Source organism: Pan paniscus, chromosome 9 (genome assembly GCF_029289425.2).
Source record: "Pan paniscus chromosome 9, NHGRI_mPanPan1-v2.0_pri, whole genome shotgun sequence".
Lineage (NCBI taxonomy): Eukaryota > Metazoa > Chordata > Mammalia > Primates > Hominidae > Pan > Pan paniscus.
The window spans coordinates 61,866,220-61,937,555 of NC_073258.2; the positions used below are offsets into that span (position 1 = coordinate 61,866,220).

At 45.3% G+C, this 71,336-nt stretch overlaps 3 protein-coding genes across 4 annotated transcripts in view; all 3 read left to right on the plus strand.

Moving 5' to 3' along the window:
* Positions 1-4,917: 4,917 nt before the first annotated feature.
* Positions 4,918-20,979, plus strand: MS4A8 (membrane spanning 4-domains A8). Of its 2 annotated transcripts, XM_057299159.2 has the most exons (7): positions 4,918-5,186; positions 6,271-6,490; positions 8,794-8,916; positions 12,389-12,448; positions 14,052-14,183; positions 20,088-20,201; positions 20,377-20,979. In XM_057299159.2, the coding sequence occupies exons 2-7, from the start codon at positions 6,272-6,274 to the stop codon at positions 20,479-20,481; spliced, it is 753 nt and encodes a 250-aa protein (XP_057155142.1). In that variant the 5' UTR covers positions 4,918-5,186; position 6,271; the 3' UTR covers positions 20,482-20,979. The 2 variants fall into 2 exon arrangements, with proteins under 2 accessions (XP_057155142.1, XP_003826381.1); XM_003826333.4 differs by lacking the exon at positions 4,918-5,186 and having other exon boundaries at positions 5,194-6,490.
* An 8,817-nt stretch (positions 20,980-29,796) lies between these two features.
* Positions 29,797-50,156, plus strand: MS4A18 (membrane spanning 4-domains A18). Its single transcript, XM_024930961.5, has 7 exons — positions 29,797-29,871; positions 34,357-34,839; positions 38,594-38,707; positions 42,039-42,095; positions 43,962-44,057; positions 46,087-46,200; positions 48,774-50,156. Exons 2-7 carry the CDS (start codon positions 34,369-34,371, stop codon positions 49,116-49,118), a joined length of 1,197 nt encoding a protein of 398 aa, XP_024786729.3. The 5' UTR covers positions 29,797-29,871; positions 34,357-34,368; the 3' UTR covers positions 49,119-50,156.
* A 12,039-nt stretch (positions 50,157-62,195) lies between these two features.
* MS4A15 (membrane spanning 4-domains A15) overlaps positions 62,196-71,336 on the plus strand; it is a 19,962-nt gene continuing 10,821 nt past the window's right edge. The window contains exons 1-2 of the mRNA XM_024930835.5: positions 62,196-62,387; positions 69,052-69,290. Coding sequence (XP_024786603.1) covers positions 69,066-69,290 — 225 coding nt within the window. The 5' untranslated portion in view covers positions 62,196-62,387; positions 69,052-69,065. The remainder of the gene's footprint in view (positions 62,388-69,051; positions 69,291-71,336) is intronic.

Consider the following 71,336-nt stretch of genomic DNA (forward strand, 5'->3'; position numbering starts at 1 on the left):
AGAAAACAAGAATCTGCCTTTAAAATTTTTTTTTTTAAATTAGCCAGGCATGGCGGCTCATGTATGTCATCCCAGCTACTTGAGGGGCTAAGGTGGGAGGATTGCTTGAGCCCAGGAGTTTGAGGTTGGAATGGGCCATGATTGTGCCACTGCACTCCAACCTGGGTGATAGAGTGAAACAAAACAAAACAAAAGCTTAGAAAACATATTTGAGGAAATAATCAATAAAAATGTCCCAAGAATATCAAGAGAGTTAGACGTAAAGATACAGGAAGTCCAGTGATACCCAGGCAAACACATTGCAAAAAGGATCTCACCATGACAATATTATATTCAGAATGTCTAAAGTCAATGAGAAAGAAAGAATTTTGTCAGTAACAATACAAAAGTTTCTAGTCACCTATAAAGAAAACTCCATTAGACTAACAGCAGACTTTTCAGCAGAAATCTTACAGGCCAGAAGAGAAGGGAATGGTATTTTCAAAGTGCTTGAACAAAAGAACTGTCAGCCAAGAATTTTGTGTCCTGCCAAAATAGGTTTCATAAATAAAGTCCTTTCCAGGCAAGCAAACACTGAGGGAATTTGTCACCCCTACAAATGGTCACCCTACAGGAAATGCTCAAAGAGGTCTTAAACATGTGAATGAAAAGTCAATATCCATCATCATTAAAACCCATGGAAATATAAAACTTACAGTTTGTATAAAACAATCACACAAAGGAGGAAAAGAAAGGAATCAAATGGCAACATGACAAAATTTTACTAAACCACAAAGACAAAGAGACAGAAACAAAGAATCTATAACTTGAAATCGATCAACAATATGACAGGAACAAAGCTTCACATATCAATATTAACCCCGAAAGTAAATGGACTAAATGCTCCACTGAAAAGATGCAGATTGGCAGAATGGGTTTAAAAAATAATCCAAGTATATGCTGCCTACAAGAAACTCACCTTACCCACAAAAACACCTATAGGTTGAAGGTAAAGAGGTGGAAAAGATATTCCAAGCAAACAGAAATAAAAGCAAGCAGGAGTAGTTATACTTACGTCAGATAAAATAGACTTTAAATCAAAAACAGTAAGAAAGAACAAAGAAGGGCATTACATAGTGATAAAGTGATCAAGAAGATGAAACAATCCTAAATATATATGCACCCAACATTGGAGCACCCAAATTTACAAAACAAATATTACTGCAGAAAACCAAATACCACATGTTCTCACTTATAAGTTGGAGCTAAATGATGAAAACTCATCAACACAACGGGAACAATAGACACTGAGATCTATTTGAGGGTGAAGGGTAGGACGAGGAAGAGGAGCAGTAACATAACTATTGGGTACTGGGCTTAATACCTGGGTGATGAAATAATCTGTACAATGAACCCCCATGACATAAGTTTACCTATGTAATAAACCTTCATGTGTACCCCCAAACCTAAAAAAACACACACAAATATTACTACACCTAAAGAAAGAGAAAGACGAGAAAGGCAGCAACACAATAATAGTGGGGGACTTAACCACCCCACTTGCAGCACTAGACAGATCATAGGGAGAAAAAATTAACAAAGAAACATTGGCCTTAAATTGGACTTTAGACCAAATGGATTTAACAGGTATTTGTGAAGTGGTGCAATCTTGGCTCACTGCAACCTCCACTTCCTGGGTTCAAGTGATTCTCCTGCCTCAGCCTCCCAAGTAGCTGGGACTACAGGCATGCACCACCATGCCCGGCTACTTTTTTGTGTTTTTAGTAGAGACGGGGTTTCAGCATGTTGGTCAGGCTGGTCTTGAACTACGACCTCAGATGATCCACCCTCCTCGGCCTCCCAAAATGCTGGGTTTACAGGCATGAGTCACTGTGCCTGGCCCAGAATATGCATTATTTGTATCAGCACATGGACCATTCCCCAAGATAGACTACATGTTAGGCCACAAAACTAGCCTTAAGAAATTTTTAAAAATTGAAATCATATCAACTATCTTCTCAGATGACAATGCAATAAAGGTAAAAATCAGTACCAAGAGAAATTTCAGAAAGTATACAAATACGTGGAAACTAAACAGCATGCTCCTGAACAATCACTGGGTCAATGAAGAAATTAAGACAGAAATTTAAAATTTTTATGACATGAAAAGAAAAACACATCATACCAAAACCTGTGGGATACAGTGAAAGTAGTTCTATGAGGGAAATTTATAGCATTAAATGCCTACATCAAAAAAAGCAGAAAGATGACAAATTAACAGCTTAACATTGTATCTCAAGGATGTAGAGAAACAAGGAGAAATCAAACCCGAAATTGGCAGAAGAAAAAAAAAGATCAAGGCAGGACTAAATAAATCAGAAACGAAAAAAAGAATAAAAAGGATCAATGAAATGAAAAGTTTGTTCTTTGAAAAGATAAAATTGATAAACCACTAGCTAGACTAATAAAAGGGAGAGAAGATTCAAATAAACACAATCAGAATTGAAAATGAAGACATTACAATTGATACCACAGCAATACAAAAGGCTCTGACATAAGGATTTGGGTGCTTACTTGGGAAGTGACCCAAGACTCACTGTGAAAAAAAATGGAAAAGTGATACAAAAAAAGGAAGAAAGTCAATAGACTATGTATTAATGAATGAGTTCTGTTATAGGGAGCTGGTGCTTAATCCTGTTGGAGACTCTCTAAGAGACAGTTGAAACACACTTCAAAATTATTTATCTTAGGGGACAGAGAAGCTAGGGTAGTTATCCAGCATATGCACGTTACACTGGATAGGAAAAATTCTTGTGGGATTAACTTCCCAGCACCTATGGCCTGCCCCATACCTATGCATCCTCGGAAAAGAAAGGAGTTGTCCATAGATGTGGAGACTGGCTGAAGATGCAGCATCAATACACCATTTGCTGCAGAGTTTGCTCGGAGTTTGAGGCTGCAGTGAGCTATGATCACGTTACTGTACTCTAGCTTGAGCAAGACCCTGTCTCAAGACCTCCAGAGTGGATCAAGGGGATATAGATGCTGCATCAACAGCATTTGCTGAAGTAGGTTTGGACAATAATAATCTCCCTTGTATGTCTCCGGTCCCTTCTAGAAAGTTTGCACCACTTCTATAAACTCAATTAAAAGGTGACAAATTTCATCTTCTACAATATCTGGTTAAACCTGGTCCTGAATGTCCCATGTGCACTAGGGCTTAGCCACCTATATGTCCTCATTCAGATGCCTCTTATTATTTCTGTCAATACAGTTTGGTTCATGTTATTTGTCTTTACAAAAAGCTATTGAGTTACTTTATAGAGTTAGACAAATGCTAAAGTTCATTTGGAAAAACAAACATGCAAGAATAGCCATAAAATATAATGAAAAAGGAAAAATTACACAGGAGACTAACCCTACAGGACATTGAAGTACACTGTAAAGCCTCTATAATTAAAACATTGTTGAAATAACACATGAATAGACAAATAGACCAATAGAAAGTAAAAGAAAGACCAGAATTAGAACCAAATGCATATAGAAATTTAGGCTGTGACAAAGGTGGCATTTCAAATGCCGCTAAAGACAAGATGAGCTATTTAATAAATTGCCCTGGGGCAGCCAGGTAGACTTTTGGAAAAATATAAAATTAGACCCACATCTCATAGCATTCACAAAAAAATACATTTTACATGTATTAAGAATCAAAATGTAAAAAGTAAAACAATACAAGTATTAGAAGAAAACACAGCTAAATTCCTGTTTAATCTTAGTGTTAGGAAAGGCTTTCAAACAATGACTCAAATGCATAGGTAATAAAAGATAAGACTGATAAATTTTACTACAAAAATTTTTAAAATTTTTCTTGACAGAAAACCACCCTAAACAAAATCAAAAGACACTGTCAAAATTGGAGAATATACCAAAGACAAAGACCTAAAATCCCTAGTATGTAAATAACTCTTTAAAAATTAAGGGACAAAGGTCCAGGAATCTGATAGAAAAAATGGGTAAAGAAGTAAAATTTGGGCTAGGCATGGTGGCTCACTCCTGTAATCCCTGCACTTTGGGAGGCCGAGGCAGGAGAATCATTTGAGGCCAGGAATTGAAGACCAGCCCGGGCAGCATAGTGAAATCCTGTCTCTACAAAAAATTTTAAGATTTAGCTGGGCACAGTAGTGCGTGCCTGCAGTCCCAGCTATTCAGGAGGCTGAGGCAGGTGGATTGCTTGAGCCTGGGAGTTTGAGGCTGCAGTGAACTATCACTGCACTCCAGCCTGAGCAAGACCCTGTCTCTAAAAAATACAAACAACAACAAAAAAGTGAAGTCTGACTCCAGCTACCTTTTCATCTTTTTTACATTCAATATCCTTCACTGTGAGCCATTCCCAACATATCTCTACCTTCTCTTCCCCAAGACTTTTCCCTTTCCATACCCTCAACGGTGTTCTTTTTGTTTTGACCATCTTACAATGTTCTAGCCATCTCATCAACTTCATTTGTTCTTCATTGTTCACCTTCTTCAACGGTAAATCTGTCATGGACTATTCCATGCAGCTGTTTTTGTACTGTGCAATTCACACGATGTATGTCATAGATATGTGGAATGCCCTCCCATGGATGGCTTCTGATTTTCTATTGGCTCTGACTTGGATGAAAATAGATCTAAGTTGATTACAAGTCTCATTTCACTCGCTGTGATTTCTACCCCTTTCTGGACTGCAGTTTATTGATTTCATATGCCACCTTCTGTTTGAAGTCTTCCCTAATCTCTTCAAGTCCAACAAATCATTTTCTCCTCTGTTCTCCTGTGGGGACATTTATCTCTCTTCTGTGGTGGTTATTTCATCCTGTCTCATGTTACAGCTAAATACAGCGCACCCTGGGTGCCCAGTTCATTTCTGTGTCTCCCAGAGCAACCAGCCCAACCCTTTCTTCTCCGTGGAGATTATACCATAGACTCTTGTCAAATCAAACCATATTTAACTGGCTCATTAACCAAAACAGGAAATAAATAAGAATGAAACTGAGCTCTAAGCAGCACGTAACCTGGCCTGCATCCAGGAAATAGAGGACTTCGGATCCTTCTAACCCTACCACCCAACTGGCCCCAGTACGTTCATTCTCTCAGGAAAAAAAAACAAGGTCCCCACAGCAAAGAAAAGGGAATAGGATCAAGAGATACGTGGCTGCTGGCAGAGCAAGGTGAGTCTGCTTAATCTGGTGGTTGGTAACTGGGAGTTGGTGATAAGGTTTTTCTACCAAGTGAGACTTACGGCGAACCAGTGTGGATGAGGGATAGACAGAGTGTATTGTACTAGCTTTATTGAGTCTGCTCCAAGAGAAAGAAAGAGAAAGACAGGAGATGGAGGGGGATGGGAGAAACAAAAAGAAAAAGAATTTTTAAAACCACATTAGAATGTATAAGTAGCCTAGAAAATTGAGCAGTGGAAGCCACCCAATGAACAGACACTGCCTTGGCAATGGGGCTTCCCTTGAGAGGGATAATCTCCATTTAACTAATATTGACATACCTGGGACCTTGGAGGATTCTTGTCCACTCTCTCACCCTGTTTCCTTTTCCAGAAAATGAGAGAATTGAACTCAATGTTGTCCAAGAGATTTTCTAGTTCTGAACTTTCGCTTTCAGCCAGTACTAACATATGCAAAGCAGCACTCTAAACACTATGAGAGGCCGGGTGCGGTGGTTCACATCTGTAATCCCAGCACTTTGGGAGGCCGAGGCAAGCGGATCGCCTGAGGTCAGGAGTTCGAGACCAGCCTGGCCAACAGGGTGAAACCCCATCTCTACTAAAAATACAAAAATTAGCTGGGTGTGGTGGCGGGGGCCTGTAATCCCAGATACTCAGGAGGCTGAGGCAGGAGAATTGCTTGAACCTGGGAGGCGGAGGTTGCAGTGAGCCAAGATCGTACCACTGCACTCCAGCCTGGGTGACAGAGCCAGACTCTGTCTCAAAAAAAAATTAAAAAATAAACACTATGAGAGACACAAAGATGGAAAAGACAGACCCCTTGCCCTCTGGTAGCCTTTAGCCTCTTCGAGTCTTAGTTTTCTCATCTGTAAAACTGGGCAGGTGAGAGGATGAAAGGAAATGTATTTGTAAAGCACCTCTTAAGTGCCCTATAACTGATATCTATTATTTGTAACATGGGATTCATAAACTTGTAGAGGGTTAAGATGCTCCAATGAGCTAGAAGAAGCAAAAGTCCTTTTTAAAGGACAAGTCCATATGTGAGGGAAAATTCTCTCGCATTTATTTCTTGGCAGCATGAATTCGATGACTTCAGCAGTTCCGGTGGCCAATTCTGTGTTGGTGGTGGCACCCCACAATGGTTATCCTGTGACCCCAGGAATTATGTCTCAGGTGCCCCTGTATCCAAACAGCCAGCCGCAAGTCCACCTAGTTCCTGGGAACCCACCTAGTTTGGTGTCGAATGTGAATGGGCAGCCTGTGCAGAAAGCTCTGAAAGAAGGCAAAACCTTGGGGGTAAGTGAGATTTCCCTTTGCAGGCCACAGACTGCACAGCTGGAGTGATGGCAGGGGGAAGGGAAGGCCTGGGAAATACACAAACACTACATCCCGCAAGTGGGGCTGAGTTGATCGCGCCTTGCCAAGCACAGGTCTATTAGAAAGCTCAGCTGCACAACATCACAGGGGGCCTCTGCGCAGACCTTGTATTTTCTGATTTAGGCATTTTCGGAAAGAGAAAGAAAAGCAACAAAAAAGCAGCGCGCCTGAAGGTTGATCCTGTTGCCAGGATCCACGCCCAGCCCTGTGGCCTCTGAAGAAAGGGGTCCCAGCAAGACCAAAATAGACCACAAGGTGGAGTCAGAATCCAATAAGATCGAATCAAATATTTGCCCAACAGGAAACAAAGCAGGTTAGGCAACCAACGACATAAATGGTCACCGCAACCCCTGAGAGGCTGTCCTGCGCAGGACAAAGAAAGGCCCATTTCACTGTGTAGCTGAATGATGACGGGCATGAATTTGGATGCAGACTGCCCGAGCTCCAACCCTAGCTCCACCCTCAGATAGTGCTCATGGGAACAAAAATTGATACAACCCTTAGGGAGGGAAATTTGTATCTGCCAAATTTACAAAATATCCAATAATTCCATTGCTGGAACTTCATCCTCCAGATATGCCTGTGCCCACAAAAACTGTGATATGTATGAGCTTATTCATTGCAGCGTGGTTTGTGATAACAAAAAAATTGTAATATCCATCAATATAATACCGGTTAAGTCAGTATATTGGTTAAGTCAGTGTAATATACTGGTTAAGTCAGTGCATCCAAAGAATAAAATGTAGTGGAGCTATGAAAAGAACAAGAAAGCTCTTTGTGTAATGATAGGGACACACCCCAAGATATGGAGTTAATGGAAGAAAGTAAGGGGCAGACACTGTGTATAATTTGCTTACATTTATGTGAATTGAAGGAAGTAATATATTTGTATTTGCTACCACGTGTGTAATATACAAACATACACAGATGTTCTTTCATTTACAATGGGATTATGTCCCAGTGTACCCATCGTAAATTAAAAATATCATAAGTAAAAAATACATTTAATACATGTAGCCTACCAAACATCATAGCTTAGCCTCGCCTACCTTAAACAAGTTCAGAACACTTAGGTTAGCTTACAGTTGGGCAAAATCATCTAACACAAAGCCTATTTAATAGTGTTCTTGAATATCTAATATAGTTTACTGAATACTGGACTGAAAATGAAAAGCAGAATGATTGTATGGGTACTCCAAATACGGTTTCTACTGAATTCATGTCACTTTCACACCATAATAAAGTTGAAAACTTTGTTTTTTTGAGACAGAGTCTCACTCTGTCACCCAGGCTGGAGCGCAGTGGCGCAGTCTTGGCTCACTGCAACCTCTGCCTCCCGGGTTTAAGCGATTCTCCCGCCTCAGCCTCCCAAGTAGCTGGGATTACAGGCACCCACCATCATGCCTAGCTAGTTTTTGTATTTTTGTAGAGACAGGGTTTCACCATGTTGGCCAGGCTGGTCTTGAACTCCTGACCTCACGTGATCCGCCCGTCTCAGCTTCCCAAAGTGCTGAGATTACAGGTGTGAGCCACTGTGCCTGGCCCACATGGCATTTTTTATAAGGAACCAATCATATTGGATCGGAGACCCACTCTACTCCAGTGTGACCTCATCTTGGCTGATTACATCTGCAACAACTCTGTTTTCAAATAGAGTCACATTCTGAGGCACTCAGCATTAGAATTTCAACACATGAATTTGGAGGAGGGTTGGGGGAGGGGAGCATAATTTAACACATAACAATATCCTAAAGAAATAAGAGATGAAGGCAAAGATTTACATAGAAGGATGTTTATCACAATGTTACATATAATAGAAAAAAGTAGAAATAATCTTACCTGTCCAATAACTCTGTCTCAGCTACTCCACAGACCATCCATAATGGGATCTGAGCAGCCCTGAAAAAACATATGTTCCAAGAATACTTAATGCCATGAGGACACATTCATGATGAAATATTAAGTTAATAAAATTCAGGGGGCCATGTTGTGCTATCAAGGTATATATTTGAAAAGAATAATGGGAGAATACACCAAAATGTAAACAGTTGTTTTCTCCAGGCGGAGGGGAGATTACAGGTAGTTTTTATTTCATTTTTGTATTTCCCATATTACTTTTTAGACCATGAAAATAAAACATTTATTAAAATTAAAAGGAGGCTCATAGGGGAGGCAGGACCCAGCCTCAGAAACAAGACTTCAGCTTGTGGCTCTCCTGACAGGCCATCCAGATCATCATTGGCCTGGCTCACATCGGCCTCGGCTCCATCATGGCGACGGTTCTCGTAGGGGAATACCTGTCTATTTCATTCTACGGAGGCTTTCCCTTCTGGGGAGGCTTGTGGGTGAGTAACTCAAGTCCTCCTGCCGATGAGTTCCCAGAAGGTGCCAAGGCACTCAAGGCCACCTTGCCAAGTTGTGCAGCTGTGCCCTGCGGAAGGTTCCCAGCCACCCAAATGTAGGGGATAGGAACCCAGCCAGCCCTGGCCTCGTTCCGCAAGCATATTAGTTTGGTAGGGCCGCCCCAACAGAGTATAGCACCACAGGTTGGATGGCTTAAACAACAGAAATTTGTTATCTCACAGTTCTGGCGGCTGAAAGTCTGCGATGGAGATGTTAGCAGATGTTTTCCCCTAAGGTCTCTCTCCTTGGCTTGCAGAAGGTCATCTTCTCCCTGAGCCTTTCCATGGCCTTTCCTCCATGCCTGTGTCCTAGTCTCCTCTTCCTATGAGGACACCAGTCATTTTGGATTAGGGTCCCCCCTGATGACCTCATTTAACCTGAATGACGGTTTTAACAACCCTATCTCCAAACACAGTCAGATTCTGGAGCACTACAGATTAGGGCTTCAATCTTCGAAATTTGGTGGGGGATAGAGGGTGTGGACACAATTCAGCCCATAATATCAAGCTACAACCCCGCAAGGTGACATCCCCTCAAAAGGGATGTATTTTCTTTTTACTTTTTTTTTTTTTTTTTTTTGAGATGGAGTCTCACTCTGTCGCCCAAGCTGGAGCGCAGTGGTGCAATCTCGGCTCACCACAACCTCCCCCTCCCAGATTCAAGCAATTCTCCTGCCTCAGCCTCCCTAGTAGCTGGGATTACAGACGCGCACCACCACGCCCAGCTAATTTTTGTATTTTTAGCAGTGACAAGGTTTCACCACGTTGGCCAGGCTGGTCTCAAACTCCTGACCTCAGGTGATCCACTTGCCTCAGCCTCCCAAAGTGCTGGGATTACAGGTGTGAGCCACCACACCCGGCCAAAAGGGATGTGTTTTCTTAATTCACAAAGAAAACATCCACATGTAAAAAATACACTGGGAATAGCCCCTGGCATTGTTGGACATAGGCCCACAAGCCTGAGCTCCAGGAGAAAAACACTCAGCAAAGGTGAAGAGTGGCTTCCCAGCTGTAGAACAGCAAGGGTTTGAGTGCTTGAGCACTGGGGACTCAATCTAGATCTGCAGATGGGCTTTGGGGGCTCCATTTTGGCAAAATACCTAATATGCTAAATGTGTATTATTTTTCTGGAAGGGTCCATAGCTTTCGTCAGATTATCAGAGTGATCCGTGACTCCATAAAGTGTTAAGAACTACAGTCCTTCTTCCACGTCAGTTTATTACCTTTATGGTTCCTTTGCAGTGTCCCCCTGCCCCCCCACACACACACATACACACACACACACATACACACACACATACACACACACACATACACACACACACATACACACACACACACTCTCTCTCTCTCCTTCTCCTCCCCTCTCCACCTTCCTTTCTCCTTTCTCTCCCTTCTGTTACAGTCTTCCTCCTGACTCACACACCTACATGTGACACTAATGCAACTTTCCTCATAAATGGCACAACTCCAGAGTAACCTAGGTGCCAGCCCAAGTCCCTCTACCTTATAAGAGTTAAATAAAATAGCCTAGAGCTATCTCCATCCCCGACAGCCACACAAGTTCTGCAAATGAACAGGGCTCCTCTAGCGAGGCTCTGCACACACCCAAACTCAGAACTCAGCCCCTTTCCCTCCCACAACCACTCACAAGATACCTGTTCCTGTATCTCTGACCTTCGTGGAATGTGGGGCTATGGAGAGGGCTAGCATCACGGCCACCCAGGCCTACCATTGAGCACACAATGCCTACCACGGAGCACTGGATTCCACCAAGTGCCAGTGAGCAGCAGGCAGTTGTCCTGGCATCTCAAATGCCTCACTGACCACGCCTCCTCCCACCAGGCTGCTGAGTCCCTTCAGCCCTCATGACCTTCCTCCTTTTGCTCTGCAGGGCAGTTGTGCTCTTTGCTGCCTTCTTGATCCCAGGACTGTCTTTCTATTTCCCAAAGATCATCAATATCCTCTTCTGAAACAAAGGCTCATCTCCTCTGGCACCTCAGAAGGACTGAGAGGGACACCAAAAGTCCAGCCCTTCCTCCCCATCAAATCTCTATAAACAGAAGGGTGTGAGCCTGAGATTTGTTTTTCCACTCATAGGAGAATATGGCCTTGGCCTTGGAAGGCGGAAACAGCTGGAATAAGTTTTCATTTTAAATAACTATGTCCACTCTATGGCACATGCATCTGCCATGGGTGGGAGGGAGTATGGAGTGAGGGTTAGGAACATGGAGTCTGAAATCAAGCTGTCTGGATTTGATTCTCAAATGCATGTGCCATAGAGTGGAAACACTTATTTACAATGAAAACTCCGCTGGATGATGTTGTGTGAGTTGTTTAAAATCTCTAAGCCTCAGTCTCCTCATTGATAAAATGGCAAGAGTAATAGTGCTTGATGGGCCACCATGTGGTTAAATGAGGCGAGGTTAAACAAGTACTTCATCTGTTGGGGGGAGGGCAGTGATGGGTTGCTAGTCGGTACGCGGCTTCTTTTGGGGCTGATGCAAATGTTCTAACTTACATTGTAGTGATGATTGCACAACTCTATAAATATACTAAAAATAATTGCATCATATACTTTAAATGGGTGAATTATATGATATATGAATTATATGTCAATGAAGCCTTTTTTAAAAAAGCATTTTCTATAGTGCCCCACAAATGGTAGCTCCTATTAAATATAGCTCATGCCCTCTCATACCACTGTTGCTAGCCCACTGGGCAAATGATGGCAGGCAATCCCATCAGCCATGTTGGATGAAATGCACGCAATTGACATCATCATCCTCGTATTTAATGTTCAGCATCATAGCGACACAATGTTTATCTGAGTAACTAAAAGTTATTAGTCCAGATATGCAGACAGGCAAGGATTGATGTCAGGCTTCTATCAAAAAGCAGCAGAGAAGACGCTGGTAACCCCTTCCTTCTCCCCTCCAGAGCCCCCAAACCTAACTGAATCTTGATATAAAGATTGGAAAACAATAGGATGTACTTGTGGGAAAATAAAATACAAGGAAATAATCCAACATTTATTGAGCATCTACTAAGTGTAAAGATATACTAAATGCCAGATGTAGGGCATAAGTTGTCTCATGACAATAACACTTGGGAAGAGCTATAAATTTTTCCATTTTTTAGATGAGGAAATAAAGATTTAGAGAAGTTAATAACTTACCCAAGGTCAAGAGTTTCTAGCCAGAATTTAAAACCAGGTTTGCTGGATCCTAGAATATATATTTATCCCACCCCAGTGCCCTTTCATGCAGTGCAAAACAGTTCATTTTTTCTGTTGCCCATGTTGAGCTGATGGTTCCAGCAAAGGTACCCACTGTGTGTGACCAGAATCACAGAAGCCTGGGGAAGGGCACCCTAGCCCCTGACCTCTTTCTAAACCCACTCTGTTCTGCACCAGTTTATCATTTCAGGATCTCTCTCCGTGGCAGCAGAAAATCAGCCATATTCTTATTGCCTGGTAAGTTACATTCTGAGACCAGCTCTTCCAACTGGAGACCTATAGAATGGTGTCACAAAGGGGAAAATAAGGTCACATACAATTCCTCCCCCAGCCTTGCACCTACTATAACCAGACACAGGGTGCTCACACACATTCCCGCTCATACAGACTGGCCACAGGAGCCTGGCCCTGGAGTCACATGTGGAAAAGTCCCAAGAGGATGCAGAAGTGAGAAGGGGCAATACGGTCACCTTAGTTAAGGCATCAGAGTATGGAGAGCGAGAGAGAGAGAGAGAGAGAGAGAGAGATAACAGCTTTCCTAAGAAGCCCTGCCACGGAGAGGCACAGAGCTCCCAGGGGCCCAGGGCTGCCCTCTAGCAGACCAAGGAGCCAAGAGTACCTCCAGTACAGAGAAGAGGACTCTGGGGAAGCCGAAGGAGGCTCAGTCACTCGCTTTCCTAAGGAATCCAGCCAACAGAACTCTGATAATCAACATGGACAAAGCTTTGTGCTCCCCTAGCAACAGACCAAGAAATACCTTCATTTGTCTCATAATCAGGTTACGAAGGGTAAAGGGTGACCAGTTCCCTACAACCAGATGAGATCTATTTGAAAGTCTTCAAAAGAAAGCTCAAAATGTGGAAGCGTTATCTTTCTGCACATGGCCCAGAATCATGGAGCATCTGAGCTTATCACATCCCAAGACACTTGGGCTAAGATTCTATTTATCCTATGGGACAAATAGGTCAAGTGTTTCCCAGAGATTATTCTTTTTTCTTTTGCTTTTTCTTTTTTGTGTGTGTGTGTGTGTGTGTGTGTGAGACAGAGTCTCACTGTGTCCCCCAGGCTGGAATGCAGTGGTTTGATCTCAACTCACTGCAGCATCTGCCTCCTGGGTTCAAGCAATTCTCCTGCCTCAGCCTCCCTAGTAGCTGGGATTACAGGTGCACACCATCATGCCCAGCTAATGATTGTATTTTTTGTATTTTTTGGTATTTTGGTAGAGACGGAGTTTTGCCATTTTGGCCAGGCTGGTCTTGAACTCCTGACCTCAGGTGATCCACCTGCCTCAGCCTCCCAAAGTGCTGGGATTACAGATGTGAGCATCCGCGTCCAGCCCCAAAGATTATTCTTGAGAACACTTCTCCCATGATATGCTCAATGAAGATAGTTACATGAACTTGGGAAAATCTCTATGTATTGTTTCCTCTCTGAAAGATCTAAAGTCCTCATTAAAGGCTCTGAGAAGTCCCACCACGATGATCTGTTTACCTTTGCCCAACCCAGCTATTTTCAAAGCTAACTTACCCCAAAACCTTTCTTGCACAGAACACCCCTTTACTTGCAGTGGAAATAGGGTTCCTGGGATTCACATTAAGAAACACTTTTTGATGAAAAGAGTTATAGAGATGGATGGTGGCAATGGTTGCACAGCATTGTAGATGTATTTAATGCTACTGAACTGTAACACTTGAAAATGATTAGGATGTTAAATTTTATGTTACATATATGTTAACACAATTTTAGAAATTGGGGGGAAAAAGAAACACTTGTTGGGTCTCCATTCATCTCAGCTATAACAGCTTTTCTCGCCCACCCTGACCCTCTGTGTCTTCTTCAGCTGTCTGGCAGTTTGGGCTTGAACATCGTCAGTGCAATCTGCTCTGCAGTTGGAGTCATACTCTTCATCACAGATCTAAGTATTCCCCACCCATATGCCTACCCCAACTATTATCCTTACGCCTGGGGTGTGGTGAGTATCCCTCTCAACCAAAGATCCTCTAAGTTCTGAATTAGCTACATTTACAAAACTCCCAGAAAGGGCTTGACAACCAAGCTACCTCACTGAACATGGTAGGAAAAGGAGGTGCTTTCAGCATAGGAACAAATTTTAAAGTCCTTGACCCATAGCTTTAAGCACATGACCTTTCTCAGTTTGGGTTTCTGCCTTTGTAGAACAATACCTACCTTGTGGCAATGTTGAGAGAATTAAATGCAATTTTACAAAGAATGCATATGTGCCCACCAACCAGCGCCTCTCCTCACATTCTCTGCCTTCTTGCCCATTACTATAAGCCAGAGGTTAGCAAACTTATTCTCTAAAGAGCCAATAGTAAGCAGTTAAGGTTTTGCAGGCCTACAGTCTCTGTCATGTAGCTATAACTGCCTTACAGCAGCCACAGAAAACACTAAACAAATGAATATGGCTGTGTTCTGATAAAACTTTATTTACAAAACAGGCAGCAGGCAGGATTTGACCCATGGATCATAATTCACCCACCTCTGCTATACACTAGCACTGTCCAATAGAAATATGCAAGCCACATGTTATTTTAAATTTTCTAGTTGCCACATTTAAAAGAGAGAGAGAGTGAAAGCAACAGGTGAAATTGATTTTAATAATCTATTTTATTTAACCCGGTATATCTAAAATATTGTCATTTCAACATGTAATCAGTATAAAAACTTGGTTTGCTATTTTGCATTTGGGGAACTAAATCTTTGAAATCCAGTTTATATTTTGCGCTTATGGCACATCTCAATTTGGGACCAGCTGCATCTCAAGTGTTTAAAAGCCACATGGGAATTGTGGTTGCTGAATAGAACAGGGCAGCTACAGATGAGCTACCTGTGTCCCACATAAATTCAATCCTCTGTCTGCGCAACTGAGTCCCTCCTCTCCTACCTGCTCAAGTTCTCCTCCCCTCTCCCTCATCCCGTCTCTCCTCTACATCATCAGTCTTTCCCCCTTTGCTGGGGCTTTTGCATCAGCATTAAGCATGCTTTTGTTTCTTAAAAAACAAACCAACCAACCTCCTCTTCATTGTACTTCCTTTATCCACTACCACTGTATCTCTCTGGCCCTCTTTGCAGACAAATTCTTAAAAGAATTGTCTACACTTTAGTGAGTCCAATCCTCTTCTCTCATATTCTCTCTGAACCTGCTCCAATTAGACTTTCAGCCTCACTTCCCTAAACACCTGCTCTTCTCCAAATCCCCAATGTGGTGATTGATCCTTCTTCTCAGAGGGACTTTGCTTGACTTCCAGGCTCCACCCTCACTGGTTGCCCTCTTCTCTCTCTCCTCTGCTAGTTCTCTTTTTCCCAATCTCTTAGGCTCAATAATTGGTTCTCTGGTTTTCTTTCTGTACTCATTTGTCTATCTCATTTAGTCTGGCAACTTGAAACACCTTGTCTATGACAATTGTTCTAGAATACATGGCTCCAGCCAAATCTTCTCCCCTATACACCAGTCTAGCATGTCCAATGGTCAACTCAATAGCTCATAGTTCATACATCCAAGTCTGATCTCCAGATTTCACTTCCCAAACCTTCTCTACTCAGTTTTCCTGATTCCAGTTGATGGCAACTCCATCCTTCCAGTTGCTCGGGACAAAACCCTGGAGTTGTCATTGACCCTGTCTTTCTCTCACACCTCACAGCCAATCCCTCGGGCAATCCTGTTGGTTCTACTTTCAAAATGCATTCAGAATCCCACCATTTTCCCCCAGCCCCTCTACTCCCACGCTGGCCTGAGCCACCGCATCTCTCATCTAATCATGGAAACAGCCTCCTGACTGTTCCCTTTCTCCTACTCTGGGCTCACTGCAGCTGTTTATAGCATGGCCACCAGAGGGATCCTTTGGAAACACAAGATCCCGTCACTTCTCTGCTGGCGTCTTACTCAGAAAAAAAGCCAATGTCCTTCCAGCAGCCTGAAGATGCTGGCCCTCTGGTGCCCCCCGCCCCTGGCTCTGCTGCCATCCTCTGGTTCTGCTGCTGAACCACGGGAACCTCCATGATGTTTTCTCCAACACTCCAGGCATCTTTCCACCTTTGGGCCTGGAATGTTCCCTCCGACTGGGGAACTCTTCCCTCAGATGTTCCCACAGCTTCCTCTGTCCCTTCCTCACCTCCTTCAGATCACTAATCTGCAACCACCTTCCCAATGAGGCCCACCTGAACAACCCAACACCCACACTCTCCCAGTAACCCGCTTCCCTTCCCCTTATCTATCTTTCCTGTAGTCTATGCATCTAACACCCTCTGCAACTGACTTATTTGTTACATTTCATGCTTACTGCCTGTCCCTAGAATGAGATTCTTAAGGACAGGGATGTTTTTGGTTTCACTCACTGTCATACCTCAAATACCTAGAACTGTGTCTGGCACACGGTTGACACTTCATAAGCATTTGTCAAGGAATAAATGAATGTGCCAGCTGTGATGCATACTCAGTAAACATCAACAGCCATTAACTGTTGTTTGTATTTGATCAGATCCTTTTATCTGCAAGAGACTTAAAGACTCATCTTTCCAAGATTCTTAGGCAAAGCCTCTCCCTAGAGACCCTATGGACCAAGTCCATGTCATTTATCAAAAGTTCCTTGAGTTTCTCCCCTCCCAGAAACATTTTATGGCTCCCAGGTACTTTAGGATTAAAGTCCAAATTCCTCAGCCAGGTATTTGCCCTCCCTGGGGGATCTGGCTCTATCTCACTGTGCCCTACAGTTCACCTCCCTTCGAATCTCTCACTCACCCTGAACCCTAGCTACTCCCGTCCACTAGGAGAGACAGGCACAAGCGAGTACTTGGGAATTTTCCTGCTGGGAAAGAACCAATCAGGGAGGCATGGACTGCCCAATAGAAGAAATTAAGAAGCAAATGCTGGTGGAGGAACTAAGGGAAAGGAAGATGGGAGAAGAGTTTAGGAAAGACGAAACCCCAAGCAGCACAGCCAGGTGCCCTGGAGTAGAGGGAGCAGCAATTTTTGATTCAGAAAACTTGGCTTTTAATCTTAGTTCTGCCAATGATTGATCTTGGAATGAGAACTCGCCCCATGCCCACCACCCATTCCACCTTCAAGCCTCAGTCATCCCATCTGAACATGGAGGGTCGGACTGCATCTGAGCTTTGCAAATAATGACCCAAGGAATGGAGATACTCCGGGGTTTCCACATCAGGAATTATTTTTCATCAAATAACAAATATCTCAGCTGCTTGAGGGACCCCTTTTCCATGAAATATTTTATGTGTAAAAAAATTGTATTTAAAAAAAATTGAAAAAGACCAGCATACTTTGCCCGGGCCATTCTACTCTAAGTCTCTGTGATCCGTTGACTTAGACATCCTGCACTCCCCTTTTCCTGGGACAACTGCCTCTACCCTCACCCTCTCTAAATCCCTTCATGACAATGAACCTCTCCCTCCTCAGTGCTCTGGGATACCTTTTTGCTGTTCTGTAGCTCTTACCCTATCTGATGTGAATTATAATTATCATCTGCATCTGTTTTCCTACTAGATTGTGCCTCTCAGGATGCATTTCTTAGCCGCTTCTACCAAGTAGATGTTTAATAACCACTTGCTAAATGGAGAGGAAGGAGAAGAAAAGGGGCTAAGGAGAGGCCTCTCCAAAAGAGAGAATTCTCCAAGCATCTGGCTGTCACCAATGCTGTTTTTAAAAATCATAATTGAGATAATTGAGGCCGGGCACGGTGGCTCACACCTGTAATCCCAGCACTTTGGGAGACCGAGGCAGGTGGATCACTTGAGCTCAGGAGTTCAAGACCAGCCTGGGCAACATGGCGAAATCCCATCTATACAAAATATACAAAAATTAGCCAGGCATGGTAGCGCGTGCCTGTAATCCCAGCTACTCAGGAGGCTGAGGCAGGAGAATCGCTTCAACCCAGGAGGCGGAGCTCACAATGCTGAGCTCATGCCACTGCTCTCCAACCTGAGTGGCAGAGCAACACTCTGTCTCAAAAAAAAAAAAAAATTAAAAAGTCATAATTGAGAGGCATTTCTTTGGTACCTACTGCATGCCATCCACCTTCACTATGAAATGTTCTCATGTCACATAATTGGAACCCAAATGGTAATGGGAGTCTCCTGGATGGACCTTTTAGATTGAAACTCGCTTCCCAGATACACTGGAAGACTCCATACTCCTGGGTATTCTTGGGTAACAGCAAATGGAGGGTTTCTATTTCTCCCGGTTACCACCTGCTACGGTTAATTTACTTCATTTTGGGGATCCTTTCACTGCCTGTTCTTCCCAAGCCAGAGAAACAGCCCCAATTCCTGCCCTCCACAAAACACCACTGTCACAAGCCAAGAAAGTCTTTTCAGAGGCTGACATTTTCCCAAAGGTTCAGATGAAGGGGTGGGTTGCCCATTCACACCTGTGGGTGTTTCTCGTTAGGTGGAACAAGAGACTTGGAAAAGAAAGAGACACAGAGATAAAGTACAGAGAAAGAAAAATGGGGCCCAGGGGACTGGCATTCAGCATACAGAGGATCTACGTGGGCACCGGCCTCTGAGTTCCCTTAGTATTTATTGATCATTATCGGGCATGGCAGGATAATAGGATAATAGTGGAGAGAAGGTCAGAAGGTAAACACATGAACAAATGTCTCTGCATCATAAACAAGGTAAAGAAAAAAGTGCTGTGCTTTTGATGTGCATATACATAAACATCTCAACGCCTTAAGGAGCAGTATTGCTGCCAGCATGTCCCACCTCCAGCCCTAAGGCAGTTTTCCCCTATCTCAGTAAGTGGAATATACAATGGACTTTACACCGAGACATTCCATTGCCCAGAGACGAGCAGGAGACAGAAGCTTTCCTCTTACCTCAACTGCAAAGAGGCGTTCCTTCCTCTTTTACTAATCCTCCTCAGCACAGACCCTTTACGGGTGTTGGGCTGGGGGACGGTCAGGTCTTTCCCATCCCATGAGGCCATATTTCAGACTATCACATGGGGAGAAACCTTGGAAAATACCTGGCTTTCCTAGGCAGAGGTCTCTGTGGCCTTCCGCAGTGTTTTGTGTCTCTGGGTACTTGAGATTAGGGAGTGGTTTGAGATTAGGGAGTGGTGATGACTCTTAACAAGCATGCTGCCTTCAAGCATTTGTTTAACAAAGCACACCCTGCACAACCCTTAATCCATCTAACCCTGACTTGACACAGCACACGTTTCAGGGAGCACAGGGTTGGGGGTAGGGTTACAGATTAACAGCAGCTCGAGGCAGAAGAATTTTTCTTAGTACAGAACAAAATGGAGTCTCCTATGTCTACTTCCTTCTACACAGACACAGTAACAATCTGATCTCTCTTTCTTTTCCCCACATTCAGAGGGATGGTGGAGGTTTACATCAGAGCCCAGCAAACCACTGATTACTGAAGATAAGACATCCTTGCTTTGGGAAGTCTTCATTTTTCACAGGAGGCCTTTTCCTGTGGCCTCCCCCTTCCCACCATGGCGCCCAACTCCTTCTTTTTCCTCTAACCATCTCTCTGTTCTCTCTGTGTCTTGCCCATACCCTCCAATTCCTACCGACGGCCTCCCCAGAGCAGTGTCACTGCTCCCCTCTCTGACTCCAGAGCACACCCGAAGCAACCTATCAAGGGGCTTCCCTAAACATGGTCATCTTTTTTCTCAGAGGAACACTACCAAGTAAATGTTGCAATAACAATTCTTTTATCCCCACACTTGATACTTACAAAAACCCGGTGGGAAATGTCCCCCCACGAGGCTGAGAGAGGATAGGGGACTTCCGCAAAGCCACAAAGAGTCCATGGCAGGGCCCCAGTGAGAGGTCAGTTCAGACTCCCAGTCCCGTGCTCCTGTCCTCCCCATCTGCTCTGCCTACAGAACCCTGGAATGGCGATTTCTGGTGTGCTGCTGGTCTTCTGCCTCCTGGAGTTTGGCATTGCATGCGCATCTTCCCACTTTGGCTGCCAGTTGGTCTGCTGTCAATCAAGCAATGTGAGTCCCAGGGCTCCTCAGTGGGTGGAAAGATGCCCCCAAAAAGGTGGAGACAAGGGAGCTCTTTGTGCTTTCCACTGCCTGCTCAGGAGCAGGAGTAGTTCCTCGGTGTCCGAGGCCTTTGGTGCATGGCCCGTCCTTCTTAGCATGCCCCCTGTGTGCCTGTGTTTTCCAGGTGAGTGTCATCTATCCAAACATCTATGCAGCAAACCCAGTGATCACCCCAGAACCGGTGACCTCACCACCAAGTTATTCCAGTGAGATCCAAGCAAATAAGTAAAGCTACAGATTCTGGAAGCATCTTTCACTGGGACCAGGAGAAGTCCTCCCTTTCTGGGCTGCCCTAACCCAGGTCGTTCCTGTTCTGACAGCTGAGGAAACGTCTCTCCCACTGTTTGTACTCTCACCTTCATTCTTCAATTCAGTCTAGGAAATCATGCTGTTTCTCTATCAAGAAGAAGACAGAGATTTTAAACGGATGTAAACCAAGAGGGACTCCCTAGGGCACATGCATCAGCACGTATGCGGGCATCCAGCCTCTGGGGCCTTGGCACACACACATTCGTGTGCTCTGCTGCATGTGAGCTTGTGGGTTAGAGGGACAAATATCTAGACATTCAATCTTCACTCTTTCAATTGTGCATTCATTTAATAAATAGATACTGAGCATTCAATGTGTTCAAGGCTCTCTTCATGGCAGGAGGGGGCTGGACATTGACATGACACAGTCTTGGACCTCAAGAAACTTCTGGCCTTAGGAGAGAGGACACCAGGACATCACGGGAGCAATTTTCACTGACAAAGGGCAACATAGGGGAGAGGCAGAAGGAGCCCAGAGTGAATTTATTCTGGCTGTGATGCAGAAAGGAAGGAATGAGGAGAGCAGAGGACAGGTCTGGTTGGGGGAGCAACATCTGAATGGGGCATTAAAAGACAGTAAGGATTTTCAGTGTAATAAGGGACCACGTGGTTCAGGAGGCCTTCAGAGAGAATGATCAGTCCTTTTAGATTCTGTTACCAATGAGGCAACCAAATTCACAAATGTGCAAGAATGTAGAAGGAATCTTCCAGAGACATAAGGCCAATACATCATTATCTGTAAAAGGACTAATTCCAAAGAGAAATGGCCATGTCATTCCTATTACCATTTCTGCATTTACCTTGGTAACAGCATCTAAAAGGACTAATCCTTTCAGCAGACAACTCACTGTCTCCAAAGGTCTCCCAAACAGCGTCGTCCCTCATACTGAAAATCCCTCACTGTCCTTTAATGGCCCATTTAGATGTCGCTTCCTGAACCAGGCAAAATTTAAACATTGTTATGTATGATAACCAATGGGCATCCAAGAAGTTGCATTCTGTGGGGTTATAGCAATCATCTCTAAAATCCAGCTGTTGTCAAGCTTTCCTTAGCTACAGAAGCACTGCAAGGATTTGTTTGTTTGTTGTTTGTTTTGGTTACTAAATACAAAATGTGATTTTGCTCTTGTAAATAACTTTGTTCTTGGGGTTATCTAAGAAGTTTCTTCTAAATGGCATGCAGTTAGAGGTCTATCGCCTGTGCACCTGCATCTTCTCATTTTCTCTGATCAGGAATCCTTCTGATGCCCATCAGCTAGCCAGGAACAGGAGTGTTTTCATTTCCTAGAACTAAATGGGCCTTAGGAATTACAGACCTCCTGAAAAATTGATTTTTTCAAATGGAATATGAGGCATGTAATATCCTGGTTCTAGATCAGTCCTTCACATACCTGTTTTGTAAGCCAGGAGGTTAGGACATTGAGCTCCCCAAAAGGGACCCACCTGTTTGCACCGTTCTCTGAGGGCTGGGTAAACAGAGCAAGCCTGCCCCTCTCACCACCTCCTTTCTTATTGCTGCCTCTTGCTGCCCCATCTAACTCTACACCTCCTTCTCATCCTACAGAACTCTACCCCTCAAACCTGACCCTCCATTCTGTTCACAGAGCCTCCTTCCTGACATTTCTGACCTATGAGTTAATTCAGATATTGCTAACATAGCTCGCTTCCTGCATTGTGGGTCATCCCAGAGAAAGCACTTTCTAATACATCTGGTGCCTCTCCAGATGGGGGCACCTGACCCTGCCCTCCTGAAATCACCACAGGGCTTGTTGGAACAGATTCTTTCCTATGTTATCACCTACTATATTAGTCCTGTGTTCTAGGCCCTTGTCCTGGGGGGACCAATTGCCAACCTAGGGTGACAGCTCATTGCATAAAATGTTATGCATTCTCTGCACCACCCCACAAGCCCTCCATCCACAGGGTTCCATCCCCTCCCTATCCACTCCATAACAATGGAACATAAAACCTGGAAGAGATCTCAGAGATCTGTAGCCCACCCAACTATTTAACCATAGCACTGTGGCAGTGCAGTGGTTTAAATCTCCCCTCCAAAACTCATGTTGCAATTTAATTGCCATTGTAATGGTATTTAAAAGTGGAGTCTTTAAAAGATGATTAGATCATAAGGCCTCTGCCCTCATGAATGGAGTAATGCCATTATTTTGGGAGTGGGTTAGTTATCACAGGTGTGGGCTTCTGATAGAAGGATAAATTTTGGTCCTTGTCCTCTCTCCGCCTCATGTGCTCATTTGCCCTTTAGCCATGTTATGATGCATCAGGGCCCTCAGCAGATGCTGGCACCATGCTCTTGGACTTCCCAGCCTCCAGAACTGTTAGAAATAAATTTATTTTCTTTATGAATTACCCAGTCTCTGGTATTCTGTTATAGCAATGTAAAACAGACTAAGACAGGTAGAGATGGAAATTTGCCTGAGGTCATCAACCCAGCTAGAGGTATAGCCAGGTCCAGAACCAGAACTTCAGATGGCCGGTTCAGGGCTTCTTGCAGAAGGAGAAGCATGTGGTAAAAAAAAATCAGGGTGACTAAGATTAAAACACTGTCTTCACTTCCTTAGCTTGAAATGACACAGGATCCTTCAGGTGCCACTTCACCAGCCAGAGACTTCCGCAGCCAGCAGCACCTCTGCTAGAGTTTTGCACATGGCTGCTGAGCTGGCTCCTCCCACTTGGCCCAGCAGGCTGTGCTCAGCTCATGCTACCAGCCCGGATCTCACACCCACCATGGGCAAGTTAGGCATGGAGCAGAAAGGGGTGTGTGAGCAAGCGAGCGAGAGTGGGGTCTGGCCATGGTACACCTGTGCTGGCTGCTGTGGTGGGACAGGCAGCTCCAGGGGCCAGCACAGGCACAAGCTCTGTGCAAGGCTATGGCTGGACAAGGCATGCCTTAAGTGGCTTCCACCTTGAGCACTGGCATTTGGACAAGGGGAACACATGGTGCCTGAACACTTAGAGACGCCAGCAACTGCAGAGCCCCAAATGGGTGTTACAGCATGTCACAGCTCTGGCTCAGGGAGTACCAAGATCTGGGCTCCCAGAAGAGTCACAGCTCTTCTCTCATAGTCCGGCAAACGAGAGCATGTCACCACCCATAGCTCGGCAATCTGGCCAGAAACGTGTTTCAGCTTGGTTGTTTTACAGCTTGTTTGGTCCTGCTGCCCTGCTCCAGCCCACAGTTCCTGGGCTGGCCTGGCCCTGCCCTGCTTCCCATGATGCAGAGCAGCTGCCCAGCGTCAGTAGAAGGCAGGAGGGATACAATGTTACAGCTCCTTTCACAGCTGCCATTCCACGGGTGCTGGGTTTTTGTCCTGTGTCCAGGAAGAATGAGGTTACATGGACAACCAGAGAGTGAGCAAGGCAGAGAAGAGTTTTACTGAGCAATAAAACAGCTCTTAGTGGAGAAGGGCCCCAAAGCGGGTAGCCCCTACCCAGAGGTGGGTAGTCCCACATGGCTGAGTCCAGAGGTTTTATGGGCTTTGGCCCCATCCCAGACTTACTGAATTAGCACTCTGGGGACAGGATCCAGCAATCTGTTTTTGAACAAGCCTGCTGGGTGATTCTGATGCCCACTCTCAGGTTTGAGAACCACTGCTCCACAGCATCTTCTCAAATGACTGTTTTTCTCATTTTGAGTACCTTCTAATGTGATGGCGTACGTTATGATGGTGTTTACAGAGGCAGCCCATGCCATCTGTAGACAATTGTACTGAGAGGCTCTTCTTAAGAATGAACTATGTCAAAACGGAATGAATTACGTCAAGTTTTCATGTGGAAGATTAAAAAAAAAAAGATGACCCTTCACCTTTAGACTTGCGGAATCAGAGTATTAGATAAGACTCTGTCTCAGCCCAACCACTTGCTGACAGTCTCTGGTAGGTTACGTCCCCCATGTTCCCTTTGGTCAACCTTCTCCCCCTTCTCACCCCAGCAAGGCTAGTATCAGGTACACTTTTTATGTCTCATAAAGTTAAATCAACAACCAGGAGTCAATACAAACTATATAGATACAGAGGGCAATAAAGGCAGAAGCAGCAACATTCGACTTCACCCAGGTAAGAAGGTAATAAAATTCCATAAAGGACAACCCAGTGGTCCAATCCACAGACTGCCAGAAGCATCAGGCAACTGAGCACTCCCCACCTCCACTACTGAACACTGCCAGCGTGCTGGCCACGGGGCTGGTAGTGCTCAATAAATGTCTGTCAAATGAACACAATCTTATGAAAATGGAAGTAATTAACATTTATTGAGTCTTTAATGTCTGACAACTTATTCTGTTCAATGCCCTTTGATAAAAGAAAAACTTCAGCCGAATTAAATTTAAAGGAGTTTAACTGAGCAATGAACAATTCACAAATCGGGCAGCCCCCAGAATCACAGCAGATTCTCAGAGACTCCATGAGTGCCTCGTGTTCAGAACAAATTTATACACAAAAAGGAAACATGATGTACTGGAATTGGAAGTTAGGTACAGAAACAGTGAGATTGGTTATAGCTCCGCATTTGCCTTAGTTGAAGGCAGCTTGAATAGTCAGTGGTCTATGAATGGTTGAAGTATGGCCGCTGGGATTGGCCAATGCTCAGCTATTGTTACTGATGCATACTATTAAGTTAGGTTTTTGATTTTGTCTGACTATTAAGCTAGGTTACAGTTCATCCACAAGGACTCAAATGTAGAAGTACAGAGTCCTTCTCAGGCCATATTTAGTTTGCTTTAACACCTTTCAGCTGCATGATCTCATTTTGTATTGCAAAAATACAGAGTGGCATTATCTATGCATTAGGAAAGAGAAATATGAAAAATCTGGGGCTCAGAGAGGTTAAGTAATTTGCCCAAGTCTGCACTGCTAGTAAATGATAGAGCTGGGTCTTAATTCATGTCTCCTCACTCCAAATCCCATGCTCTTTTGCCACTGCAAAATGTATCTCTCACAGTTCTGGAGGCTGGGAAGCCCAAGACCAAAGTACCAGCAGATTTGGTGTCTGGTGAGGGGCTGCTTCCTGGTTCATAGATAACAGTGCTCTCACTAAGTCCTCACATGGCAGAGGGGCCAAGGGAGCTCTCTGGAGTCTTTTATTATATAAAGCCACTAATCTTATTCATGAGCCCCTCATGACCTAATCACCTCCCAAAAAACCCACCTCCAAATATCATTACATTGAGGACTAGGTTTTAAAATAGGAATTTTAGGATGACAAAAACGTTCAGTCTATAGCACAGAGTACAAAAAGCTTATTGAAACAGCTTCAGATTCCACACCACAAGTAACCTTTCGGGAACTAACACTTGAGTTTGGTGTATCAGGGGTTCTTAAGAAGCGGGAAGAGGTGAATTTGGTAACGTCTGGATGTATTTTTTGTTGCCACAACTGGAGTTGAGGGAAAGGGTGCTACTGGCATTTAGTGGGTAGAAGCCAAGGATAATGCTGAACATCCTACAATGCACAGGACAGCCCCTTCATCAAAGAATTGTCTAGCCCAAAGTGGCAATAATGTTGAGGGCTAAGAAAGAAGACTACCAGTAATTATCTGAAAAGGCTATTAAAATACTCACTTTTCTAACTACCGATCTGATTTTCTTCATATACTTTAACCAAAACAACATATCAAAACAGACAATATATAAGCAGATGTGAAAATCTAGCTCTCTTCCAGTAATCCAAACAGGAAAGAGGTATACATACCTGATATGGTTCAGGTCACACAGCCACAAAATGTAGTGTCCTAGCAACGGTGAAAACAGCAGAAACAGGAAAGTCATGATCACCTTTCCCTACCACTTCTTCCCTGAAGCAACTCATAAGACCCTAATTCGAAAGGTACCCTCCCAACCTTTTGGGAGGTTGAGGCAGGAGGATCACCTGAGGCCAGGAGTTCGAGGCTGCAGTGAGCTATGATTGTATCACTACACTACAGCCTAGATGACAGAATGGGAGCTCAAAGACAAAAAAAAAAAAAAGTAGAAAAGAAAAGTGCCCTCCCTACACCGAGAGGAAAGGAACATCCTTATCTCTGAATAAATGTGGTTACAAAATGATATTAAACAAATAGGCCTTGCTAATTTCATCCCAGTTTATTACCATTAAGTCATGGTTTTTTATTTAATCATACTTCACAATTATTCACGTCCTCATCAAACCTAGCATAAAAAGTACACAAGTTTATCTGTTTCTTCAGGTCTTTATTTCCTTATGAAGACCATCACATCAAGCAAAACTTATATTAAATAAATGTGTATGCTTTTCTCTTGTTAATCTGTCTTTTGTCAAAAGGCCCTTGGCCATAAATGTAGTGATGGTTGAAGAAAAGGTATTTCTCCTCTCCTATGAACCTATAAAACAATACCACTCTTCTCATTGATTTTTTTTCATTTTGGAAAATAGAATTATTTTTTATTTAAAAATATTTATTTATGTTAATATGTAATAAATATTTTATTTTAAAATAGATTAGTAAATTATTTTTAAGTATCTCCATTTTAATTTCTAATATGGTATAAATATCAACAAATTTAACCCACATAAACAAGTGTTCTTCGAGAGTACTTAATAACTTTTAAAAATGCAAAGGACTCCTGAGACCAAAGAGAGTGGGTCCTGAGACCAGAGTTTATGCTGTTGTTCTCCTCCTCAAAGCCCTGCAAGGGTTCCTAGCATCCACAGAATAAATTCCTGACCACGGCATTCAAGACCCTGTTCAGCTGCCCTTCAATCCCTCTTCCCACAATGTCCAAATCCCAGTTGTCCAGCCTCTCTGTCAACAGGAGTTTGGCTCCTGCCTTGAACTCACCAAATTCAGGCATCCATTCACTCATTCATCAAATGCCAAGCACCTGCCTCTGCAGGTAAGAACCACATCCCACCCCTTAGGAGCTCAGAAGCTCATAAGGAAGGATACACACATACTCAGATAACAGTGGGGAAAGGATGCAGGAGAGGTTCCGACAAAACGCTATGGGAGCCTGTAATCCCAGCACTTTGGGAGTCCAAGGCAGGTGAATAGTCTTAGGTCAGCCTGGCCAACATGGTGAAACCTGGTCTCTACCAAAAGTACAAAAATGGGTCTGGTGTGGTCGCAGCCACCTGTAATCCCAGCTAACCTGTAATCCCAGCTACCTGGGAGGCTCAGGCAGGAGAATCGTTTGAACCCAGAAGGTGGAGGTTGCAGTGAACCGAGATTGTGCCACAGCACTCCAGCCTGGGTGACATGAGGGTGAATGAGGGCGAATGAAGCTCCTTCTAAAAAAAAAAAAAAGCTATGAGAGTTTGGAGTAGGATGCTGTCAAGGGACAAAGCACTTATTTTTTTCAAGTGGCGGCAGGTTTCCTTAGGAAATAACTGTTTTTGGCTCTTTTGGGGTATGGGAAATGAAGCCCTCCTCCCATCCCAAGGAATGACCAGGTTGGGGAGGGTAAAACAGAGAATTGTTCTGCACAATATTGCAGGGAGCATCTGGAAATTCTGAGGGCAGCTCGGCAGGGGCCGGAGGACGAGGCTCTAGGATGGGAAGAAAAGGAAAGAGCGGAGAGGAAGAGGATGGGGCCTAGAAGCATGGAGGAAGGCCAGGGTCCTGAAGAAGAAAGGGCCCAGCTGAAGTTCTCTGTGACAGGAATGAGCAAGGGACTAAGATCAGAGACATCCAGCACTTGATGTTTAGTTCATTGCTCTGTTTTGGGGCATTGGCATCTTTCCCACCCCCTACACTTTAGTAAAATTCTGCTACACAGAACCACTTTGTGTGAGTAAAGCTGTAGGAAAATCAAGGAAGGGAGAGTTTTCTAGTGCTGCCATAACAAAGGACTACAAACTGGGTGGCTTGTTAATTCAACGTATCGTCTCACAGATCTGGAGACTGCAAGTCTGAGATCAAGGTGTCAGCAGGGTGGGCTCCTTCTGGGGCTGTGAAGGACTCCATTCCAGGCCTCCCTGCAGGCTTCTGGTGGTCCGTGGGCATCTTGGCCACTCCTTGGCCTATAGATGCATCACCCCAGAGTCTGCCTTCATGTTCATGCAGGCTTCTGTCTGTGTGCAAGTCTGTGCAATATCCCCTTTTTACAAAAACACCTGTCATAGTAAATTAGGGCCCCTTTTAACCTAATTACTTTTGCCATGAAACTATCCCCGAATAAAGTCACATTCTGAGATACTAGATGAGGGGTTAAGACTTCAGTATATCTTTTTGGAGGGTTCCATTTCAACCCACAGCAAGAGATGTGTTCCAGGACTGAGTTCATGTGGGGTGGACAAACAGCCGTGAAAGGGGAGATGTGAGGGAGATCAGGAGTGTATAGGAAATTGAGCAAGGAAATTGACTATGTAAAGCGTAATCTACATGAAGAAATCCTCCAACTTATTGGGAATGGAGCCACTATATATAGGATGGCGGCTTTAGCCAGTTCATGTAAACTAAAGGAAAGGGTGATTCTATAAGGCTGGAAAAATTGGAGACACACACACACACAAACATCACAGGCAGCTCACATTTGGGGCATGTGGGTTCCAAAGAGATTTAGTTTGACTGTAAAGTTCAGGGAAGGCTTTGTGGAGGAAGAGGCTTCAGGATGAGCGTTGGAGGATGGGGTGAATCTGGACATGCTCCCACACCTCTGGTTCACACTCTTCTGGAATACACTGTGCCTTCAGTGCAGCTTTGATCCAATCTTTCTTTCAATGTCCAACTTCAGTTAGATGTCCAATTCCATGTCCAGCCACTCGACAAACCTCCTAGGACCAGCCCATCCCTTTGACACATCTCCCAGCCACGTCATCCCTGATGGTCTGACTGAATAGTTGTTTGTTCCTATCCACACTTGCACTAGAATTATCCCAACAGTGGTTATATTCTGTCTCGTCAACTCCTTGCAAATTCTAGAGCACCTCGTATCCTAGCATACCACCTAGCACACACCAGACACTCAATAAATGCTCACTAATTGCTTATAAGGGAAATCTATTGGCTCAGAAAATCTTGACCCACTTCTGGATTTCTCACTTTCTCAAAGAGAAACTTTGGAAGGAGATCCCATGGAATCCTACTTTAGCCAAGGCCATAAATACTCTGAGGGGCAAATAAACTCAGCGTGGATGCCAGAGAATAGACGTATTGACTCCAAATGAAACTGCAAAGAGGACTTTGGAGCTTGAAAGAGAAACCTAATTTGAGTTTATTTTCTAGATGATTAACATTAAATAGTGCCAATCCATCAGCTAGCACCAGAATTTCTAGATCAGGCTGCAGAAACCCACAGAGCCTGAAGAAAGAGCATCCAAAGACTTCCCAGGAGCACAAGGTAAGACTTCTGTGAATTCTTCCGCAAGACTCTGACAGGGCCTAGATAGCACCAGCAGAGACGTGGACCTAGGCAGTCCCTCGGAAGTGTCTCTTGAGAACCACAAGGAATCAGGGGTTCAGACATAGGGTAGTGCCCTCCAGCAAGACAGGCGTGCAGCCACCCATCCTTGGAGGTGCTGGGAGGCTGGGAAGTAACTGAAGAGTCACAACAGGTTCTCAAATTGAGCTCCTGTCTCTGCATGGACGCAGCAATCTTAAGATAGAAGGCTGGAGACTCTGCTAGGCATTTTCTGGCTGCCTTGCTCCCTAAGCCCAGCTGTAGGCACACTGTGATCAGGTCTACTTAGGACCTCAATCTAGAACTGGTGGAATGGCTTCTGATGGAACCACTCTTTTTTTTCTTCTTCTTCTTTTTGAGATGGAGTCTCGCTCTGTCACCCAGGCTGGAGTGCAGTGGCGCGATCTCGGCTCACTGCAAGTTCCGCCTCCCGGTTTCAGGCCATTCTCCTGCCTCAGCCTCCAGAGTAGCTGGGACTACAGGCGCCCGCCACCACGCCCGGCTAATTTTTTGTATTTTTTAGTAGAGACAGGGTTTCACCGTGTTAACCAGGATGGTCTCGATCTCCTGACCTCGTGATCTGCCCGCCTTGGCCTCCCAAAGTGCTGGGATTACAGGCGGAACCACTCTCTTTGTTCCTGACATTTTCCTGACGGGAGGTAGAATCTCAGGGGTCCCAGGAACATCCCTCATAGGACCCAACTGTTTGTGCCAATTGTCAGGTCTATGGCTGTATTGTTTTTCACACATTAAAGAAGGAGTCCTCTGAAAAAAAGGAAGAGAGAAATGATTAATTTTTTAATATCATGAAGCAGAGTATAACATTTAGCACAGTATTCATTATGAAAATTGAAGGCAGGCAGACTATCAATTCTTGTATTTCAAATCTCAACTTCAGCATTTCTTAGCTGTGTGACTATGGTCAAGGCACTTAACCTCTCTGAGCCTCAGAGAGTTTGTCCGAAAAATGGTCATAACAATAATATATTGCTGGGGGAACTGCCTTATATCTACAGGGTTATGAGGCATCAACATCCAAGGATGCTGTAGTTGTTATTCTAAACCACCCTCCTGGGAAATCTGTTATTCTTCAAGAAAGCAAGGAATGTCAAGGTCTAATGCAGAAGTGGCTCACACTGCCTGCACAGCCTCCATTCATGCAGCTGAACATTCCACCATCCATATGTCACTGGTAGAACATTTCTTCTGGGAAATGAAAACATAGTGAAATGCAAATAGCAGTCAGAAAAAAATAAATTTGAGTCTCAGATCTATTCCTGTGGGTTGCATAATTGTAGACAAGTTATTCCACTTTCAGAGCCTTGGTCTCCCTACTTTGCAAAGAGGCGGGTCGGATCAAAATGAGTGAGAAGACAGGGGTGAGTGCCTTAGCCATCAGGTGTCAGACCAGTGACAGTTGTTTTTCCTATGGAAGAGTAGCATGGAAAGGGGCCTCAGAGACCAGCTAGATTTTAAAATAAGGAAAAAGCTGGGAATTTTCTGAAGCTTTATATAACCAATATTTTGAACTGTTGGGATCCAAGGAAAAAGAAGTGAAACCACAAAGGAGAAGTGTAGGGCATTTCTGCATGAAAGTGGTTCTCAAACTTCAGCAGCATGAGATTCACCTGGAGGGTGTGTTGAAACACAGATGGCTGATCCTTGCCCCTGGACTTTCTAGTAGCTCTGGGGAGGGGACCAAGAATTTGACTTTCCGACAAGTTCCCGGTGATACTGATACTGCTAGTCCAGAGACCGTACTTTGAGATCCTCTGCTATTAATACTAAATCTAATAGTTTGGGGTCAATTAGGAAAAATATTCACAACAATGGCCCCTCTCTTTTTTAAGATTGGGGTAACACTTTTATTTTATTTTATTTTTATTTATTTTATTTTTACTCTAAGTTCTGGGATACATGTGCAGAACGTGCAGGCTTGTTACATAGGTATACATGTGCTATGGTGGTTTGCTGCATCTATCAACCCGTCATCTAGGTTTTAAGCCCCACCTGCATTAGGTATTTGTCCTAATGCTCTCCCTCCCCTTGCCCCCCTACCCTCTGACAGGCCCCAGTGTGTAATGTTCCCCTCCCTGTGTCCATGTGTTCTCATTGTTTAACTCCCACTTATGTTTGGTTTTCTGTTCCTGTGTTAGTTTGCTGAGAATGATGGTTTCCAGCTTCATCCACGTCCCTGCAAAGGACATGAACTCATTCTTTTTTATGGCTGCATAGTATTCCATGGTGTATATGTGCCACGTTTTCTTTATCCAGTCTATTGTTGAGGGGCATTTGGGTTGGTTCCAAGACTTTGCTAAACAATGGCCCTTCTCTTATGGGTGGTCTCTACCTTTCAACAAAGAACAAATGTTAACTGTTCCCTCTGTGCCAGGTTCTATGCTGGCAGTTTTCTCAATCTTCAAAACACCCTTTGGAGAAAGTGCCACTATTATGCACCTTTTATAGATAAGAAACTGACAGCGTATGCAACTTGCTCAAGGTCGTACAACTAATAAATGAAGGAACTGAGAAGTGGACTTAGGGCTGTCTGAGCTCTTAACCCTGATACTGTCTTGCTTTCGAGTTTACTTTATAGATGATTAATATTAAATAATGCCAATTCATCAGCTAGCACCAAACTCAAAATGTCCATTGACAATTTGGAGTGTTTCTCTCACTCAGGATGCAGCTGGGACAGGGGGATCAATTTGTACTTGTGATTTAGTGAGGACAGAAAGCCTCCTGAGAACATACTTCTGGGGTCCTGCACACGTTATTTTGTGCCATAGGATTTGGTGTCTTGCCAGTAAGGACTGTATAATTTAAGTAAAGGGATAAGCCCACCAGCCACAACAATTAACAAGTAAAGTACACTAGTAACATTATCTCTCATCTGAATGGGATATCTTCGCATCTAATAATATCTTTAATGTTCTGAGGGCTACATGCCTACCTCCTCCCATTGCACACTTGCTCACCAGCATCAAAAAATTAAGCAATTCTCTAAGTCCAGCTTATCAGTCCTCATCAAATCGGGACAATATCCCAGGTCTCCCCCCAAGTGATTCCCTTCTCAACTTTTTCTAATGCTCAAGATTCAGTAGAAACTGCAGGCTATTAAGGGTTTGATCATTGTCATAATCTCTAGGACCCTGGACCATAATGGTTTAAACACAAGGAAAATGCAACAAAATTTCTACATGGTCGCAATCCCAACACCAACATGGACAAGACCCATGAAGAGATTGAAAGGGATGATCATTCCCAGGCCACTTGGTCCATGGTTCCTCCTGGATGTCAAGGGCACCCAAGAAGCCTGGGAAAGACAGTCTGTTTTTTTGCTCTGAAACCAATTAATGTTGAAAAATCATACACAAAATGCCTTAATTAAATTAAACCCATAAATGAGTTAACTAGTTATAGACTTCAAGGACAGAAGTACAGCTGGGGCAAATAAGAAACTAGAACCGAGAGTCAAAAGGACATCAAGGACCAAGGTAGTATCTGTGTGTATGTGTGTATGTATGTGTGTGTGTGTGCGTGTGTATCTGTGTGTGTGTCTGTGTGTCTGTGTCTATGTCTGTGTTATCTGTCTTCCTCCCTCCTTCCCTCTCTCTGTCTGTGTGTGTGTATGTGTGTGTGTGTGTCTGTGTATCTGTCTTCCTTCCTCCTTCCCTCTCTCTGTGTGTGTGAGTGTGTGTCTGTCTGTCTGTGTCTGTGTCTTCCTCCCTCCTTCCCTCTTTCTCTGTGTGTGTGTCTGTCTGTCTGTCTGTGTCTATGTGTCTTCTTTCTCCTTCCCTCTCGCTCTCTCTTTCTCTCCTTCCCCCTTCTCCTTTCCCTCTCTCTCTCCTTCTCTCCTCTTCTTTTATCTCTCCCTCCCCCAATGCTTCTCAGCTTTATTCTCTTCACTCTACTAACTGGTGTTCTCTGCTCCCCCTGCACACAACGTACATGTGACCCCTCCAACTCTGCCTAGCCTCCCATCCCACAGTAGTCCTTGGGTCCAGTTCCAAATTCCCAGGAGAAAGAAGTTACCAGAGCATTTGGGGTCAGTTGTTCACCCCAGATCAATCAGCTTTGCCAGGGCAGGGGGCAAGATGGGGAGGTAGCCTGTGCCCACTCAACAAACTCAAGGCATGCAGATTAAAATGCCAACTGCAGGGGGCTAAGCAAAGCCACCATCCAGACTGTGAACAAAAGGTCTACAAGAAGCTAAGTAGCCTCGGGAAACCCTAGTCTTGCAAATCCAAATCCGTAAAAGGAAAACAGTGTGTTCTTGCCAAGAAAGGCAAGAAGTTTATTTTGTCTGGTACCATGCTAGGTGATCCTTATTTTAATGAAGATGAAACTAAAGATAAGAATGAGATAAGATGCATTATTCATTTTGTCAGAAGAGGGAAATGCACCTTCTTATGTGTTTTGCAGCAGTTGTACACCATGACCGAACAGGTGATTGGAGCCAACAGTGTACCTGGCATTGTTGCCCCAGATAATGTTCACGTCATCCAGCCCAGCAACCCTGTGGCCTCTGGAAATCATCTGCAGCCTTCAGAGGTGACCACTTACCCAATCTCACCAAAAGTAATCCAGTGTGATACAGGAAGAGCAAACTTACAGAATCTACTCGTGGTGAACCAGAACTCAGCAGCAGGTGTACAGAGTCAACCCATTGGGTATCAGCGACAGTATCCAGTGGGAACAGCCAGTTTGCAGACGGTGCCTGGAGTGATCCAATACACACAGGGAACCACGAATCTCCAGACATGGCCTGGAGACCTTCAGAATCCTCTGAATGCTAACCCTGGGCTGACACACACCTCAAACTCATCCCAGTGGGACACGTCATTTGCATCATTTACTTCATTTAATCTCAAGAAATTCATAAATGAGGAGGTCAGAACATTAGGGGTGAGTGTGATTTCTCCTTCTCTCCGATTTGGGTCACTTCATAAGCCCTCGTCTAGTGCTCTGGGATGAGGAAGGGAATGTGTTGAGAGGGTAAAGGGGAGATGGAGTGGGTGTGGGGGGCAGTTTCTGGAGGCTGGACCCAGTACAATCACCCAGATGCTGGCCCCTCTCCCTTGTCTTCCTTCCACTCCCCAAGGAGACCCATGGTTTGGGGGATAATGGTTTGAATAATCAGTGAACTTCCCCACCTTACCCAGCTATCTATCAGGGGCATGGGTCAGCAATAGTTCCACTAAAAAGACCACTGAGCAGGGAGTCAGGCAATCCAGGTCTCAGGCCAGCTAGATTTGCTGAGTGGCCTTGCAGACATCTCTTCCTCGCTCTGGGCCTCCATTTCCTCATCTTTAAAATAAGAAGATTCAGCTTTCTTAAATTCCTTCCAGCTCCAAGGTTTTGTGATTTCCTCTTCAATCAAGGGGGCCTCTGCCTCTTTCTTGCCTCCTCCAGTTTCATTTAGCACCTTCCAAAGCTCAATTCAATTCTGTTTTTGAGGCAGAAGCCAGATGCCTGGCTGGATCTGGATGCCTGGCCAACTCTTAGTATGGAGACTGGCATGTCACAGATGCCCATACTCTATGCACTCATCCATTCAACACTGCACGTGCCCTGCAAGGAGCTGGAGACTCAGAGATAACCAAAACATCATCCATGAAGACGAAGGAGGGTCTTTGTTCATGGCAGCTGTCATAATTACAATATCTTCTGGCAATTGCCATGAGACATGCATAAGTTATCGTGGCTGCCCAAAGTGCAAATTGTCTGGCTTCTTTGAGAAGTTACAAACTGCCTCCTGGAGGCAGGAAGACAAGGACAGGTGCAGGAAGGGGACCCATTCCTCCTTATTTAATCCTGGGTAGACAAGTAGATTGTGCCAGGAACAAGGCGTTGTTTGCCTCCCAAACAAATCAAAATCAAATCCTGAACTAAATTCTATAAAACAGCAATCAGGAATAGAAATCCTGGTCAGGCCAGACATGGTGGCTCACGCCTGTAATCCCAGCACTTTGGGAGGCCAAGGCAGGCAGATCACAAGGTCAGGAGATAGAGACCATCCTGGCTAACATGGTGAAACCCTGTCTCTACCAAAAATACAAAAAATTAGCCAGGTGTGGTGGCGGGTGCCTGTAGTCTCAGCTACTCTGGAGGCTGAGGCAGGAGAATGGCGTGAACCCAGGAGGCAGAGCTTGCAGTGAGCCGAGATAGCGCCACTGCACTCCAGCCTGGGCTACAGAGCTAGACTCAGTCTTTAAAAAAAAAAAAAAAAAAGAGGGAAATCCTGGTCACAAGCATCAAGAGAGATTATAAATGTGTGCGGAAATCCTCCAAAAGGTAAAGCTGGTCTATGATATTGCGTAGTAATTATCATCTTGTATTACAATGACTCATTATTATTAATTAATACTGGGTAAAGGTTTGTTAACTTTGGCTCGCAATTATTCTAAGATGTTTTGGAAGGATTTCAAAATTTGTCAAAACAGAATTAAGTCAGAGTAAATATCTGGGGAACCTGGCCAAACAAAATGAAAAGCCAAAAAGCCAAAACTGCAGACTATCTTTAATCAATTACAATTTTGTTTTGGGAAGGAAACTATGAGTGCCTCTTAGCCCTTTTCCCGATTGCCCCAAGAATATTCGCCAGCAGCACTTGCAGCTGCAGTATTTAGCCCGAGATAACTTTGCCAATATCTCCCTTTTATTATAACTTTCGCCTTGCTCTAGCATATTGACCTTGGAAGCAAGAGACATCATTCTATTTATAGCATTCTGTTTTTAGTAGTAGTATTCCCATTTACAAAATACAGTAATTCTCGATTACTAAAAATGTCAAATCCTAGAAAATGTAGCATTTCTACGCATGGTGTTAACATTGTTCTCCAACAGTTGTTGGCCGAAGATTCATTTGATGAATCCAGTGTTCCCGAAGTAAACAATTCTAATGTTAGTTCTGTTTAGAAATCACTCAAAAAACCGTTTTTATCATTTATTTTCACAATGAAAATCAGCCAGATTTGCTTCAGCCTCAAGAGTGTGTTTATATAAAATTAAATGAGTGCTGGCAGCGAGCGGCACTATTTTTTTTCTAAATGGGAACGGGGTTCATTAATATACTGATAAAGTGGGCCTGTAGACAGAGCCAAGCATGTCGCCTTAGGAAGGGATATTCATATGAAACCCAGGTCTGTCACCAACTCATAGACTCATGGACCAGGAAGACAGAAAGCAGCTGCCCTAGGCTAGTCATTTGATCCCTGAGGAAACTGAGGCCCAGAGAAGCCAGTGGTAAATGCTGTAGGAGCCCCAAATGAGAGGGGATTCATCCTGGATGGGGGCTCAGGAAAAGAATCTCTCTGGTCCTTAAGGGAAGGACAGGATTTCAGTAGGAGGAGAGTAAAGCAAGCAGATTTCAGACAGTGGCAACAGTGGAGGAAAAGCAGGGAGGAAGGGGAAAAACACAGGACTTGCAGGGGACAGAGGATCTCCCCTTGTGTACATTGCCAAGGGGAACTGTGGGGACGTCATAGAGGAGGCCACAAAGAGAATATCGGTACTGGGAAGATGAATGGAGTCAGCAGAGGGCATTGAAATACTTACTGCATTCAGGCCTGGCGTGGTGGCTCACCCCTGTAATCCCAGCACTTTGAGAGGCCGAGGCGGGCGGATCACGAGGTCAGGAGATTGAGACCATCCTGGCTAACATGGTAAACCCCATCTCTACTAAAAATACAAAAAGAAAATTAGCCTGGCTGCGTGGCGGGCACATGTATTCCCAGCTACTCGGGAGGCTGAGGCAGGAGAATCGCGTGAACCTGGGAGGCACAGCTTGCAGTGAGCCAAGATCACGCCATTGCACTCCAGCCTGGGCGACAGGGCAAGACTCTGTCTCAAAAAAAAAAAAAAAAAAAAAAAAAAAGAAACACCTACTGCATGCTAGGAAATGGGCTACAAGTTTCATAGGCACTTTTAATCTCTACCACAGCCCTGCAAGCTGGATACTGTTACCCCTATCTTGCAAATATGTAGCCTCTCAAACATGCTCTTGAGGCTGAAGCAAATCTGGCTGATTTTCAGAGTGAAAATAAAATATAAAGACCTTTCTTTGAGTTATTTCTAAATAGAACTAACATCGAATGGTCTGAATCATCAGAATCATCTATTTTGGAAAAATCAGATTCATCACATGAATTTCGGCCAACAACTATCTGAGAACGATGTTAACATCACGTGTAGGAATGCTACGTTTTCTAGGATTTGACATTTTTGGTTTCCCTGCAAATAAGGAAACCCTGAGGCAGAGAGGATATTTGCTGGAGACCACACAGCCGGCCAGTGCTGCAGCCAGGACAGGAGCCAGGTGGTTTTCAGCCACAACCCGGGCTCGGCCCGTGTCTCTGCACACTTGTGGGCTCAGTCTAAAGGGAACACGTTTCTTGCTCTGTTATAGGCTGTCTTACCTTTCCTTTATGCCTGTGATTCTCAGCCTGAGTGCAAATTCGCATCACCTGTGAAGTGTTTAAAAAAACACCCAGGCATGGACCCTACCCTCAACCAAATTTGTATCCATTTGGTCTGGGATGAGCCCCCAACACCAATTACCCCTGGGGTGATTCTGGGGCACAGCCAGGGTGCAAAGCACAGCTCCACAGCCCACAGGCCCCCAGTTCTGCTCTCTCACAGTGACTTGTTCTCCCTGCAGGCCATCCAGATCCTCATCGGCCTGACGCACATTTTCTCTGCAATTAACCCTGTGCTGTATTACTATCCTTTTGTGACCTGGTTGTCAGGGTACCCGCTCTGGGGAGGATTATCCGTGAGTACAAGGCCATATGGTCTCCTTCCTAGGTCACCAGACTGGGACAAGAAGGAAGTGGAGGAAGAAGGAGCATGGAATCCCATTCCCAGTAATATGACTCTGTAGACTAGAGCCAGCCTCTAACTTGCAGATACAGCAAAGGGTTATATCAACTCCCTGCCCCAGCAACACTCCCTCCCACCACCACCCTCCCCATCTCCCATACCCCCCACCCAGCCTCTAGGGAACTATTGGGTACAAACACTCATTATCATGTTCTTTACCTCTTCCACCCTCTCTGGGTTCTCTTTTATGAGATATTTATCTGATAAGGCCAGGCAGGGTGGCTCACACAGGTAATCCCAGCACTTTGGGAGGCCGAGGTAGGTGAATCACTTGGGGTCAGGAGTTTGAGACCAGCCTGGGCAACATGGCAAGACCTCCCCCCACCCGCCATCTCTACAAAAATACAAAAAATTAGCTGGGTGTGGTGGTGTGCACTTGTAGTCCCAGCTACTTGGGATGCTGAGGTGGAAGGATCACCTGAGCCCAGGAGGTGGAAGCTTCAGTGAGCCATGATCGCACCACTGCACTCCAGCCTGGGTAACAGAGTGAGAGCCTGTCTCAAAGAAAAAAAAAGAAATACCTGATATGTAACTCAGAGTACGTAAAGTTGTGTGCTATAGACAGCATCTACCTACCATACCAGTTATGGGAGCCGACTGCAAAATTTCCAGGAATTATGTAAAATGATTGTCAAACCATTTGGTAGCAAGAAGTTGGCCATGTTGGGTATACATATGACATGGAAATCAACACGTGCTCCAAATCAGGGCCCTTCCCTGCAGTGCTGCCACCTCATAAGGCAGATGTTAATCATTTACCAGGAGGCCATTCAGTATATTTCATCTTGCAGAGCTTAAATAATATTAATAAATTGAACACCCACATGTACAATTCCACTTAGATGAGGTCCCTAGGGTAGTCAAATTCATAAAGATAGAAAAAGCAGCATGGTGATTGCCAGGGGCTGGGGTAAGAGGGTAATGGGGAGTTAGTGTTTTATGGGGACTGAGTTTCAATTTGGGATGATAAAAGGAGATCTTGGGGTGGCTGGTTGCACAACAATATGAATTTTCTTTTCTTTTCTTTTTTTTTTTTTTTGAGGTGGAGTCTCGCTCTATTGCCCAGGCTGGAGTGCAGTAGTGCCATCTCAGCTCACTGTAACCTCTGCCTCCTGGGTTCAAGAAATTCTCCTGTGTTGGCCTCCCGAGTAGCTGGGATTACAGGCATGTGCCACCATGCCCGGCTAATTTTTTGTATTTTTAGTAGAGACGGGGTTTCGCCATGTTGGCCAGCCTGGTCTCAAACTCCTGACCTCAGGTGATCTGCCCACCTTGGCTTCCTAAAGCGCTGGGATTACAGGCATGAGCCATCCCACCCAGCCTAACAATATGAATTTTCTTGGTGCTAGTAAACCAAACACTTGAAGGGGGTTGAATGGTATGTTTTAAGTTGTGTGTATTTTACCACGATTAAAAACAATAAATTAAATTAAAGTTTTAAAAAATGAACACCTACGTGTCCACCACCTAACTTAAAAAACAAAGCATCATCCGTGGTTTTTAAATTTTTAAATCCCTATAAGTATCCCCTCTATGCCCCGAGAGGTAACCACTATTTTCAATTTAATGTTTTTCTTTTCTTTTTTTTTTTTTGAGACAGAGTCTTGCTCTGTCGCCCAGGCTGGAGTGTAGTGGCGCCATCTCGGCTCACTGCAAGCTCCGCCTCCCGGGTTCACGCCATTCTCCTGCCTCAGCCTCCAGAGTAGCTGGGACTACAGGCGCCTGCCACCGTGCCCGGCTAATTTTTTTTTTTTTTTTTTTTTTTTTATATTTTTAGTAGAGACAGGGTTTCACCATGGTCTCGATCTCCTGACCTTGTGATCCACCCGCCTCGGCCTCCCAAAGTGCTGGGATTACAAGCGTGAGCCACGGCGGCTGGCTGATTTAATGTTTTTCATTCCCTTGCTTTTTTTTTTTTTTTTTTTTTTGAGACGGAGTCACTCTGTCACCCAGGCTGAGACACAGTGGCACAATCTTGGCTCACTTCAACCTCTGCCTCCTAGGTTCAAGCAATTGTCCTGCCTCAGCCTCCTGAGTAACTGGGATTACAGGCGTGCACCACCACTCCCAGCTAATTTTTGTATTTTCAGTAGAGACAGGGTTTCACCATGTTAGCCAGGCTGGTCTCAAACTCCTAGTCTCATAATCCACCCACCTCGGCCTCCCAAAGTGCTGGGATTACAGGCGTGAGCTAGCACGTCCAGCCTCCCTTGCTTTTCTTTATGGTCCGATCATATTTACCTATATGCCTAAGCAACGAGTGGCTTGGCTTTGCTTGTTTACAAACGCATATACATGGAATAATCCTGTATCTGCATGCAGCTGGCTCTTTTCCCCCACTGGCCATTTTGTTTGGGAAGAAGTGAGTTCCTTTGAGGGGTAGCTTCAAGAGAGCTAGCAAAACCCCTGAGTGCCCCTATTCTCCCCCATCAATAATCCTACCCTTGTTCTCTCACTTGAACTACATGACCCACTTGCAGATAGAGAGGGCTGGAATCATCATGTATGCCCATTTGCCAGATGAGGAGACTGAAGCTCAAGATCTTCCTCTAGCACTTTCTGGCTATGAGGATGACACCACCACATCCTCATAGCCAGAAAGTGCTGGAGGAACGTCCTGAGCCCAGGCCCCCTCAGTTCAGGGCTCTCATAACTGAACAGAGCTCTTACTGCTTCTGATGTTCATGTTTCCATCACCTGCTCAGCAGCATCAAGTGCTAAAGAGGACCCTCTAGCTGGGTCCAGGACCACAGCAGATGAGGCCACAGCCCAGGTCGCCTATCTCCCAGCCCCAAGGCTCCACCCACCACACTACTGAGCCCCTGGTTTTCCAAGATCACAGTTGAGGATAGGGCAGCGTGAGGCCAAATGAGCAATTAATGCATTTTGGCGATGATATGTCCAGACAGTGGACTCAAGGAGAATCAGTCAAAACATAATAATAATGAGATTTACAGCATCCTGGGACAAAATTCAGGTTTTTAGGGGAAAGGAAGGTGTTAGCCTAGACCCACAGGAGTTTGAGTATCATCGTATTTAGTATATTTGGTGCCTAACCATTGGGATAGTAAAAATGTTGGGAGGAAATAAACAGATTTGCACATTTTGTGAAATAAGGTGCATAGAACATAAAGATTGAGAAATGCATCTCTGAGTGGACAGCTGTCTTTTTTAACATGCTGCACAACTGGTCATTCTTTTTTTTTTTTTTTTTGTCTGCGTAGTATATTGTGTCTGGATCCCTCTCAGTATGGGCTGCAAAGGACCCCAGTCCTTGTGTGGTAAGTCACAGTGCTGTCTTTGATGATCCTTGAATGTTAGAATTTGACTCTCTACCAAACATGAAAAAAGGAGACTCACAGTAGTGGTGTGGCCTGGCCCTCACCCTGGGTGCAGTGCATTTCCATACCTTATTCCAGTCAATCCCCATCACTCTGCGAAGCTGTATTATCCCCATTTTTCAGAGGAGAAAATTGAGGAGCAGAGAGGTCAGATGGCTTGCCTAAGATCACACAGTGAGTACATGGCAGAGCTGGGATTTGACCCCAGAGCCCTCTGATTCCAAAGCTGTTCTTTTTTAACTATTGCACTTTACTATTCAAAAACTTAGCTCTTTGGGAAACTCATGAGTATTTACACGCAGTGCCTTATGGGTGCTCTGAATTAAGCAGAAAGCCAGGCCTGAGCCAAACGAAAATGTGTGTGCATCTCGGCCATCTCTTTAAGATGTTTTCTACGATCCTCTTTGTGTAGACCTAGAAAAGTGAGAGCAATACCTGCCTTGAACAATTTAAAGTCCCAACCAAGAGCACAGGGCCCAGAATTCCCTTGCACCTTTGGGGCATTTATTCTCTGTCTCAGCATCCAGCAAAGTATCTGGTCATGTTTTGATTTTTGTTGCAGCCTCTAAGAAGCTTAGGGATAAATTTAGAGCTCCACAATGGCCCTTCTCTCATCGCCTTCCTTCTTAGGTCCTCCTTCCCCTCTCCACTTTCTCTGCATGGCTTGTCATCTTTCTTCTGCCTTTTGATGGGAAAGCAGTAGGTCAGCTAGGGGCTGGGTGTCTAACAGAGGGTTTCCCAATTACCAATCTCCAGTCTACAAGGCAAACTCCTGTGGCCCCACAGTCTGCCTTGCTTCACCCCCTTTAGGAAGAGCAGAGTCCTCCAGACACCCCAGCATCAACCAAGCTCACACCACCTGTTCATATCCCAACAGGACTGGGAAGTTCCATATCCCCTGGGAAGTCAAATGCTCTCCCTAAGGTGTCTGCTGACTCGTGGGGGTCTCCTAGTCCTATCTTGCTCTGACATCTGACTTTCTATTGAAATCTCAACTTCCGTTTCTACTTTATACATCTTACAGCTGTCCTGGCCTCAGCCCTAATGTAGAACACGGTCCCTTTCTCTTTCACCTTTCTCTCTTCATCCCCATAACCCTCTTAAAGGGAAGCAGCTTGAGTAGGGGATGGATAATGAATAATTAGAGGACTTCAGCCTCTCAGCACTGAGCAGCAGACCCCTCAAAGTTGAATATGAGAATTTCCGGTTCTGAAAACCTTCCCCAGCCAATCCTGCCAGGATGCTGGCCCCAGCCTTCCACCACAGGGACCAAGTCTCCCCGACTCCCTTCCCTCAATTCAAGCTTGGGATCTCTGCTTACTTCTTCTGCAGAGTAGTTCTGCATCTTTGCCTTATCTCTTTCTGAATCTCATTGCCTACTCTCTGCTGCTTTGAAAGAAATTTTCCCAAACAAATCCAGTCCCTGCCATAGAAGGATGCTGCACATTGATTAACGAATGATTTTGGGTGGAGGTTTGGAGGAAAGAAAGGATCAGGTAAAACAACTAACAGGTACTAGGCTTAATACCTGGGTGATGAAATAATCTCTACAACAAACCCCCATGCCACAAGTTTACCCATGAAACAAACCTGGACTTGTACCCATGAACTTAAAATAAAAGTTAAAAAAAAAAAGCAATGATTTTTCTCACCTCACTATCGCTAAAATAAATGCTTCTCCACCCTGCCTAGCCATCTCTTTTCTGCCCTGCCTTCTCTCTTCTCCGACTTCCCAAGAGTCCCCACAAGCCAGGCTTCAGACTCTTCAGACTCGGCTCCCTCTCTCCTCTCCCTCCTCTCCTGCAGGTGAACAGCAGCATCAGCTTCAACATCATCAGCGCACTCTTCGCCTTTGCCGGGATCTTCATTATCATTACAGATCTGAGCCTTTACTATGTGACGGTGAGCATCTGACTGCCAGGGCCCCGTGCTGCCAAAGGACCAGGAGGGCTTCTGAGGTTGCCTCCAGAGCAGAATGGAATTGCCTCAGAATTCCATCCTAGTATGACAACCACTACATCCATAAGCTATTTAACCATCACCAAAACCCTGTGCCCTCTGAGGTGGCCATGATAAACTCCATTTCACAGTGAGGACACTGAGACTCAGAGAGGTATAGCCACTTGACCTCTCCTCGTACCTATCCTATTCTCTATTTGGAGGTAGCAGGTGACCAGGTAAGCGGCCTAGGCGGCTGCCACACTCAGACTCACAAGATCACCTGCCCCTAGGGGTCTCTCGAGGGATAGCCTTTCACACAAACAGGAGGTGCTGATGCTAGTTCTGGTCTTTGGTGCGGGGACCTCCAGATGCAGATGCAAAGAGAAGGATTCAGGTGCAAGTCGTGTATTTCAGAGGTTATTCTAGGAAACCTCACTAGAGGAGGGAAGAAGTAAGACAAACAAGGAGAGGAAGCTGCACTATAAACGTATTATCCGGCAAGGACCCCTGGAGGTGGACCTGCAGGGGCCCTGGTAGCCAGGGAATGATATGTGCCTTAGCTACACCCTGTCCTGGAGTGAGGGTGTATTTATCCACCAACTCCCCTCAATCATTGATCAAAAACTGCTCCTAAGGGGCATCAATTCCCTACTGCTTCCAGTCTGCCATGCTCATGGGCAAAGGAGTTTCTTGTGGCCAAAGGAAGCCCTCAAGTGAAGCCATGCAAATGAAAATCAGGCAGCAGGCATGGAAGGACATCAGTAACATTGACACAGTACTTGAGGAGGCCTGAAGAACAAGATCGAGAGTAGCTAGCTCCACAGTTGGCTGCAATCTGATGCTCTCTCGGGACTAACCAAGTGGGCAAGGGAAGGCTGGCAGGACACAGGGTCTTAAACCAGACGTGTCTACAGGGGTGAGGGCAGTCCCTAAGGGGAGAGCTCCCTGAAGGCCCCAGGAAGAAGCCTGATGCACAGGGTGTAACTTGGTATCTAGGGGATGTGGCAGCAAGGTGCTGGCCTCTGGAGTCCAACAGGATGCAACAGGATGTCCCAACAAGGGAGTGGATTGTGGTCATGCGGAACCAAGAGCACAACAGCTACAAATCCTACAGGTGGTCATTTGGCAATCAGGACCTCTGTCATCAAGGAGCATACTAGTGCAGTGTAGCACAACGGCACTGGATTCCAACAGGCATTCCAAGCCCTGGGATCCCCACCCTCTGCTCCAGAGAAAGAGTGTGTAGGGATGAGAGGAGCTCAGTGATCCCTTCCACTCTACTGTGGGCAGGGACCAGGCCCAGAGCACACTGAGCTCTCTGGGGCCCCTTCAATCCTGCCTTAGTTTCTGTCTTGACAGAATCCCTTGAAGCTCTGAGGTCCCATCCCAACCTGTCAAGGGCAGTATGAGGCAGGGATATTGGAAGAGGGCTGAGAAAGCCAGGAGCCAGACAGAGCTAATGACCCTGACCTAGCTGGTGTCTATCCCCTGGCCTCAGGCAAGGAGCGCAGACCCTCATACAGGGTTTCCTAGCCAGTGCACTTGTTGAAATGTCTCAGTTTGGGTTCCTCCCCGGAGCAGAATTTGAGACAAGTAGTTTATCTGGGAGAGGAAGCAAACACCAACCTAAGAGGTAAGAGAGCTGGGGTATTTATACACCAGACCCTGACAGTCATGGAGAGAGGGCTGTTCTCAAGAGGCACTCATTTCCTGGAACTTTGAGCCTGTGCAAACAGCAAAGTAGGCTTCAGAGGCCAGAGAGAGCCCTGAGGCAAAGGAATGCAGGTGCTGGCATTTGGAAGTCAGGCCAGTGACTAAGAGGGTAAGGCAAGGGCATATAAAATGGGTGACCCAAGCATCTGTTCCAAAGGGCCACATGCAGAGAGGGTCTCAGGCCTTCCAGGTGAGGTGTGTGGCACTCCAAATGTGGACTGTCACCTAGGCCATCAACCTGAAGGACTAAATGCCTTCCATTTCTCTTTGCCTTTAGACATATTCAAAGGCGGTTTCTGGCGGTCTTCTCCCCTTTGCCCTCCTGGAGTTCATCCTCACTTGTGTGGTCTCACATTTTGGGTGCCAGGCTACCTGCTGCAGACAATTTGAGGTAAGCATTGGACTCTGTTCCAGGAATCAGATCATGCTCTGGAGTTGGGTGTGGGCTATAGCAAGAGGTAACCAGAGATCTGGAGAAATGAGTCCTGAGAGAGGGTATATCAGTTAAGTTTTGCTGCATAGCTACCTACCCCAGAACTTAGTGACTTCCGGTTATTTAGCTCTTTATTCTGTGCATCATCAGCTTGGGCTATGATCAGTGGGTAGCTCTTCGGTTGGCCTCAGATGAACTCACCCTTGTGTCTTAGCTTGGGGATGGTTGGTCTCCAGGGATCTTTGTGAAATAGCTCACCTCTGCTCCACATGTTATCTCATCCTCCAGTATGCTCACCTGAGCTTCTTCGTGGGGAGCTGGGTTCCAAGAGTAGCAAGACACAGCAAGCTCCCACAGGCAAGCACTTTAAGTCCCTGCTTGCATCACATTTGCTAATGTCCCACTGGTCACAGTCAGTCACATGGCCGAACCCAGATTCTACGAGTGGAGCAACACCTCTACCTCTTGATAAGAGGAGCTACAAAGTCACCCAGCAAAGGTTAATGAATATAAGGATTTGTAACCAGTATTGCAGTCTACAACACTCTTTCCTCTGGCCACAAATTACTCACAGCTGTCCAAGATGCAAAGTATGCTCAACCCATATTTTGGATGCCCAAATGTCCCATCTAATCATGGCATCAGGCTTGAAGTCTAGGATCCAAATCAGATCTAGATGTGACTGAGGATTTGGGTGTATTGCTCTTCTTGATCCAGAAACCATGAACTAAAAGCAAGTTCTGTCCCCATATATCCAACATACTTTAGTGAGAGAAAAATAGGATAAATAGAATTCTGTTATTTCCCCATTCAATAAAGGAAAGAACAGAAGCACAAGATTGTCACTGCTCCATAATAATTCTGAAATCCTATGAGGCACGTATTGTCCTACCCTGGGGGCAGAGAATGTTTCTTTTTTTTTTTTCTTTTTTTTCTTTTATTATTATACTTTAAGTTTTAGGGTACATGTGCACATTGTTGATTAGGAGTCAATTTGACTCTCTGGAAGACTCTGCCCATGCCATTGTTTTCTATTGCTTCCTGAGAGGAGCTTTCTAATTCATTGTTTTCCAGGACCTTGACTCCACCCTCTGGACTCTTGGTTCTACCCTCAGAAACATGTTTTCTTTTTTCATAAGAAAAGGCCTGTATTTTCCACCTTGGTTTCTCAATCTGCTTCCCATATTAAGAGTGAGCCCCAAAGGTCTTTTTGCAGTTTGAGCAATTTCAGTCAGATTTGGTCCAAGTTGGTAATCCTGTTACTAATACAATTCCCTTAAAAACTCCAAGGGTGTTTTATGTATCAGATTATGGCTTTCACCATCTGATAAGAGCCACACCTAAGACTGTGTTCTAGACACCCTCTTGCTCTAAATCTACCAATGTCTATTTTGGGATTAGGCTTCTGTGAGACCAATACCTTTAGATTCTTAGAAGCATTTCTGTCTAGCTGAAAGGGTCTAATAAGCACTGATTAAGCCTTTCAAAGGTCTTAACAAAGGGCTGTATAGACACATCCTTGTTTGATCTTTGTTCTTAGGCCTAGTTTTACTTTGAATGTTATTTATCCATTGAGGACCTTGGAAATTAGAGACAATCTTGTTTTCTAACTCATTAAGTCCTGGGCTCTCTTCTTTGCCTCTAAATACCACTTGCAAACTAAATCATTCCTTCTTTATCCTCTCACTTTCTCACAGCACTTTACCATATGTAACCAGAAGCACCCAAATGACATTTTCATTATTCTGCCTGATGATCTCCTTAGCCAAATCCAAAAGTTATTAGATGCATATTTTTGTCTTCTGAAGTACAACAGCACTCCACCACTACATAACATGGGAAATCATTTCTCCAGTCTGCTGTGGCAGTTTCCTCTCCCCTTTTCCAGATTCCTTCAGCAGTGAGATCACCACTTTTCCAGCCTTTGCTAGAGGCTTACTCACAGCTTCTCCAGCCCCACCTGCCACCTAGTCCCAAACCCAATGCATGTGTTGGATTATTGTTATCTTACTTCTAGCTGCCAATTTCTACATCAATTAGCTTTTGCCCCATATCAAACAAACCCAAAACTTAATAGCTTACTCAACAACCACTTATTTAGCTCCTGATTCCCTGGGTCTGCTGGGCAGTTCTTCTGACCTCTGCTGGGCTTGCCATGAGTCTGCAGTCAGTTGGTGAGTTGCCTGGTGGCTGGATAATATTGGGCAGTCCCACATGGGTGTCTGGCTCTTTGCAAGCTGGCAATCAACAGGGACAACTGGGCCACTTGTCTTGCATTATCCAGCAGGCAGACCAGTCTTTATGTTCAGTGTTCCAAAGAGCAATAAGAGAAAGCAAGCTCCAATGGGCAGACACTGTACAGATCACACTTACTGTTGCCCCCTTGGCCAAAGAAAGTGACATGACCAAGCCCAGCATCAGGGAGAGAGGGTCTACCTAAGGGTATGGAAACAGGAGGAAGAAAAAATTTATGGCCATTGTTGTTGTTTACTACAGAGGAAGATGACAACCACATGTCCTTTGTCTTTCAGAATGTGGCAGTGATTCCAACCATATTCAGTTTCAACCCAGGCAATACCACCACCAGCCCTGTCAACGCTACCACTGGTCCTGTCAATGCTACCACCGGCCCTGTCAGTGCCACCAATGGTCCTGTCAATACTACCATTCACCCTGTCAACACCACCACCAGCCCTGTCAACACCACCACCAGCCCTGTCAATGTTACCACTGGTCCTGTCAATGCTAACATTGGCCCTGTCAATGTGACAACTGGCCCCGTTAACACTACCACTGCCCCTGCCAAAGCTACCACCAGTTGTGTCAATGCTATCCACACCAGCAATGTACCCCCGAACCCTCGTACCAAGAAATAGCTGATTTGCACAGAGATAGATGACATGGGATGCCTGTCTCAATGACAAGGGGATACACTGTAGCAGTATCTTTCCTTCTCCCGGAAACTTCCATGACCATGACCCTAGCCTTGTTGCCAGACTGAAATGAACAAGCATTTCCTCTCCTCTTCACTCCTAAGCTTCATTTTTGTTTGCTATTGATGTCTTTTTTTTCATTCATAAATAATTTTCCTTTGGCTCTCAGTATCTTTTAACCTTGGCAAAGTGCAGGGTGCATTTTGGTTCCATGGTTCCTGATGTATGCTCACTGTTGAAAAAACTGGTTCTAAATCGGTGCCTCGGCCATGGAATTCTTGTAAGTCCAACTTCTTCCCAGTCCCCAGCTCTAACTCTGACACGGTTCTCCCCCACAGAGGAGGGGGAGCAATGTGGAGTGTGTTCAGTATTCCCAGGTGTAGGAGGAGGAAAATCTTTGTGACCTAGAGTTAGGTGAAGAGTTTTTAAACAAGACACCAAAAATACAATTCACAAAAGGAAAAAAATCAATAAGTTGGACTTAGAATTAAAAACAGTTGCTCTGTGAAAGATCTTGCTAAGATAAAAGGTCACAGGCTGGAAGAAAATATTTGCAAATAATATATCTGACAAAGGACATGTTTCCACAATATATAAAGAACTCTCTAAACTCAACAGTATAAAAAAAAATCTAATCACAAAATGGACAAAAGGCTTGAACAGAGGCTCTAACAAAGAGAATATAGGGTTGCAGATAAGCGTATGAAAAGATGTTCAATGTTATTAACCATTAAGTACAATGAAATAACACTACACACCTATTAGAATGGCTGAAATTAAAAATACCGATAATACCAAGTGCTGGTGAAAACAGAGCAACTGGAGGTCTCAGATGTTGTTAGGATGTAAATGGCACTGCTACTCTGGAAAACAACTTGGCTGATTATTATAAAGCAAAGTATACACTTACCATATGACTCAGCATATGACTTGCTCCTGGGTATTTATCCTAGAGAAAATAAAACTTACTTCCACACGAAATGCGAATAGCAGCTTTATTTGTAATAAACAAAAACTGGAAACAACCTGAGTGTTCTTCACTGGATAGATAATGGAAAAGCAAACTGTGCTATATCCATACAACAGAATACTTCTCAGCAGTAAAAAGGAACAAGCTATTGATGGCTGTGGAGGAAGCAAAACTTTACCTCTACCTATCTTCATATTTGTTTGTTATTGATGTCTTTTTTTTTTCATTCATAATAATTTTCCTTTGGCTCTCAGTATCTTTTAACCTGGCAAAGGGCAGGGTGCATTTTTGTTCCATGGTCCCTGATGTGTGTTCACTGTTGAAAAACCAGTTCTAAGCCAGTTCTAAATCAAGCTAAAATAGGTTTTCAGCTGAGGCTCTTTAACAAAAAGACAGGTTCACAAGAGAAAAGCAGTTTAATTAGCCCACACAGCACACATCACCTGGGAAAAACCTCAAGGAGAAGTAACTCAGGGCAGTGGCTTAGAATCTGCTTACATAGCATCTTCCCCAAAGAACAATGGATTTGTAGAGAAATGACAGGACAAAGGAAAGCAGTTTTAGGCTTCCAAAGGCAGGAAACGGTGGGAAGTTAAATATATGGAAAGAAACTAATGGAGTAAGGTTTGCTTACAGTTTCCTCTGGAGCCATTTCTGGGCTAATAAGAGTTTAGAGTCTTCTTCAGCAAAGTAGAATTTACATCCTGCCTTTAGGCAGAAAAGGAAGAAGATAGAGGGAACTTTTCCTACATTTGCTTCTTCTTAATTGCCTTCAGCTTGAAATACTTTTTATGTCAAAGAGGCATATTTGGGGGTGACAATCTGTTTTCCTTCAATACACACAACAATTTGGATTTCAAAGACATGAGTGAAATACCCAATCTCAAAGTATTGCATACTGCATGACTCCACGTATATAGTATTCTCATAATGACAAAATTATAGCCAAAAAAGGAACGAATTAGAACATCAAGAATAATAGCAATGGCTGGGCACGGTGGCTCACGCTTGTAATCCCAGCACTTTGGGAGGCCGAGGTGGGGGGGGTGGATCACCTGAGGTCAGGACTTCGAAACCAGCCTGGCCGACATGGTGAAACCCCGTCTCTACTAATAATACAAAAATTAGCTGGGTGTGGTGGTGTATGCCTGTAATCCCAGCTACTCGGGAGGCTGAGGCAGAAGAATTGCTTGAACTCAGGAGGTGGAGGCTGCAGTGAGCTGAGATAGCACCATTACACTCCAGCCTGGGTGACAAGAGTGAAACTCCGTAGAAGAAGAAGAAGAGGAAGAGGAAAAGGAGGAGGAGGAGGAAGAAGAGGAAGAAGAAGAAGAACAAGAACAAGAAGAACAAGAAGAAGAAGAAGAAGAAGAAGAAGGAGGAGGAGGAGGAGGAGGAGGAGGAGGAGGAGAGCAATTGCAATAATAATAATAATAGCAGCAACACCTGCAATGGATTGAAACACATGGCTCATCATGTTAGAAAAAAAAAAATCTGTGGTCATCTTTGGAGATTGCTAGGGCACACCTATTATTCTAAAAACTTGTAAATAACAGGAAAGAATCGAGCATTCCCAAAAGCAAAAGCAAGGAAAGAATCACTCAGCCTATAGCAGCACCAGGGAAGGGAAATAGGTCATCAGCTGGGATAGCACAGCACTGGGCAATCAGAGGGTAGGGCTTAGTGCTGGGCTTAGAGTCTGGACATTTCCATTTTTTCCTGCTGTTCCTAGTTCTTAAATTTCAGCATACCTTGCTTGGTCTGGGCCTACAGGTTGCTGATATGAGCAATGATCAGGCCACCATAAAGAAACGGACTGTTGCACTTAGCTATTGCCACAAAATTTCTGTAAAACCTCAGAGGCTTCCCACAAGAAGCGTTTATTTTTGCTCACGAGTCTGTTGGTTGGCTGGGCAGCCTTCCTGATCTGATCTGGGCTTGGCAGGACTCATCCATGTGCTTGTGTTCAGCTGAGGGTCAGCTAGGTGGCCCTGCTGACCTTGACTGCATATGTGGGGCCTCAGTGGGGACAACTGGGCCAGCTTGGCTGCGCTCCATGTGTCTCATCCTCCAGCAGGCTGGTCCAGGAGTGGTCCATGTTGGTTGCAGAGCTCCAAGGGAGAACAGAAGCAGCTCAGACCTGACACATGGCCACTTCTGCCTTGTTCTATTGGCAAAGGAAGCCACAAGGCAGCTCAGTTTCAAGGATTTGGCAAAAGAGACTCCATCTCTAGCTTCAAGAGGTGTGGTGCTGGTTCAACTGAGAGCTGGCCCAGCCATGGGCATCCAGACCATTCCCTTTGCCATCTTGAGCCCTCAGATCCTGTGCCATCTCCCTGACTTTGTGTGGGGGCATCAAGAGCAATTTTGGTGAGAACTTGAACCCAGAAACTGATGAACAATTTGCTCCACTTGCATGTGCCACTCCAATATAACTCCATGTGCACACTCACACTAACGTGTGCACACACACACGTGTGCACACATTCACATGTATGCACACACTCATGTGTACACACACATGCATACGTGTGCACACATGCACATGGGTGCACACAGACTTATACGCATGTGTGCACACTCACCCATATGTGTTCTCACACACATGTGTGCACTGGCACGTGTGTGCACAATCACTCACATGTGCACACACCTTACTCTCACATGCATGCACATGCACCCACATGCACATGTGCACACACACGTGTGCACACACTAACACACACCTACACGTGCACACACATTCGCACTCACATCCTCACATGCATTTACACACACATGTGTATGTGCACACACATTCATGCCCACCCTCACACATTCACACACCATCACACACATCCACACACTCACACACTCACATCCACACACATTCACACACATCCACACTCACATGCACACACATGTGTGCACATGCTCACACCCTCACACACACTCACCCCTATGCTCACACACCCCTATGCTCCTGCCATTGGGAAGCTGTGGGCTCCCTGGCCCCCAATCTAACATTAGACAAGTCCAGTGGAAGAAAGCCAGTTGGCCTCTGATTACTCAGTTTCCCCCTCTCAGCGGCAGGAGGATGAAGGCCAGTGTGGATGCCCATCCCAGCTCTGATGCTAACTGGGGGACCCCAGCAGGCAACCTGCCTCTCTGGGCCTCGGTTTCCCCTTTTGTAGATTGTAGGAAGGGATCCAGATGCTCTCCCTGGGCCCTTGCGGCCTGGCGGCCGATATTCCACGAGCAGCTTCCTCCTCTCCCTCAGTTGGGCCATATGGACAGAGGCCTCTGAGCCAGGAGGGACCTGAGAATTTCCCAGAGGCGGCAGCTCGCCAGCAGAGTGGATTTCCAAGCCCCACGCGAATAGCAAGGATTTCACATGAATATGTGTGAACTCAGGAGAGTTGGCTGCGGGAGAGCAGAGGCAGCCGGGAGCGAGCGGCAGCACAGCAGCGGTGGCAGCCCGGTGAGTACCCTCCGCCCTTCCAGGGGGCAGTCAAGGCCGCCCAGCCCCAAGGCGTAGCAGGGGAGCTGGCACAGGAGCACCTGGGATCCCCGGGAAAGGAAAGAGATAGAGCTGCTCATCAGAGGAGGGTGCGGCCCTGCCTGTGTGTCTCATCCCCCACCTGGCACTAAGGGGCTGGACGGCTCCTGGGGCCCTCTGAACTCCTTGCCTCCCACAGACAGGGAACCACCAGCCTAGAGCCCATGGGCCCCATTGCACAGGTGAGTGGGGTAAAGGAGGGGCCTCTGTCTTCTCTCCTCAAAGTCAGTGGCTGAGATGACTCAGGCATCCCCTAGAGACCCTGGGGCCCTAACCGTTCTCCCAGGGAAATGGAGTGTAGGTCCCCACTCCAACCCAGCCCCGGACTGGGCAGAAAGGTGATTCCTGCTGAGATGCAGGCACCTTGCAAGAAAAAGAGAAGGACCCGGCAGGGCTTCTTAGCTGGAAAGCAGCTGAGGGGCAAATTGTTTCACCTCTCATTTATAGATGAAGAAACGGAAGCCCAGGGCAGGAAAGGGGCTGTCCCTGCACCTGGCCCTTAGTGACAATGGAGAGCACAGTGGCGTAGAGCAGAACCCTGCCAAGGGGCCAAGCTTGGGGAGTGGGAAGGGAGGGGAGGCCTGCATCCACCATGGTGTGTTTGCATCTGTTGGCATCCTTTCTAGGCCGGTGGGGCAGGTCTAGGCTGTCCTGGAAGGGCTAAGATTGGAGGAACCCGGGCCCAGCCTCCTGGCTCTGGCATCCAGATAGATGCCGTGGGGTCAGACTTAGACAGAAGGGGTGAATTCCTACCTGAACCACAAAGTGGTGGGGCCACAGCGACCAATGGGCAAAGTAGATGGAGCATCCTCAGGAGCCTGGAGCACCCACCACCCTCACAGCCACCCATCTGGCAGATGGGGAAACTGAGGCCCAGAGAGCCTAAGCAATTTGCCCAAAGTCTTGCAGCTGGTTAAGCTCATTGAATAGTAGGGTGGATTCTTACCAAGCTGATCCCAAGGCCTATTAGCTTAACCACTAAGCAAAACTGCCTCCTCTCAGGTGTGCAGATGTGCAGGGCCTCCCCACCCAGATGTGCGCTTATAAATTTTGTCCAAGACACCCTCTCTTCCAGCTGGTAATGCCCCATTCCAGGCAGCAGCTGCAGCCCATGAACAAAGCTGCTTTTGGCTCTTCGTGTATAAAGGTGATAAACATGCTCACCAGACAAGTCCTGGCTGCTCAGGGCAGCTCAGCCTAGGACTCTGGGGCAGCCTGTCACTGAATGTCTTGAGCTCAGTTTCCTCATCTGCAAAATGGGAATACTAATAGTACCAACCTCATAAGGTTTTTAAAATAATAGAAGCTAAAGGGCATGGCAATGGCATGCCTCCTGTGTACCAGGCACTGTGCTAGGCACAAGGTTGGGTATTAACTCTTTTAAAACTCACAGCAACCATAGAAGGCTGAAATTGGGGCAGTCCAGTGGCTTTTCTGACTGCACTCAGACAAGACAAACACCTGTGATCTAGTAATTAAAGTGTTCAATCTTGTGTTATGTCACGACTTGATTTGGGGCCCCTCGGTTCTCAGCCCGGGCATGTGGCAGGTGAGAAAGGGTGTGTGGTGGGCTTCCTCTCCCTTTTCCCACTGGATTTCCCTCCTCCTCCCCAGCCAGCCAGCTAACTGTGGCTTCTGCCCTCTCCAAGGCTGAATAATGGGGAAAGAGGGGAACGGGGTAGGAATGCGTACTTGTCTGATACTGTTGGAAGCTAGTGTCACCTCCCTGAGACTGGCAGAGGAAAAGCTGACTTCTCTGCAGGTGTTTTCATGGGTTCTACGGAGATGCCCCCGACACTTGGGATCTCTCTCCTGTGTCCCCCCCACAAAATTCCTCCCTCAACTCAGGAGGAATCTGTCAGGTCCACTATGCAGGCTGTACATTGAAATGTCTCCCAGGAGTCACCTTAAAGCCAGCCTCTCTGCCTTAAGATAAAGAAGGACGCATCCCCCTCCCCCATATACAGTGCTCAGATGATTCTATAAGTTCTCTCCCAAAACCCACTCTCAATCCCCACTCCCAACCCCATGGGGGAGGTGCGAAAGGCATCTAGCAGGTTCTCAGCCACCTGCTTTCCGCACGTCCCACTGAGCCGTCTACAGCACAGCTCACTTCAGTACCTGATCTCAGCTGAAACCTCCCTTTAACATCTCTGATAAATACATCAGCCTTCAAGGCCCACAGCCTGTCCCATTCTCCCACACTGCTATTTCTAGTCTTTGGTTTACTGGTCTGCAAAATGGGCTGAATAACACTTAACTTACAGGGCTACTGGATGGTTCTGTGGTCTCATACAGGTGACGGCTCTTTATAAACTGTGAAAGGGCTGTGCATATGAGGGGCTGTTACTACCACTGCTCATTCATTGGGTGATGACATGCATTTTGGTGATGTCTAGGTATTTTATGTGTCTCTGCTACAGGCAGCTCTTCCTCTGGTGGGTATCTTGCAGATTCCTAGAGGCAGGGGACAGTGGCTTTTCCCTCTTCCACCTGTCCGTCCCTGACATGCATGCATTTGTGTTTTGGGCATGCTAAGTGATTGGTTAGTAAGAAAAAGAGAGTCCTCCTTCTGGGTGGCACAGAGCCAGGGCATGGGCCAGGTAGCCTCTGGAATGTGGCGGATGGGTTAGTCCCTGGCCCCAGGGTTCAGAGGTGCTGGTGGTGGCTGCAGAGGGCTAGGAAGAGAGAGGAATTTGCAATCTCAGGAACTATGTGACACTTTCATGCTCATGATTTCACTTAACCTGCCTGTTGACAGGGAGCCTATTTTTGTAGGTGTTTTCTCCTGAGGATCACAAGGTCTCCATTTTCTCAAATTTCTCACCACTTGCCCAGGAGAGATGTTGTTAATTACACATGTGCTCCCTTCTGGGGCTGCGCAGGCCCAGTCTGATCTGAAAGCCCACGAAGAGCCCAGCTGAATCGCATGGGGCTGGTCCTTCCCCACCCCAGAAGGTCCACAAACCTGCCACACACCACTGTGGGTCTCAGATGCAGTGTTCACCTGTCCCTGGTGAAATGACAACTATACGGGCAGAGTGGTGAGGGGCTCACCAAGTTAAAATTGTTAAATTTTAAGGTTTTGTGTTTGTATCTTTTTTTTTTTTTTGAGATGGAGTCTTGCTCTATCGCCCAGGCTGAAGTGCAGTGGCACGATCTTGGCACGATCTTGGCAGAGTGGTGAGGGGCTCACCAAGTTAAAATTGTTAAATTTTAAGGCTTTGTGTTTGTATCTTTTTTTTTTTTTTTTTTTTTTTTTGAGATGGAGTCTTGCTCTATCGCCTAGGCTGAAGAGCAGTGGCACGATCTTGGCTTACCTCCATCTCCTGGGTTCAAGCGATTCTCCTGTCTCAGCCTCCCGAGTAGCTGGGATTACAGGCGTGCGCCACCATGCCCAGCTAATTTTTGTATTTTTAGTAGAGATGGGGTTTTACCATGTTGGCCAGGATGGTCTCAATCTCCTGACCTCATGATCCACCTGCCTCAGCTTCCCAAAGTCCTGGGATTACAGGCGTGAGCCACCGCGCCCAGCCTGTATCTTAAAATTATGTCCTTTCTACTTCTTTGGTGTTAAAATATCTTTTCTAGTTGATGGTGAAAACATGGATGACTTTTTGCATGAACTTACTTGGGGAAGTAGAAAACTGGCAGACTCATTTGGTCCCAATTTGTTTCTCATTTGCTGATCTGTGAACAACAAGCATTTCAGAACTATTACTCCCAGGAGTGAAGTTCAAACATTTGTTCCTTCATCTGACAAAGCCAGGACTCAAACCCAAAAGTACTGGAATTCCATAATGTCAGCACTCTTCCTACTGAGAGATGGGAGTCTGGGTCCATTCCTGTTCTGCCGCTGAGGTGCTGTGCAACTGGAAGGAAAATACTCGTCCTCTCTGAACTTCTGTTTTCTTATCTCTAAATCACACCTAATAATCCATGCCTGCCTCTCCCTTAGAGTGAGATGCGGGCTGTAAATGTTCATTATTACATCTGAGGAAGGGAAAGACCGATGGGCGGGGTGGGTCCCCCCTCACCCCAAGTTCTTCATTGTTCTGCCATGTGTTTCTCTTGTCCAGTGTTCATGGACTCCCAGCCAAGGCAATCTTTAGCAATGTCCTCAGAAACTGTAGAGTCTCCCCAGATATGTCCATTTTGTGCTGCTATCACAGATTACCCAAGACTGGATAATTTATAAACATCAGAAATGTATGCCTCACAGCTCTGGAGGCTGAGATGTCCAAGATCAAGGTGCCAGCAGATTTGGTGTCTGGTGAGAGCCCCATTCCTCACTTACTTCCGAGGTGGCGCTTTGTTGCGGCATCTTCCGTGGGGGACAAATGCTGTGTCTTCACATGGTGGAAGGCATAAGGGCAAAAAGACCTAAGCTAGTTCCCTCTCTGCCTTTTATAAGGCATGAGTCTACTAATAAGGCAGAGCCCTCATGACTTAACCATTTTCCAAAAGGCCCCACCTCCTAATGCCATCACGATGGAGATTAAGTTTCAACATGAATTTTGGAGGGGACACATTCAAACCACAGAAGGTGGGGAAGAAGAAAGAGATTGAAGAAGAGAGAAAAAGGAAAGAGAAGGAGCGTGGGGCAAGGGAGATGGGGACAGCAGGGGAGCAGGCAGAGGACCCTTGTTTTGGGTCCACGTCCTCCCTGAAGACATCCCTGAGTTCCACAATCAGGAACGCTTCTCCCTCCCCCCACCGAGCCTCCTCTACCTTGCTAGTCTCTGAGAGCAGGACATCCAGCCTTAATTCGTCGTTGCATTCCCAGTCCCTGAACTTGGTGCTCATAGTAAACACTTAACAATTGTTTGTTGGACTGAATTGCAAACTGCTCTTGCTCCTCCTACTAAACTCTAAGTCCTTTGAGGACATGGACTTTGTGTTTTACTCCTGTATGGATTCATTCTGGGAAAATGTAACAATCAGGAGAAACTTAAGTTATGCTGCTGTAACAAACAGCTCAGTGGCTTAACACAACAAAGGTTTATTTCTTCCTTCTGTTCTATGTCTCCTGGAAGCTCTGTTCACTCAGGGACCCAGACGGATAAGGCAGGCTCTGCCTGGAACACTGATAGTCACTGTGACAAAGGGAAAAAGAGCCCTGCAGAGTCACGTGCTGACACCTAAATTCTCCACCCAGAAGCTATGCGTTTACTTCCACTTGCATTGGTTTAACCAAAAGAAGTCACGTGGCCATGCCAAACTTGAAGGCACCCAGAATGTAAAGGCTGGAACAATAGGGAGATAACAGTTGTGTCTGGCACTGGAGACAGCAATAGGGGGCACAGATGCAGACTCTGCAGATGGCCAAACTTGGACTTGAATCCCAGCTCAGCCATTTCATGATATATCACCTTGAGCAAGTCCTTTCACTGCCCTGAACCGAGGTTATCACAGCCGTAAAAAAAACTTTCAGGAATTATCAAAGGACCATTGTGAGGATAAGAAATAACTTATTTGAAGTGCCTAGGAAAGAGCAAGTCCTCAAAAAATGTTTATGATAAGCTCTTATTAACCTGGCACCAGTGCAGAAACAATGTGGGGCTCTATCACTGTTAATTGGTTTAGAAAGTTCCAGAGAGGGCCAAGCGTGGTGGCTTGTACCTGTAATCCCAGCACTTTGGGAGACCAAGGTGGGTGGATCACCTGAGGTCAGGAGTTCAAGACCATCCTGGGCAGCATGGCCAAATCCTGTCTCTACTAAAAATACAAAAATTAGCTGGGCATGTTGGTGACGCCTACAGTCCTAGCTACTTGGGAGGCTAAGGCAGGAGAATTGCTTGAACCTGGGAGGTGGTGGTTGCAGTGAGCCCAGATTGCGCCATTGCACTCCAGCCTGGGTGACAGAGCAAGACTCCATCTCAAAAAAAAAAAAAAAAAGAAAGTTCCAGAGAGGTGAGTGATGAGATAGGATCATTAGCAACATCATCTTGAAACCCTCACCCAAAAGTGAACCCCAAAACATCCACAGCACCTCGCCAATTTCCAAGGACTTTCTTATCATTTTCGACCCTCACAATAAACTGAGGCACAGTGAGCAGCCTTCAGTATCTTTATTTTTATTTTATGGAAATGTAGACTAGCTCAGTGCCATTTCACATTTTGCCCAAAATCACAGCAAATAATCAGGATAAACAACTAGGATAGGCAATATTTAGCAATGTCCTCAGAAACTATATAGTCTCTCCAAATACGTCCATTTTGTGCTGCTATAACAGAACACCTGAGACTGGGTAATTTATAAAGAACAGAAATTTATGCCTCACAGTTCTGGAGGCTGAGACATGCAAGTTGAAGCAATAGCTAAAATTTAATGAGTGTTCACTATGTGCCAGGCAGTGTTCTAAGAATGGGGTTGGCAAATTACAGCCCACAGATCAGACCTGGCTCACCATCTGTTTCTGTAAATAAGTTTTTGTTTTGTTTTGTTCGAGACAAGGTCTCACTCTGTCACTCAGGCTGGAGTGCAGGGGCGCAGTCTCAGCTCACTGCAGCCTTGACCTCCAGGGCTCAAGAGATCCTCCCACCTCAGCCTCACGAGTAGCTGCGACATGTGTGTGCCACCACACCTGGCTATTTTTTTGTATTTTTTTTGGTAGGGGTGAGGTTTCACCATGTTGCCCAGGCTGGTCTCAAACTCCTGAGCTCAACCAATCTGCCCACCTCAGCCTGCCAAAGTGCTGGGATTACAGACATGAGCCACTGCACCCAGGCATAAATAAAGTTTTATTGGAACACAGCCACACCCATTTGGGTATATATTGCCTATGTCTGCTTTGCACTACAATGGAAGAGTCACGTGTTTGCAATCAAAGTTATATGGGTCCCCAAAGCCCAAAATATTTACTATCTGATTCTCTCTTTTTTTTTTTTTTTTCTTTTGAGATGGAGTCACGCTCTGTCACCCAGGCTGGAGCGCAGTGGCGCGATCTCGGCTTACTGCAAGCTCCGCCTCCCAGGTTCACATCATTCTCCTGCCTCAGCCTCCCGAGACTACAGGCACCCGCCAACACGCCCAGCAAATTTTTTGTATTTTTAGTAGAGACAGGGTTTCACCATATTAGCCAGGATGGTCTCAATCTCCTGTCCTTGTGATCCGCCCGTCTTGGCCTCCCAAAGTGCTGGGATTACAGCCGTGAGCCACCGTGCCCGGCCTACTATCTGATTCTTGACAGAAAAAGTTTGCCAACCCTGCTCTGAGTAGTTGTCATGTCTACTAATAATCAGGTTAGTGTCAGATCCTGGAAATGAGAGACTCAGTGGAGACGGTGCTATTTGGGAAGTCACAGCATAATCCCTCTGGTGATCCACTCTGAGCATCACGTGTTGGTCACACCTCCTAGGCTGAAGGGAGCCATGTTAGTAAGCCCTTAAAAATGTCAAATGGCTTCCCCCACCCCTTAATGCCAGCAGATTCTTATCCTGTGTTTTCTCAGCCATCTCCTTGGAGGTGCCTCCAGTCACTGAAAACCTTGCTCAAGAGCCTATGTGTCCTTTTCCCTCTATTTCTCTGCATAGGGTCCAACGCTGTCCCTTGCCCCCTTTGTTCACCAATATAGGTCAGACCTATCACAAAATAAATGGCACAGAGGCTTCCTGAAGACACACATATTTTGAGCACAGAACAGTGAGGCTGAGCCCTTATCAGCCGAGAGTGCTTGCAGAACCACAGAGAATCTGCTGCACAATCTGCAAGCTGGCGCTCTCCCGAGCATGCATAGTAGGTCTCAGAGCACTGGGAAGCAATGCACATCCACGGTCCATTGTAAGTCACTGGCTTAGATATGTTATATTTAACAAAACATCTCAGCCGCATCGTGTTATAACAAGTCACGTTGTAAGGGATGGATTTTATCAAGTTGGTGTGTGTTTCCCACCAAACTCTATGAGATTGGTATTATCCCTATTTCACAGGTAAGGAAACTGAGGCAGAGGGGTGACGCTCTTGTTCCTGTGCCTCACAGTAACCAGAGGAGCCAGAATTCAAACCCTGGCTTCTATCTCAGACCCTTACACTGAACTGGTAAACTCCTCACACACCCATGCCAACAAGAAGGATGACTGTTTTCGAACTCATTGTATAATCTGGCAGATTCATCACTCTGTTGTTTCCTGGTAAGCTCGTCTCCTGACACCTGGGTTAATGGGTGCTTTTTCCCAAAGTGTTTGCCCAGGCCAGCCACACCTAAAGTGTTGGGGTACATGGCAACATATCCAAGCTTATGTACGTGGCATTTGAGGTCGGGGCATGGAAAAATACGGAGGCACTGTGTGTATGTTATTTGTGCATAAGAATGTAACTCCTTGGCTCTAAAAACAGGACAAGGAGTGAAGTGTGTCATAAGGAACGCTGAAAACAGCCTCCTAAGAATGTGGTTTGAGAGCTTTTGCAGGGCCGCAGGTGTCTCATGACCCCACCTCAAAAAGCCATCTAGCGGATGTTTGTGGTTTAACAAGCCCTTTCAATAAATACTTGGCGGACAGATGCTGGGGCAGGCTCTCACAAGGGCAGGCTCTCAGAAGAGCTGCCCCCACCCCCTCTCCCAGACCCCTTCAGCTGAAATTGTCTAAGAACTCATTCTTGGCGTTCACTGCAAGCTATAAGCTCTGCAAGTGGTGACCCCGACGTGATCGCCTTGAAGTTACGCGTGAAGGAGGAAAACTCATCAATTTTCGGAGAATCCCGGTAAGGGACAGTCCTGACTCCCGTCAGGAGGATGGGACCCACGCGTAAAATATCAGGGGCTGGATTATCATAGGTCAAGAAATGACCAAAGAACAGAAAGTGTTTTTTAAAAACAGTGCGACAGCTACTTAAGGCTAACCAGTGCACTGCAGAGCCTGGAGCTCTACACAACGCTATGATCTTAATTCGGCAGGAATGCCCTTGGTTTCCTGATCAAGGAACCTTAGACTTGAGTTATGGAGCAGGTAGGTCACTGCCTGAAAACAGGATATGAGCAAGGTCATTTTACTGAGGTTATTGTTTTGACCACCTGGGCGCTGGTACACTCGGTGTTGTATCCTCTTTATCTGCCAGATTGCAGTGGGTCAGACCGCCCGTCTTCTCTGCCTGAAGGGAATTCAGGAGGTTTAAAGGAGAAGGAAGAACAGGAACCAACCAGGACAGCGGGAGGCGGGCGGGGGGTCCTCTCTCTACTTCATTCCCTTCTGTAGGGCATAAGGAGGATATTTTTTTCTAGTGATGATGAGGACGGACCGGAGCCTTTTCCTCCCCCTATAGAAAAGCCATTGCCCTCTTTTCCTCCACCCTTAAAGGGACCTGTATTCTTTGGCCCCGTTCAGGCAATGGCGCCTCCCATCCCCCTTGAGGAGACTGGAGGCCGCCCAAGAGATGGTTCTTGGATAAGACCTCCAGTCAGTGAATATCTATATGATCGGGTGGCCGCGTCCTCAACGCCGACTCCTCGTCAAACTTCCTTAGTAGAGGGGTGCCTCCAAGAGGGACTTAGGAAGGGAGACTCTGAGGCGCTTTTTGGCGCATTCCCTGTTATTGTTCAAAACAACAGGAGATGGCATGAGAGTTTGCCTTTTACTGTCTTTAAAGAGTTAAAGAAAAGTATCCGTGAAAACAGTGTACATTCACCGTTTACGAAGGAGGTGATTGAGGCTCTGGGAAATGGCTATAAGATGACTCCACATGATTGGAAAACTTTGGTAAAAGTTTTGGTTTCAGCTGCAGAATATACTGTGTGGTGGAGTGAGTACAGTGATTTAGCCATGCAGCAGTCCTTGCAAAATTTGGATAATAATATCCCGATACAACTTGATATGCTATTGGGAACAGGGCCTTTTGCTTCAGCTCAGACTCAGGGTCAAGCAGGTGGCCATCTATTTCTTCAATGCTCACAGTTAGCAATACAAACATAAAAAAAAAAAATCCCGTAAGACAATCCCAGGGTTCCTTTATAACAGTTAAACAGGGTGCCACAGAAACATACATTAAATTTATCAACCGACTGCAAGCTGCAATTGAAAAACAGGTACCCCATCCTAAAGCTACCAAACTTCTTATGTTACAATTGGCTTTTGAAAAAGCAAATAAGGATTGTCAGACAGCAATAACTCCAGTCTAAGCCACTGCCACTGAAATCAGTGTGTTTATTAAAGCATGCCAAAATATAGGCACTACAACTCATCTGACTCAAACTTTTGCTGCAATAATGACCAGAACCACATATTATAATTGTGACCTAACCAGGCATATGGCAAAAAGAACCCTGCTACTGTTTTCCTACCTTTAAGCAAAAAACAATTTCATACTCTTCTAGCTTGTGCTCTTGATTGGCAAATCGCAATAGCTGACTTTATTGGTAATATCAGCTTTCATTTACCAGCCTCTAAGCTCCTGAACTTTTTACAAACTGTGCCTGTTAAATTTGTATCTATTGTTGTTTCTGAGCCCTTGCTTCATGCCACTACTGTCTTTACAGATGGTTTAGGAAAAACTGGAAGAGCAGCTACAGTGTGGCAATATGCCATGCAGAAATGGCAGCACAAAATCCAGGAACTTTTTAAAACTACGCAACAGGCAGAGTTAGGTGCCCTGATATTGGCCTTACAAACTTTTCCTCACCAAGACATAAACATAGTTAGTGATTCCGCTTATGCGGTGTGTAGTATTACTCATTTAGATCTTGCACATGTGAAGGACGTTACTAATGAACCCCTACTAGCTTTGTTTCTCGCAGCGTTAAGAGCTCCTCTGTGCCCATCATTGTGGGGAAAAGAAAGAGAGATCAGACTGTTACTGTGCCTATGTAGAAAAGGAAGACAAAAGAAACTCCATTTTGATCTGTACAAAGAAAAATTGTTATGCTTTGAGACGCTGTTAACCTGTAACTTTAGCCCCAACCCTGTGCTCACAGAAACATGGGCTGTATTGAATCAAGGTTTAAGGGATTTAGGGCTGTGCAGGATGTGCCTTGTTAACTATATGTTTGCAGACAGTATGCTTGGTAAAAGTTATCGCCATTCTCCATTCTCTATTAACCAGGGACACGATGCACTGCGGAAAGCCGCAGGGACCTCTGCCCAAGAAAGCCTGGGTATTGTCCAAGGTTTCCCCCGACTGAGACAGCCCAAGATATGGCCTCGTGGGATTGGAAAGACCTTACCATCCCCTAGCCCGACACCCGTAAAGGGTCTGTGCTGAGGAGGATTAGTAAAAGAGGAAGGCCTCTTTGTGGTTGAGATAAGAGGAAGGCCTCTGTTTCCCACATGTCCCTGGGAATGGAATGTCTCGGTGTAAAGCTGAGAACATTCGTTCTATTCTGAGATAGGAGAAAACTGCCCTGTGGCTGGAGGCGAGATATGCTGGCAGCAGTACTGCTCTGTTACTCTTTACTAACTGAGATGTTTGGGTAAAGAGAAACATAAATCTAGCCTACGTGCACATCTGGGCACAGTACCTTCCCTTGAACTTATTTATGACGCAGATTCCCTTGCTCACATGTTTTCCTGCTGACCTTCTCCCCACCATCACCCTGTTCACCCTGTTCTTCTGCCGCACCCCCCATGCCAAGATAGTGAAAATAGTAATCAATAAACCCTGAGGGAACTCGGAGACCGGCGCCGGTGCAGTTCCTCGCATGCTGAGTGTGCCGGACCCCTGGGCCCACCGTTCTTTCTCTGTACTTTGTGTCTTATTTCTTTTCTCAGTCTCTTGTCTCCACCTGACGAGAAATACCCACAGGTATGGAGGGGCAAGCCCCCTTCAATCATCACCCTCTTTACATCACACATATTCACTCTCATTCTGGGCTACCTGGTCCCTTATCAGAAGGGAACGCTCGAGCTAATGCTCTGGTACACACACAGATGTGGTTTGCAGACTCTCCTGCTTTTTTGCGAGTTCAAGCTGATCATGCTTTTTTCCATCAGAACGCCTGCAGTCTTAAACAACAGTTTCATTTAACACTTGCTCAAGCTCACATGATTATTAAAACTTATCCTGATTGCCAATGGCATTCTCTTTCCCCTTTTTCCTTAGGACTTGGTGCCAACCCACGAGGTCTGGTGCCTAATGCTATCTGGCAAACTGATGTTACTCAGTATCCACCCTTTGGACGTTTTAAATCTCTCCACGTTACTGTGGACACTTATATAGACCTAATACATGCTATCCCCCATGCCGGAGAAAAAACTAAAGATGCAGTTGCTCATTTGTTTGAATCTATTATGACTCCAGGCCTTCCACAAACTGTAAAACTGATAATGGCCCCTGCTATCTTAGTGCTCACTTTGGCTATGCATTGCAACTTTGGCAATAAGATCAACATACAACACCAGACTGGGATTCTCTGTAACTCAACCGGTCAGGCCATTATTAAACAAGCTCATCAAACTCGTAAAGTATATCTTAATAAACAAAAAAGGGGGAATATCGGGCCCTCTTCTCGAGAACAGGACCTGTCATTGGACAATCGACTGACAACGACGGTGATGACTCAGAAGGCACCTGACATTACCTGGGGACAGCTAAAGAAATTGGAATAACAGGAAACTATCCGGCTTGCAGGCATAGAAGCCTCTGTAACTGCAGAGAATCAGTTTCCTATGTATCTGGGGGTAATTGGGAAAACTTCTGAGAAAGTAAGACGACATAGATGTTGGGGTGGCTGGTAATTCTTGTCCTTTGCCAAGTGGGATCACCTCAAGAACATGTTTACTGGAGTCATGTTCTAAATCCCCCTGTTTTTAATGTTATTTCATGGTGGGATGCTGACCTGCCTTTGTCATCTAATGATACTTCTTGGACAAGAGGTCGATGGATGCCCCTGTCTTACCCTTCAGTGGAAAATTTGGGATGGATTAAACTTAGTAACTCCTTGGTTGTATTGTCTAGTAATCCCCCTCTTTGTTTTTCCACAATAGCACATGCTAAGTGTGTTACTCTTATTCTTCAGGAGTATCTTTACTATCAGCCTAAAAGGGATGCTAAGCTTGCAAACTTGACCTTTATTTCTGCTATTACCACTAATCTTACTGAGGTCTCTAATGAAGCTACACAAGTGCCTGATCTTCCTATATGCCGTCTGAGTAGGGACTGGCAATATAAGTTTGAGGCCATTCAGTGGTCTCCATCCAGACAGCCTGCGCCATGTCAAGGGCCTCTGTTTGATAATGGCACCTTACTTGATTGGAGTCCCCATGGTTATCTTATGTCTGCAAATCAGACTATTGGATCTGGGAGTCCCCAATAAGTCTATCACCTGGTCAGAGTACAGGCTTTCAGGACCAATATTACAACTAAAAGGGAAACAAGCTTTAAGCCCTGCTCATACCCAAATTTGGAGATTAGAACTTCCTTTTTTCGAATGGGTTCTTTCACATGATGAGTATATTACTAGCAGTGGCAATTATACCCTCTGTTTCCATAATAATGTTACTGACACAGTTGTGATTTGTACTACACACTCATATACTTTTGTTTGGGCAAAGTGTTCCTAATATAGAGCAGAATCGATCCTTTTATAGTAGTAAAGTCTCTTCCAGTAGTTAGTATGCTACATGCCTGTCTCATCGAAATGTTACATAGTTAAATATAACCTATGTCATGATCTTAAAATGGCGTGCAGAATTTTGGCTGCCTGTAAATTTAACCTGGAGCTGGGAAGGAGATTCAACCCTGCAGCTGTTTAGAAAAGCACTGTCTCATACTCAGAAAAAAAGATTTCTGGCCACTTTAATTGCTTTTTTAGTCTCAGCTACTATTATATTAGCAACTGCTGCTACTGCAGCTGTTTTTCTAACAAAATCTATTCACACAGCTTCAGTGGTGAACCACATGGTATATAATGTAACCCATAAATTTCAAAGACAGGTAAATATTAATCAAACTACTCTGTCTCACCTGGAGGCTCTTAAAGCCGCTGTTGAATGGCTGGGGGATCAGCAGCAGGCATTCATTACCCATCAACATTTATATTGTAATTGGCAATATAATTCTATCTATGTCACACCTCTGCCATATAATAGCTCCCAATATGCTTGGGAGAGAGTGAAAACACACCTGCAAGAGGCTTATCACAATCATTAGTCTTCTCAAATTCCCACTCTTAAGTGTAAATTTAAAAAACAACTTAAAAAATGGTCACAGCAATTATAAACAAATACCCTTCAACAATTATAAAAAGGCTTTCAATAGTTAAACCCAAACACTTAGTTATCTGGGTTAAACATACACATTTGGGTAACGGCCAATATACTTATTCTTTTTTGTATTTGTTTGCTAGGTATGTACAAATGGCTCTGTGCTGTCACTCAGTGCATCTATAACCAAGAAAAAGCAATAAAAGCTTACCTCGCTTTAAATAACCAACATACTCTAAAAATTAAAGAAGGGGGAGATGTTGAGGGTGCACGGCAACATATCCAAGCTTATGTACATGGCATTTGAGGTCGGGGCATGGAAAAATACTGAGGCACTCTGTGTATGTTATTTATGCATGAGAATGTAACTCGTTGACCCTAAAAACAGGACAAGGATTGAGGTGTGTAATAAGGAACGCTGAAAACAGCCTCCTAAGAAGGTGGTTTGAGAGCTTTTACAAGGTCATAGGTGTCTCATGACCCTCAAAAAGCCATCTAGTGGATGTTTGTGGTTTAACAAGCTCTTTCAATAAATACTTGGCGGACAGATGCTGGGGTGGACTCTCTCAGAAGAGCTCCCCGCCACCCCTGCTCGAGGCCCACTCAGCTGGAATTGTCTAAGAACTCATTCTTGGCGTTCACTGCAAGCTATAAACTCTGCATAAAGTTTCCATATCTACACATTTCTTGGCTACATCAATGGTAATTGCTTGGGTGGCCAAATAGAAAGCTTCCCACAGCAGGTGGGAAGTTCCCATACCCAGGGGAATTATTGACACTAGCTCAGTAGTTGAGAGCTGAGAGGCAGGAAGTGGCAGTGAGTCCTGGTCTAGGAGTGAAGAAACCGGTACTCTAGCTAAGCTCTACCTTGCACTAGCTGTGTGTCCTTAGGTAAGTCACTTGCCCTTTCTGGGAAAAGAAGGGCATTTAAATATACACTCCTCCAAAAGGAGCTTTCCACATAATATAGCTCAGAGATTAAGAGCAAGGCCTCTGAAACCAGAGAGACTAGAATTCAAATCTCAGTCTTACCCCACCTACAGGCCGTTGACCTCAGACATCTTTCACTTCTCTGAGTCTCCGCTTCCCCAGCTTTGATGAGAGCGTTTGGGGCCATCCTGGCAGGGCTGCAGTAAGCAAGGGAAGTAGGCACGTTGCTTATCAACTAAAAAGCTTTATGCACATGGGTGACAATCATCATTGCCATTATTATCTCCCAAGCCTTTGTTTTCCAGGCTCTCTGAGCACGATGTCTGCAGCTCCCGCCAGCAATGGAGTGTTTGTTGTCATCCCGCCAAACAATGCCAGTGGCCTCCGCCCACCTCCAGCCATTCTGCCCACATCCATGTGCCAACCTCCAGGGATTATGCAGTTTGAGGAGCCACCGCTGGGGGCACAGACACCAAGGGCCACACAGCCACCTGACTTGCAGCCCGTGGAGACATTCCTGACAGGAGAGCCCAAAGTTTTGGGGGTAAGAACAGCCTCTCTGCACAACCTGAGGCAGGTAGTGAGTATCCCAGCACCGGAACATTCATGCATGTTTTGGAGAGGGGAGAAGGCAGTTAACAAATATGTAGTAATGACTCAAAGATTCAGCCATGCACCAGGTAGACAAGCACCCTTCCCGCATAAAGTTCACAGAGAGTAAACCAGTAAACAAATGACTCAGAAACCTCCAAAGAGAAAAGTAAGGTTGAAAATGATGACTAGGGCTAAGGGGAATACTAGCGAGGGTAGGTGGAAACTTCTCTCTGGGGAGATGACATTTAAGCCCAAACCTGGCTGTTAGATTGAAGCCAGCCAAGGGAATAGCTAGTGGAAGGGCTGGAGAGGGAGGGCTCACCAGGTAGAGTGCAAAGGCCTTGGGAATGAGTGTGGCTGTTAAAGGAAGAGGTGGAAGCTCGCCATAGCTGGAATGTAATGAGCAAAGGAAAGGGGGAGATGAGATGGAATGAAAGTGGTAGATGAAAGTCAGCCCTGATAGAGCTGAAGGCACATGAAGGATTTCAATCTCAGATGGCCTTGAGCTATTGGTCTCAATAAAATACTGAAGTCATAAAATATTAGGTAGAGATAGAAAGATACATACACACATTTGCACGTGTGTGTGTATACATGTAGCGTTAAAAAGAAAAGCTTTAGGCCAGGTGAGGTGGCTTACGCCTGTAATCCCAGCACTTTGGGAGGCCGAGGCAGGCAGATCATGAAGTCAGGAGATCAAGACCAACCTGGCCAACATGGTGAAACCCCGTCTCTACTAGAAATACAAAAATTAGCTGGGTGTGGAGCTGTGTGCCTGTAGTCCCAGCTACTCGGGAGGCTGAGGCAGGAGAATTGCTTGAACCCGGGAGGTGGAGGTTGCAGTGAGCTGCGATCATGCCACTGCACTCCAGCCTGGGTGACAGTGTGAGACCCCATCTCAAAAAAAAAAAAGAAAAAGAAAAGCTTTAAACAAATTAAATTTAGCAGAGTTTATGTGAGCTAAGAATAATTCAGGAATCTGGCAGCACTCAAAACCAGAAGAGGTTCAGAGAGCTCCATCCAGCTGTGTGAGCAGTAAGCTCTTATAGGCCAAACACAGAAGTGAAGTAGAGAAATCTCCCGATCAGCTGCAGCTAGGTGTCTGCCTTATTTGGGCATGATGTCATGAGGCATTTGCCTTATTTGGGCATAGTCTGATCAGTTGGCTGAAGCTGTTTGTCATTAGCTGAAACCCAGCTATCTGTTACAAAAATATACTCCTAGGTTAGGTTTCAGTGTGTTTATGTACTGGTTGGGTTGCAGTTTGTTATGTAGGAACTCAAATTATGGAGACAGGCTAAAGGCCGCCTGCTATTTTAATTATATACACACATATGTAGATTCTTCAGTATGTTCCTTGGCCTCAGTTTCTCCAAGTAGAAGATGAAAGCATAGATTAAGCAATGGTGATGATGATGAAGGTGAAGATGATGACAGCTCTTACTTATGAAGCATCTCTGAGAGGTGCACGTACTGTGCCGGGGACTTTGCATGCATCATCTCACTAGATTCTCAGCACCACCTTGTAAGAAGGGGATCATCGTTCCTGTTGGACAGATTACGAAACTGAGGTTTCTTAAGACTAAGTCATTTGCCTAAGGCCACACAGCTGATAAATGGCATCCTGTAAACTAGGGATGGCTGACCCTAAAGTTCTACTTTCAACCCCTCTGCTTTGTGGCGTCCAGGACCTCTGGCTCAATCATGCTGGAATTCTATCCTAATAGCTGCATCACATCCATTGGTGCAGAGGGGGACTGGACTGGGGGCACAGACACCAAGGGCCACACAGCCACTGACTTGTGGCCCATGGAGACAGTGGACAAAGAGGGGGTCAACAATTGCTGGAATTTCGAAGCCTCAAAGCAGACCCTGGGAACCAGAGCTCTCCCCCTCCAAAAAAAAAAAAAAATTGATGAGACAAACAAACTGCTGAAAAGCACAAAAAAGTGGAAAATACAAATAAGAGTTATGGAATGCCACCCACTAAGAATAC

Excerpts from the sequence above, each read along its gene's own strand:
- MS4A18 (XM_024930961.5), top strand. The coding sequence starts at position 34,369 with ATGACCGAACAGGTGATTGGAGCCAACAGTGTACCTGGCATTGTTGCC. Across the intron at positions 38,708-42,038 it reads CGCTCTGGGGAGGATTATCC|TATATTGTGTCTGGATCCCT; the intron begins GTGAGTACAAGG and ends TTGTCTGCGTAG. Across the intron at positions 42,096-43,961 it reads AGGACCCCAGTCCTTGTGTG|GTGAACAGCAGCATCAGCTT; the intron begins GTAAGTCACAGT and ends CCTCTCCTGCAG.
- MS4A8 (XM_057299159.2), top strand. The coding sequence starts at position 6,272 with ATGAATTCGATGACTTCAGCAGTTCCGGTGGCCAATTCTGTGTTGGTG. Across the intron at positions 14,184-20,087 it reads ATCCTTACGCCTGGGGTGTG|AACCCTGGAATGGCGATTTC; the intron begins GTGAGTATCCCT and ends CTCTGCCTACAG. Across the intron at positions 20,202-20,376 it reads TCTGCTGTCAATCAAGCAAT|GTGAGTGTCATCTATCCAAA; the intron begins GTGAGTCCCAGG and ends TGTGTTTTCCAG.